Source organism: Protomyctophum parallelum, assembly GCF_964188405.1.
Source record: "Protomyctophum parallelum genome assembly, chromosome: 16".
NCBI lineage: Eukaryota > Metazoa > Chordata > Actinopteri > Myctophiformes > Myctophidae > Protomyctophum > Protomyctophum parallelum.
The window spans coordinates 36,980,977-37,053,065 of NC_139711.1; the positions used below are offsets into that span (position 1 = coordinate 36,980,977).

General features: G+C 41.7%; 3 protein-coding genes across 4 annotated transcripts in view; all 3 read right to left on the reverse strand.

The window, feature by feature from the left end:
* Window positions 1-18,044: 18,044 nt before the first annotated feature.
* rab28 (RAB28, member RAS oncogene family) lies at window positions 18,045-52,889 on the reverse strand. Of its 2 annotated transcripts, none has more exons than XM_083786143.1 (8): window positions 52,876-52,889; window positions 52,446-52,543; window positions 46,514-46,610; window positions 40,898-40,986; window positions 37,411-37,540; window positions 22,143-22,246; window positions 21,740-21,817; window positions 18,045-18,245 (listed from the first exon to the last, which is right to left on the reverse strand). In XM_083786143.1, exons 2-8 carry the CDS (start codon window positions 52,518-52,520, stop codon window positions 18,153-18,155), a joined length of 666 nt encoding a protein of 221 aa, XP_083642269.1. In that variant the 5' UTR covers window positions 52,521-52,543; window positions 52,876-52,889; the 3' UTR covers window positions 18,045-18,152. The 2 variants fall into 2 exon arrangements, with proteins under 2 accessions (XP_083642269.1, XP_083642270.1); XM_083786144.1 differs by lacking the exon at window positions 52,876-52,889 and adding an exon at window positions 19,457-19,558 and having other exon boundaries at window positions 18,134-18,245; window positions 52,446-52,852.
* A 6,459-nt stretch (window positions 52,890-59,348) lies between these two features.
* Window positions 59,349-61,373, reverse strand: nkx3-2 (NK3 homeobox 2). Its single transcript, XM_083786197.1, has 2 exons — window positions 60,750-61,373; window positions 59,349-60,277 (listed from the first exon to the last, which is right to left on the reverse strand). The coding sequence occupies exons 1-2, from the start codon at window positions 61,126-61,128 to the stop codon at window positions 59,841-59,843; spliced, it is 816 nt and encodes a 271-aa protein (XP_083642323.1). The 5' UTR covers window positions 61,129-61,373; the 3' UTR covers window positions 59,349-59,840.
* An 8,310-nt stretch (window positions 61,374-69,683) lies between these two features.
* The window catches only part of bod1l1 (biorientation of chromosomes in cell division 1-like 1), a 19,240-nt gene continuing 16,834 nt past the window's right edge, over window positions 69,684-72,089 (reverse strand). The window contains exon 28 of the mRNA XM_083786008.1: window positions 69,684-70,592. Coding sequence (XP_083642134.1) covers window positions 70,469-70,592 — 124 coding nt within the window. The 3' untranslated portion in view covers window positions 69,684-70,468. The remainder of the gene's footprint in view (window positions 70,593-72,089) is intronic.

Genomic DNA, 72,089 nt, shown 5'->3' on the forward strand with positions numbered 1-72,089 from the left:
TGACATGCCCAGAATAGGTAAACTATAGGGTTGAAGTGGTTAATTCCACAACACTACTTTTCACATTTGTAAAGCTTTGCAATTTGCTACAGACAAAAGCACAATATGAACACCAAATTTAGATGAGCATTCTCCTTGTCCTTCACACTAGCAATCGTGTTATAGTGGGGATCTCAGGTGGTGGGGATGAGAAGGGCACAGCCATCTTTTGTTATTCTGACTTCATTGTGTTTGTCTCTTCAGCGAAACTCTCAGAGAGGGGAGCGCAGAACCCTATCCTTCAGTCTATGAATAGCAACGGGCCTGACAGGAGCGGGATAACAATACCACAAGACCTGGGTGTTCCCTGCATCAGACTCTGTGAAGAGACCAACCTTTGGATCATCCGAAGTCTCCCTCATCAAATATTAAGCTGGCTGTCGCTCATGAGCACCGATACAGCCACGTTTGGAAGGGCCAACCCTTTTTCACAGCTGGCGGGTTGCAGCCATTGGATAGGCATGCACTTCTATCCAAGCTGTCAGAGGATCTGCAGTGCTGTCTCATGTCAGGAGATGCTGCTACAACAGTGAGCTCTGCATGTGAGCGGTTGTTATGTGCATAATGCAATACATACATCATGCTACGGCATGAGTAGCAGGCACAGAATGTGCCCTTCTATATATACCATAATTATTGTGCAGATTTGATTAAATTTTTGTGTATTTTGTCTCATGCCCAAGAAATTGTGTAACAAGTCAGTTGAGACAAGCAGTCCTGTGTCAGTAAGTATACGTGAATAATATGTTAGTCCTGTATAATGCTCATGAAAATCCAGAATAGATTAATAAAGGACTCCTACAATGATTACCCCTGTACAGGTTGAGGTGTAAAGGAATGTTACCAGGAAACAAAATCCAGTAGTGTTAACTGGTGACACTGATCATGTAGGAGTTAACACGATCTATCAGAATAGGTTAGTGGACCATCAAGGTGGAAGTCGATAGGTTAGATTCTTTCCCACTGACACATTTTTGACCAAGTTCTAGAGTGACTGTAAACCATTGCCTGGCTGCCAAAAGGTAAACAAAAGTTCTGAAAGAGCCATTTTGTTGCCCTTTGTACCTATAATGAAAACTGCCGAGGACCACAGCAGAACTGTTGCACTGGCCGTTGGGGATTGACCCCTTTCATAGAGCTCCGTTGTGAATTTGTTCTGAAGAGAGGAAGGCGGAAGACAAATGAGGAAATGGAGAACGAAGGCCCGCCAGGCAATACCCACACCTTCATCTCAACCTCATTGTGCCAGTTTTGGGATTAGTCACCAGATACGGCAGATTTTTAACAAGTCCTTGTTAAAATGAATATTATGTGTCATCAAATCCCCTGTCACATGATTTAATTTCCACAAGGCGAGAACATAATGGTGAGAAAAATAATTCCAGGACCTGTCAAAAAGGCTGTAAGTGGTGTTAAGTCCTGTCAAATGAACAAAGGGTGAAGAAAACATTTTTTGGAGCGTCTATCTTGGTGATAGTGTTTCAGCTGACATTCTCCCTCAACACACCTGAGACAGGTGACTTTTGCGTTGGGAGGATTAGCTGTTATTGAGTATGGAGAGGTTTCTATTGTCCCAGGCCAGGAATATGAATACCCAAAGAGCTATCTACACTAACGAAGTGACGACGTCGGCACTGGACTGATGCAAGGACATTAGCTCATCATACTACATGAATTAATAAAGTAGTAGGTATACACCTAGGGGGTGTACCCTTCAACTTTTGCTCAATAAATCACCTTTGATGATGAAACCTTACCAGTGACCCATTTATGAATAAGTGATTGGGTTTCCAAATTTGACTCAATAATTGAGAAGATAATTGGCCCAGCTTAATTGGTGGTGGAGCATGAAAAATTCAGGGTGCCTCTTAAGTGCGGCACATCAGACCCCACTTATAATGATGACAGATGGCCGATTGTTGGCTTAGGTGTCAGATGGGAAGGCTTTGTCATATTCACACTTCTCCCTTGTTAGGAGATGGATCGGGTTCTTTCCTCCCCGAGCGCCACAGTTTCTCTTCTTCATGGCCCAACTGTGACTGCGTGGTGAATTATTAAGATAGTGTGCGTGGTTCAGAAGTACCAGCCATAGGTTCTCCGACACTGCGAATCAAACGTTTTGTATTGTGTTTCCATCAGCTTTAGCGAAGTACTTGACCGAAAATATCTCATGTTACCGGCAGAATTAGTGTCATTTTTAACATTCATTCCCAGATTTCAGGTCTTCCATGTTTATTTCAATGAGCAATTGTGATTTAAAAAAGGAGGTAAACCCCAACTACACTAGTCTAGAGACGAAAGGTATGAAAACATATATTTTTTTAACACTGAACAGTACGTACAGTAGTCTGATGAATTATAATAAAAGATTTGGCAGTAAACAGGTGATTGTACAGTTATACTTAAAATGTGTTTCCAAAATGTGTTAAAACATTGCAACGAAGCCACTGTTAAAGTGTAATAAATCCGAAAAGTTGATTTTAGTGAGTGTAACCGGATTGAGGCTCACTCCCAGTTTCTCCATTTGGCCTTCTAATATAGTACTCTCACATTCAACATTGCTCCCAGAGAAACCCCAGTTAATGGGCTTCCTCTTGCAAGGATAAGGTCACTTTACATTGGACACACAAGCAGTCCTTTTTTTCCATATTTTAGCTTGTGCAACAATAATTCTCCTCAACCTCTTGAGAAAGATAAAAAAAAACATTTTACCCAAAGGCAAACATAAAATTAAGCATGGCACAGATGTATTTATCCCCCACCCCCTAACTTCTGCCCTGCAAATTACCAAAACCTCTCACAAGGAACATCTAGAGGCCTATTTATATTCATTAGCACTACATTAATAAAGAGGTTAATTACCTGAATGGGGTCCAAACCCATTTAAGTAGAAAAAACATCATTATTTCCAACTTTGCCAGGTCTCAAAAGTGCTTAATCTCTAATGATATGATTAGTTTTCAAAAATCACAAAACATCTGGGAGCTTGTTGACTTTCTTAAGAATTGTGAAAACTCGGCATTGTGCAAGTTAGCAGGGCATGTACACTCACGTAATTTCTTTGTGTGTTCAGCGTTTTGTACATTTCCCGTCCCTAATGGCCTAATAATTTAAACACACTTAAGTTGGCTCATTAGCCATGTATGAAGAGTTAAGAGGGGGAAACACCTGTTCATTTACTTAATGAACTCTAAAAGCACCTCACTGCGTTCATGGGCAGAAAAATAAACGGACACAGCCATGACAACATAGTGGTCTCAAGACATACAAACTTTTAATAGCACTCCGATACTGAAATGTAAATATCAGCATTTATGTTTTTGTTAATGAACCTATGGAGACAGGTTAGCTAGCTTTAGGGGGTTGTAAATCAAGCATGTTCCCCTCCATGGCCTTCCACTGGAAAAATAATGAAAAGACTGAAAATGCGGAGTTGAACTTTGGAATTAGGAAAAATGTAAACGTCTCAGGGCATCACTGCAGAGTGTATTATGTCGATTATCATGAGGTACACTACATAGGCCTACAATGCACTACATAGTTTTAGAGCAAGAATGAGCAGAAACAGGGTAGATAGGAAATTAAAAACATATTAATGTCTGAATATGCAACTTTGTACATGTACACTGTAACAGTACAACATACATACTGTACGTTTTTCACTCAGGACACACGGCTGGTGCCCTGTCACTTGTGTGTGATTGATTGGGTGACCTAGGGATGGACTTGGCCCGTGCAGTCTAACCCCATGCCATCATCACCGCAACCCCTTCCTTTCGCGCCTCCCTCTCCGCACTGGAAACCCAAGACTGCAGGCCACAAAGGGCTGTGTAAGGCATCTTGCCCTCCCCTCTCAGTGCAGTAATTAACCTGCCTCTCACCTCCCTGTCCAGCAGCATCCCCAGAACAGCTCTGGCAATCACCAGACACTTCACACACAACAGCCTGCACATGGGAACCTGACTCTGATGCCTCCCTTTCTTCTATTGTGGTGCGGTTTCTCTACGGCACTTCTCTTTCCATATTAAGCTGGTGGTGGAGGGGCAACACAGACACACAATGTCATCATCATCCCATGGATCACCCCGGTGTCCTGATTAAAATTGCTTAACGACGTTCTATTAGTTCTCAACGTGTCATGATGCGACAATGAGCTTGTAGATTTCACTTGTATATTTTCATTATTTAAGTATAAAATAGGGTCTTTAATAGATCACTGTGAATTAGTAGAAGGCTTTAAGTGATTTCACATGTTTCATAAGGTAAAATATTATTGATGTACAACTCAAGGTGCTACAGTCGATAAATCACGGATCACACTCTCTCTAGACGCAGGCTGTGTTCAAAGTAAGAAAACATTAAAGACTTATTAACGTTTATTGGACTTTCAGCGTGGGTCAAGAAATGGAACTAAACAGCCAATAAAAGCATGAGTCCGCCGTTGGCCCATGTCACGACAAAAGCAGCCCTTAAATCAGATGTGGACAGCACTGCCTTGTTCATAACGCAGCTCCGTCTAGAAGCTGCAGAGTCTGTATGAGTGAACTGTTAGACCTGGTCCAGCAACCTTTTTTTTCCATCAATAGTTTCCTCTCCTCTGCTGATGACCTCAGAACCCGAGGCAAGGCCGGTTTTGATTAGAAAGGCTGTGTACGTTAAGTGAGACCTGCAGGGTTTGTGAAGCTGTGGATACTCTTAAGAAGAAAAAATCTTCAAGATCCAGGTTTCCACACTACCCACATTGTGTTAGACAGAGAAAGAAATTCTAACGTCACCTCACATTATGTCAACGCTTTCATACATCTCAATATGAGGCAGTTACATTTTCCAATGGGCAATTTTTGTCTGGACAATTTTTGTTTCTTTCAATCTACACTTTAGGGCACAACGAAAGCACATTGTCTGTGACTAAACTAACTATGCAATGCTATTGACCATAACCACATGGCGGACATTTTGCTTTTATGTCATACTCAGGGGTTTGGAAACCCAACCCCGTCAGGGTGGGTCCTTAACTGCGACAACACGGCTTGCATAAACCTAGTCTCGTGTAGCCAGATGATCAGAGATATCTGCTACCTAATATGTTTGGCAACCTCTGAATTCAATGAATGGGCTAAGGGCCCATCTCTGAAAAAACACGCACTGCCTATAAGTGCCCGTACCTACACATGCCCCCTGCCCAATAACAAGGACTTATGGCAGTCTTTCTTATTGGCATGGTGATGATATTGGTTTTTAATGCAGTGGGCGTAGGTTTATCAGCTGTTTAGTCCCCACTCATACAGTACTGTATCAGTACTGTATCAGTATAATATAATAATTCATAATAATATATAATTCAGTCGGTCAATCTGTCAAAGATTTCCAAGATCAATTGAGTGTTGGTTCCTAGCTTATAACAAATTAGGTGCTTGTTCAGCAACACAAAAACTGTAATAACGGTTTGCAAATAGTACAGTGGTACGATTATACAACTGGTGCTAAAAGGATAACAAAAAGCCCGAAGGGGTTTACATTGTGGTCCTGTGTATTCAAGGTATTATTAGAAATCCCAACTGAAAGACACAAGGCTCTGTATACACAGGCCCACCGTCTGAAACATCATCAATTACACCGATGGAGGGTCTGAATCATACGTCAGCATGTACTGTATGGGCTTCAGCAAACTTCTGTTTTCTGCATCTTCCTCACTCACTCCACTGACTCCTGCCACCTGCATTTCACCGCATACATAAACCTTCTCTTTGGCTGCCTTCTTCTCCCCTTGCCTGGCAGCTCCATCTTCAGCATCCTTCTCCCAATGTACCCGTCATGCCTCCTCTACACTCCACTAAAACTTTATTTCCCCCCACAAAACCAACGTTTGTTAGGAAACCCAAATCCTTATTGAAAGACAAATTAAAGACTCCACCCAAATGAAATAAAAAATAACTGAACCGTTTCCTGGTGAGGTGGTTAGAGACGGGGAGTGGGTTCATTGTACTCAAAATTATATAGGTTTATACATATTTAGACATGGGATTCAGCTGTTGGCTTCCGTCCCTGTAAGCCTAGGCGCAGGTGTTGTCTTGAAGCATTGCTTTCAAGAATTGAAAATGATCTAATGATAGAATAAATCCAGCAGTGTCTTTGATGAGGCATGTAGCATATCGTTCGGAAAGTGGTTACCGTACTGAGTGACATGTACTGTAACCATAATGGAGAAATAACAAACAGAAACAGCAAACAGAAACAGAGACACACTGACAAAATAAGGAGAAACATATAGTAGTGCTCGGTCACGATCTTAAAATTATACAATAATAAAGATGGGGGACAACAAGGCTACTGTAGTTCAGGAAGAAGTAACTCATAACAACATAACCGTTCATGTTGTTGTCTTTACCAAGTTTCATTTTGAATTAAAATCACTGCAGGAAATTGTTTACTGAACCCACTGCACCAGGGCCTATATTCTACGGTTGAAAAAGATGTGTCCTCTGTATAGTATGTGGTTAAGTACAGCGGTCCCACAAACACCCAACAAAAAATATATATATCCCTGTTCCCTTGTAGGGAACGAGATGGGATAAGCAGACCACACATTTGCAACACATTTCTTTGGTATAAGGGCCTTCCCCGGAGGAAGAAAGTGGAACACCTGAAACTGTCACTCACTCACGTCAATAGTAGAAGCTTGTCTAGCATGACATCCTCATAAGCCTTTGTTTCTCCTGTGAGACCACTGATGTCTGAGTGAGAGACTGTTTCTTAGGCTCCACCGTGCCGGATGAATTTTCCAGGCAAATGTGGAGTGAATAGTTCCACTATGTCACAAATTAAATGAGACATAATTTGAGGTTCCAGTGAGCATGGGATTAGCATAGCTCTGCTCAAACGCCAAAGGGATAGACCCACTGTAGGAACCAATTCATTTTGGCTTGGATAACTTTACTTTTTTCATTTTTCTTTCCACAGAAGCCTGAATTTTAATCCCAGATATTTTCCACATCTTGAACGTAACTGCTATAAAACACATTTGTGTATATTCATACTTACGGGTGTCTAAAAACACTCTAGTATCTATTAAGTACCCTTTTGAAAAGCCACAAAGTGTCTTCTTTGGATAAATGCTTATTTTCAGTGGGTTGAAATGAATAGCACTTAAAAAAAAGAATGGCTCTCGTATCAGGTTTTGGATCCAAAGTATTTGGGGGAACAATGGGAGAAGAATCACAAAAGCAAAAGAGACATAGAGAGGCAGATTTGAGTAATGACCTTGTAATCTGCCTTACTCCTGACATCTTATACCCGCACAGATTAACTCCTTTCCGAGTAGTTTCTAAAAAATGAAAACTGGGAAAGAGTGACACCCAATTCTAGTCACCCAGCAACCGCCTCTTTGTAAAGATATGCCACAGGTTGGGCTCAGGAGCTGAGAAGTGGATAAGTGCCCAGGTGTTGTATAATTGCTGTCATTTTTAAGGGATGATATCACTGTGGTTTGCATCTGAGTCAGGAGATCTTTATCGAGCACACGATCCACACAGTGCCTCTGGGTATCTCAATTATAGAGCATAATATAGGGCATAGAAAAGACTGTGTTCATTAATCACGAACTTGCAAGAGGGTAAGTGTACGCAAAGGTATACATACTGTATATGTATGTGCATGCATGCCATGCACACACACACAAACACGACGCATGCACACACACACACACACACACACACACACACACACACACAAAATCTCCCTATCTTTTTCTGTTTCCGTCCTAGACACGCACATTAATCCCCCCGCGATTAGCTTAGAGCAAATCTGTAATTGCTAACCAGTAACCTCAACTGCACAGTGTCATTGAGACATTAGAGAGACCGAGTGCATCACATCACAGGCCATGAGGTGCACTGGTTTTTGGCCTTTCATCTATTGTTGTTGTGCCTCTAAATATTTTGAAGCCATGATCTGGTACAGTACAAGTACAATTCATTATTCAGTGAAAACAGCACGATCCTTGGGCTGTTTAAAAAGAGGGAGACTTTTCAGCTTTCTGTCCCCACGTGTCTATTTGGAACCAGTGCTTTTACTGGCAGGTCTTCTCACCAGACCAACTATAAATATGGCCCTTCTGATTGCCCACATCCTTGCCCCTAAAATAAATCACCAAGCTTTTCAGCTGGAGCAGAAACCCGGCACCTCTGAGGAGGACAGTCAAGTCTAGCTAAACAACCCAAATATCCACGGTCTGCAAATGAGACCAGCAGAGTTCTCAGCACACAACCCCCACAGTCTCCCCCACACAACAACCGCCCCCACCAGCATCAGAAGCAACGGCAATAATAAACACAACAGAGAATGCAAATAGAGAGAGACACACGCATACAAGTACGTAAGAGCACAGATAAACTCACACATACAACAGGTTGAAGGAATTCCCCGATACTGGCTTGAGAACTCTGCCTCACTACTGGCTCAATTCACTCCTTCTGGATAATTGGATGCCAGGTCTCAGTGTGGGCCTAACCCCTGTCCTGCCAGGCTTGTCACTGACTCCACTTCCTTCCCATGGACCAAGCGTGCTATTAGAATAGGAGCCTGTGTAGGGACCTACCATACCGGTAGGTCCCTCATCAGCGAGGGGGTGGTTGACTCAGTCTTCCCTATACTCTTTGCTGTGGCTCTGGCACACTGCACAGGTGGAAAACGGAAGAGGGTGAGTGGGCAATCAGTGGGGTGTTGGCCCCGCTATGCCCACCGAAAAAGAAAATTGGCCACAACCGAAGGCCTCTTACTAACTTGTCGTATGTGGTTTTTGGACTGTCATCGCACACAAGAGTTTCACAGATGAGAAACACAGACAAGGAGAGAATAATGAGAGGAAAGGCAAAAAGATTATCTCTAATTTTTAGGCGAGTGATTCAGTGTCTGTGTCTTGTTATCATGTGTTATCCTTGGCCTTATGCTATCCTAACAAACTACATTTTATAGAAGCAAGAGTAAAGACCCCACTGCATGCTGCTGCTGCAATGGCCACAGAGCCAAACAAAAGTACATTTTACTTGAGTACATTATGTAAACAAGACTTAACAAAATACCTTGAACATTATTATCATGACTGCAGCTTGCCTGCATGTATAACACAAGTTTCCCTCTTGATTCCCCTCCATGTGAATAATAACCAGTCTGATCCCCACTTTTAGCAGAGAACTACTAAAAACTGTGGGTTTAATGTACTCTCCTGTTAGTATCTCCAATTGGTTTGCCCCAAACTCCGGACTGAGACAGAATTCCTCGTCAAAGCAAAACATCAAAAACTGATACCAACCAAACTTTTTTTGTATTCATAGGGGAGGATAATCTAACATAAAATTATTAGCATCCTTTAGTGACAATTGGTCAAAGGTTGGTTGGAAAAAGTATTTTGAGGCAAAATGCTCCCACAACACTTTATCCCCCAATCTGTCAAGGCCTCATCCTTCCCAAGCATTATCCCAGTAATAATATTCTTTCCTTGCGTCGTCTTTTGGGGAATTTTGGTGTTGTTGGGAGTTTAAGCTGGAAACGGGGAAGCGGTTGTTTTCCTTACGAAAACACCTGTCTAAACATCAGCAAAGCCAGAGGCAAGCCTCACCTGTCAGGGTTGGTGACAGCTCCTGACAAAAATCCACCAGAGACCATTCTAAAGACACCCACTCAAGTGAGACAAAGGCACGTGTTGCAGGAATGACTCCAGCTGTGTTGCTTGTAGCTTCAGCCCAGTCAAAAGAATGGAACTGCACTTAACAAGATGAATGCATACTACAGGACGAGAAACATTTAATCTGAAATAAATAGTGTAACGCCTGCTAGTCAGATCAGAAGACCATATTGGTTAGTATTTTTATTATACTTATGATGCGTTAACCTCAGTATCATGGTTGGGCGGATTATGAGACAATGGGCCCCTGGAAAAGGGCCAGCAGCAGCTATAATTACCGTAATTAAGATGTACATTCACCTACATCCCGATTCCCAACAGGGTTTAGAACACAGTAACCCTCAAAGCAAACAGCACAATAACTATAACACTCAGCTGCATGTATGTCAACAGAACACCACCTTTTTGTATTTGGTTAGGCTTCCCAAATACAAAAATGGTAAACAGGGTCCAGAAAGATGCTAAGGGGCCCACTGACTGAGCTCTTGGGTCCCTGCAGCTGGGTAGGTCTGTTCGGTAATCCACCTGTGCGTGGTAAGATTTATATATATATATATATATATATATATATATTGTATTTTACTTGTATATGGTATTTGTACAAAAATATGAACTATTAATCATTCAATCAGCTACAGCTCCAAAACCAATTAAGCACAAGCTTTCAAAAACATGTAGGCCAGATCATTTTTACATATCCGAAATGGAACCAGTCCTCTATTGCACTCTGCAACCCACATAAATAATGTAATACAATGATATGTCATCATTTAGAATAAATAACTCACTTACCAGCAGAGCTGATACAGTCGACAATCTCCTCTGGACCTCTGCTTGATGCTGGCACGGCAGTTGTTGTTGTTGTTTTTGTTTTATTTCTGTTTCTTCGGATGATGCTCCAATTTCCAAACCTTATGCATTCAAAGCAAAATGCTGCACCCCTCGTCCCGACGTCCCCTCCACCTCAACACGGCTCACGGCTGTAGGTGAGTCAGTGTGGTTACCAAAGGCAGAGCCCCGGCCTTATTGTTTGTTGAACTGGCGAGTTGCATCGTGCAAACTTCGTCTGATGCGGTTACTTTGTTGTGCTACTTTGATTTTGGTGTGGCAGCACTGGCAGGTATTTTTTTGTCACGCTTGAAACAATTATTCCCAATGTCAATTTTAATCACCACCATAGCCTAGTTCCACCATTGTCACCTAAACGAAACTCACCCGATTTAATTGAACTTTGAATACGCAAACAGCTACTGCTCTCAGCGCAAGAAAGACAGACGGGTATCTGAATTCTGAAGGGAAGCGCGCGCACCACCGCCAGTGCGAAAATTGTATGGAAGCAAACAGGTGTGCACTGTGCACATTGTGTCCAGCAGAGGGTGCAGAAAACACCAAAACAAATTCACTGCGCAGACCTTCATTCTGACACCCACCCCAAAGGACCCCCCAGTATGATATCTACAAATAGACCCCCATTTTATGGTTTTATCTCTGGATCTGGAGCCCCAATATGTAAAATCTGACTAAGAGTGTGCCGTAGCCTGCAAATGGAACGAAATGGATACACAGGCCCAGGGTCAATTTGGTTCCATGTGTCTCGGAATTTGATTGATTGATTAGTTTATTAACAATTAAGATAGGATAACCCAAACCGGCTTATTAACATTGAGGTCCTGTAGTGTGTATTCAATTCATCAAGACATTTAAAGACAAACAATAATATACAATAAAGAGCTAATTTAACCCGTTGTTTGAGCCGAATCTGGGCTGAATGAGATTGGTGGAGCTCCCTCTGCATGGTTTGTACATGTAGTGTCTCTGTGATACTGCATTTGAGCAGCAAGCCTTACCCTGAGCCATTCCACCCTAGCATTATGAGTTATAGATGTGTGAGGCCAGACCAGTTTGTTTTGGGACGGCCTGAAGCCTTGTTTTTAAAGCCTTTGTGGTGCTATGCGGTGCGTACGTGGCTTAAAGCCCTAACCACACAAGAGGGTCGCCATGCAACTCCTTGCAACATGCAACTAGCCAACTACTTGCAACCCTTATTTGGTTTGTTTTCTTGCAAGGAGTTGCGAGTAGTTGCAACTTGCAAGGAGTTGCAGCTGGTGTGGTTTGGGCCATAGTCAAAGAGACATTGGATTAGTGCTCCAGTCACTGTCACCCTCACAGGGGGGCCACAAGTTTTTATCGGCAATGCATGTCAGGAGCCACGGGTGAGTCTTAACCAGCCACGCATGTGTCGGACTCACGCATGTGTCAGACTGTTGCACATCAGACCAACGTCTGCGCCCCAAGTTTGAATACCACTGCCTAATGAACCCCGGGAGCCAGGTCTGCAAACTAGTCCAAGGTCAGTGACCTACCTGTCCTACAGTAAGCTTGTTTAATCTCACACACAACACACATCAAACAGCACCTTATTGTGTAATATTCATTGTCTTGTAAAGATAGCGTATATTGTTGTTTTCTTTGTGGCATAAACCATTCTTAATCCCTCTAAATCCAGGGGTTGGTTTCGGTGACGCTGACCCAGCAAAAAAGGTCAAACTTGAGACTAAGACCCTCTTACAGTTATGTGGAAACGACAAAAGGTGGAACTATTTAGTGATTAATTAATACAGCTTACAACCATTTATAAAGGCGTTTACTTTGTATCGTCTGTCCGGAGTGGATTTAGTAGCCTTTTTCAATGAAGATTTACTGAACAAAAGCCAGGTGGCTCATTAGCTTTTAGACTTAAGTTAGGCTGTATAGAGGGGATCTTTGGTGTGGTCATGTTTCAGTTCTGACGCTTAGATTTCAACACATGGATCCTTCAGCTGCAGTCTCCTCATACTGTAGTCGGCAGGCCCGGTTCCATCTTCCTCCATTCTCCTGAGGCCCAGAGGGCCTGTTCTTTTGGTTTGTGTTATCAGCCTGAGGTGAAAAATGGCCTTGAAACCTAGGCTCACGCACAGTTGCTTTTAACTTTGGACAACACTAGGACGAACAATGGCTGAGTTATGAGCATGTCCGACTCCACACGCATTCGTATTTTGATAAAACAATACTCCTCAAACTAAATTTATTATATGATGATGCAATCCTAATGCAACAGCTAATTTATAGTCCACAGCAACACACAATATTCACTCCACATTTCAATGACAGATTTGGAAACCCGATTCCTTAAATAACAGCACAACAGTCTTTTTGATTTCTCAAGTCACATTTTTTATTTACAAACGGATCTGTGTTGATCAAAAATATCTACCAAACCAAAAAAAATTATCGTACGTTCTTACATTCTCTTAATTACCCATGTTTCACAAGTTGTACTCAGTAGTACAACAGTATTCTGTTCCAAGTGAAAAAATCTTCTGTCAATTAATTCTCCAACATGGTGTACCTCATAATCATTGGTGACCCCAAACATGTTATGGCAGAACCCTTAATATCTTCCATGAAACAATTTACTGTACAAATACATTTACACATAAGGCGGACAGCAAGTCATTTTCAACTATCACGCTCACACCTTATTTTACAATGACCTTAATCCACTGTATTAACTGGAAAGAAAAGTGTTTTTAAAGCGCAATACAAGCACAGTCAATGTAGAACCAAAGATTGTATCAGTGCTTTATTGCTGTACCTTTATTTACACTTATCTAATATTCAGATAAATACACTGGAATAAGGCCATTATAAAAAGGTACCAGTATTGACATCCTCTGTACTAGCCTAGGCCTCGCAGTGGCCAGATGCGAATCTGCCGGTGGCAAAAAAGAAAATGCCTCCAGTGTGATACGAGTCTGGCCAAAAAGCCATGCTACCTCTGTACACCATTGGTCCAAAGACAATCTACAATTACATATATTAAAAATATAATTGTGTATTTCCCCATATATCTAGGCAATTAAGCTTGCTTTGTAGAAGTGGACATCCTATGACACACTTTTTGTATACCATACGTGTTCTTGATTGCAAACGTCTCCGTTCTCTAATGGACAGCTGAATAAGGCTGTATGAAGGACCACTACTTGGCTTGCAGTATCATGCCTTGGCATCTTTTTTCAGCCGCTCAAGTTCACATTCAAGTGTCTCATTTGGTGACATACATACATATGTTTTTCCCCCTCTCACCATAAGGACGTCACACACACATAACATGGAAAATACACATAAAACATACATAATATGTATTAAATTCAGATATGAGGAATGTTTTCACTTGTCAATAATAATTGTAGGACAATGAGACACACCATTATAATGATATGATAATGATATAATTAATTTACTGCAGATTTTGGACAAGCGGAAGAAAGAAAGCATCCAGAGAAAGCATAAAGTTAAAGATGTCTTCCTCCTTCGGTTCAAAAACAATTGTCAAATCATTTAATACAATGGGAAATCAAAACATTTCTATGAAACATAACACTATCCAGTTTACATACAATACAGCACTACTAAAGCAAGCCGCACATTGGCAAATAAAAATCAGATATCCATTTCTGGCAGCTAAAACGTGTAGTATTTCCCTTATATAAAACTGGGGATCACAATAATACTTTAATGTCACCATTTGACATGCAGCACATATCAATACAGGCTGACCAAGGGATGTTTGGTGAATGGTTTTCAGTGGTTACAAAGCACATGCCATCATACAGGCAGCGTGAGACAAAGGAAGAGATCGACATGTCTTTCTCTAGAAGAAAATGGTAGACAATGGGGTCACCAAAATCAGTATGCAATGAGCCCATTTTATGAGATATTGTCCTTGACCTTTTGGCCTGACGGTGGGGCTAGGGGAAAGGTCATTTGGTGGTCACGCAAATCAGTCTTAAACAGCCACATAGGTCGGACTAACGGGAGGTCGGACTTATGAGCAGTCCCTCAAATGGGTAGGGTTCATCCTCCAGAAAGCATTAATGTGCTATTCGGAAATGAAAGGGTGGCGCTAGAGGCAGTTGTTGCTGTGTACTGATCTTGCCATTGTTAGAGCCTCTTTCATAGCAGGGCTAAAAATCTCTGGGAAATCATATTAAGATTGCAAACTTTATTTGGATTTTCACTCCTCAGAATTGGTGGCATGTCTTCTGTATCCACTGGTAACCACTTTATAAACATTCCATGTCAGGGACCTAGAGTACATGGAGATTATATGACAGAGCTCTCACCAACATATGAGAGATCACCCTGCTCCCACTTCTCCACATTTCATGTTTTCCATGCGCGTGAATTCCGTTTGTGTCCGAGCATAGACATGGTAACGCCCCGCCTGCCTGTGATTGGCCTACCGACACTGCCGGTCTTGACTGTCCTCCGAGGTGGATATGCTGGATGCGTGTGTAAACTTGAAACATCATTGTACTATAAAAAGGTCTATTTTCCCTTCATCTTTATCCTTTTTAGTGTAATAGCCATGCCTATGCTCGGACACAAACGGAATTCACGTGTTCCATGCTAGACAATAATCCGCCATTACCAACCCTACCACAAACCGCGCACGGAAGCCAACGGTTAGTCTTAACCTGCCACGTATGTCGGACTAACGGGAGAGATTCATCCTCCAATTAAAGGAACAGTGAGAGGCTGGATTTTGGTAGGCATGGACATCTGTGTCACTTTATACTGTAGTACATCCAAACATTGTAGACACTAGACAGTACAACAGTAAACAGTAGATACACCAACAAACGATGGCAAAAGAAATAACATGTAAAAGCATTTATCTGACTGCTGTGACACATGTCTCCCACCTTAGGGTAAAACCAGCATTGACGTGTTGTACAATCAAATGGTCTTTCACAAGAATATATTACCACAGTCAACAGACGTAGATAGATAACTACATGGTGAAAGTGGTGTGTAAATTGGAAAAGGCTTAGGCCTCTTTTAGACGGGGACCATCTCCATATAACACGTCAAAGTCCCGTTGCGTTCTCATTTTTTCTTACCCTTTACACGAGAACGCACAAGTTATGATATAATGTGCTATTATGCTATACTGTCGCTAGGTGGCGATAACGGGCTGCCAAATAGACAGGTCACCCACGTACAAGAAGAAGACGCAAGCGGCGCAACACTGCTCTGGGCGCGCCACGGGATGATATATATTTATTAAATAAACGTTGCTGCCGCGGCTGCCGTCTATCACAACTTCACAAGGCTTTTTATTTACATCATGGTTTTACATTCAACATCGCTGATGAGCAGCACTTTGTAGGCGAGGAGGGAGGCTTGTTCAGGAACTCCATTATATCATAATGATATTGCTCTGCATCAATGTAATAAACATAGGCTATGCGCTGCCGCTGTGAGCCAATTAACGTGAGCCATGATGTCATAAGTTTTGCGGATTCACCGTTTTGCCTGTTTATATGGAGACCATAGGAAACGGTGTTCTCAAAGATTTGCACTCTGGGAGGCGTTTTCACTTCGATGCGTTTTCACCTCCTGAGAACACCGTTCTCGTCTAAATGACAGCGCTAAACGGTACTTTATTTTGCCGTTTTTTATGAACACCATCCTCGTGTAAATAGCACCTTAGTTTCAGTACACCATCCCTGCTAAATATCCTAGCCATCAGTCTGCCAATCTGATCAACAGCTGGTCCTACAAACAAATACACAGAACATAGCAGGAGATCATTCTGCAGTATTTGTTTTAGTGATGCACCGAATATTCGTCCACAGAAAATATGTGGCAGAAAATGGCTAAAAATGCATTTTCGGCCTATTCGGTTTCGGCCCAAATAGGCAGAAAATATATCACCGAATAGTGTATGCAATTAATGCATTCAAAAGAGCTAAATAAATGTTTTATGGACCTATAATAGTGATTATTTTTTAAGTTAGGTTTTGCCTATATATTCGGTATTCGGTTTCGGGCCAAGAATTTCCCTTTCGGTGCATCCCTAATTTGTTTCATTGAGCCAAGACACCCCCCCCCCCCCCCCCAAAAAAAAATACTGAGTTTAGTTTCAACATATTGAATGACAACTGTGTGTGTGTGTGTGTGTGTGTGTGTGTGTGTGTGTGTGTGTGTGTGTGTGTGTGTGTGTGTGTGTGTGTGTGTGTGTGTGTGTGTGTGTGTGTGTGTGTGTGTGTGTGTGTGTACGCACGCTTGCATTACTATACTTGTGAAGGCCAAATGTCCCCACAATAATTGAGAAATCAAATAGATATTGTGAGGACCATTTTCCTGGTATGCCAGTTTATTGTATTTTTTATGGTTAGGCTTAGTATTAGAGTTAGGCTTACAATTAGGAAAAGATTAAAGTTGGAGTTAGAATTAGGCATTTAGAGGTTAGGTTTAGGAGTTAAGAGTTTTAGGGGGTGTTATATACTTGACCACCAATGTTATGTCGAGTGATTTATAGTTTGTAAGAAGTAATGCTTTTGGTAATCTAAATTGTATGTATGGGTGAGTATGGGTGCCTGGTTTTTGTAACCCGCTATGATTAGGTTATGTTAGAGTAGTTAGTTTATCATAGCACCAATTCTGTGTATTTTCTGTGTTTGTTAGGTTAGGTAGTGAATTAAGTTATGTTGAGCTCGTTTTGATTGTTTCTCTGATTTGCCAAATTGCCCCATATATCCTTTAAAACACACTGTAACAGTTCATGGTTAGAGAAGAGTGCTCACTAGTTATATCTCTTTGGTTGGAAACCCGTTAAATTACCACTGTAGTATGTCATGGACATGGTTTCTTAAAGAGTACTGGCATTTACCTGTAAACTGCATTGTGAACTCTAAAAAGAACCTTATCAAAGGTCACTAATAAAACGACAATTCACTTTCCAACTTTATGTCACAATTCTTCATTCCCTTTTTTCTTCAGGCATAGTAGGTCTCCCGACCTACTATGCCTGATTTATACATAGTTGTGCATCAGTGACGTGCACCAAAAGCTTGCAGGGCAACTGTGACGGGGTGCATACGTTGGTTAGACATACCAACAGTCCTACAGTCAAGAGTCAGTCTGAAGTGAGTGGTACAGTACTGTACTGTACTGTACTGTACTGTACTGTACTGTACAAGCCCTCCTCCCTGGCCTCTGTGTGTGTGTGTGTGTGTGTGTGTGTGTGTGTGTGTGTGTCGCTGCTCAAAAGTGCTATCCAGTGGTATTAGCGAGGTGTTTCAGCTTTTCGTGTGCTGCAGGTTAAAAATCACCCGCGGCTTCCTGTGAGGTTCGGGTTAGGTTAGGGTTGACGTTGATAAAATCACTGTCCTAAAATGTTGATGTCCTCACAAGTATATTAATCCAAAAGTGTGTATGTGTGTGTGTGTATGTGTGTGTGTGTGTGTGTGTGTGTGTGTGTGTATGTGTGTGTATATGTGTGTGTGTATATGTGTGTGTGTGTGTGTGTGTGTGTGTTTGTAGGGAACCAGAAGTGAGGGGATGTGAGCGAGTGAAGGAGCGCGGGGGGAGCGATAAAGTGTCACTGCACCGCACACATGGAACTGCGCGGGGGGTTGACTGTCCTGGCCACAGTCTCTTGGCTGTAGTTCACAATGTCTGCCTTCACCACACGCTGGAAAACACACACAGAGATCACACAGACAGAATTAATACGAATCCATTATGATCAGAAGAAGAACAGCTCAGTCCAAATGGGGATCCAGAAATGTTATCAAGCGCACGAGTGCCTTAAAGTAATTTCACTCAAAGCGGACTGTGTTGTTTAATGGTGCATTTTTAATGGTGCATTTATATAGCGCCTTTATCCAAGGCGCTTTACATAGATTGTGCATTACATTCACCCATTCACACACACATTCATACACCGATGGCAGCGGAAACCATGCAAGGCACCAACTAGCACATCGGGAGCAATTAGGGGTTCAGTGTCTTGCTCAAGGACACTTCGACAGTAACTCTGGGGGAGCCCGGGTTCTAACTGGCAACCTTACGGTTACCATCCAGGCACTCTACCCCTGAGCCACCACCGCCGCGCCGTTGTTGTCTTTACGCTCTCTAAGCCAAGGTTATTTGGCCCTCCTTGGGTCCCCATGAGCCTCGATATGGCAAACTACTATCCAGATGTTATATTTTCGGGATAAATCACAGTGCTGCAATTTTTCTCAGTAGCATTCTAATGCTTATTTCATGCTCCATAATATAAAGAATTTACAATCTACCTTCAAGCACACAACACATCGCATGCACTGAGCGTTGTGAGCTTGTAGATCAGCCATTTTGGACGAATGGTATTCGTACAAAGGGCTTAAAACAGGTTTGTTTCGTCCTGAATCTTTGGTCTGAACTAGGCTTTACACAACCGCTGTCACTGTCTGCCCATCACTCACATAACGGGTCCACCAATGGCCCTCAAAGACTAAATGATAGGGCACTGCTGGTCTGAGGTAATCAAGAGCTAGATAGAGGTGAAAGAGAGGGCACTGCGCTAAGCTCAGAGAGGTCCAACACTCACTTAGTGGGTCACACTTAATTCAACCACTGAAATACATTTTACTTCGACAAGAGGTAGGTTGGTATATAAAGGGTTTGACTCATGTTGCTGCTATTTCTAGTCTATTTACTACAACTACTTTCAAAATACATTTCAAGTTATGTTCAATATCGTAACTCTTCTATTAAATGGCTCTGGTTGGTATATAAAGGGTTTGGCTCATGTTGCTTGAACTACTTTCAAGAATGAAACTAGTGTTTATTTATCACTAACAGACTAACACATATATCGGAATATATCTGTGCAACTATGTTCTACACAGAGTGACATACTTTTCAAAACTATTGCACAGAGCATATTTTGCTTCTCTGAGTGTTATCTGGTCTAATGTCTTCATCCTGTGGGTAGTTCACCAGCTCTGCCTTCACAATCCTCTGAGTGCAAAAAAGGAAAGATGGTGGGAAAAGAGATGAAAACAGTGATATAAAACCAAAACAGACACAAAGGTAGACAATAACAGAACAAGCAAGAGTGTTAATGAACTAAGAGTTAAAATGGACCCGTACGGGTGAAGAGACCATATAAAAGTTGATGGAAGGGACTGGGAGACAAAAGGATCATTGAGCGAAAAGAAAAATACATGTAATGGAGGAAATTGATGGAATGGCATAAAAGTTGATGGAATGGCATAAAACAAATCAAATATAGATAATCACTTAAGATATCCATGCAATAGATATATTTGCTGTATATAAGTGTAAGATGTTTTTCATTCGACAACAATACAAGAAACATTTGGGACAAATGTCAGGTCATCTGACAGACAGACTCTGACTGTAATAGCTAACAGCAACTCTCCATTTCAAAGACTAGCAAACCAGTGGCGAACAGACCACAGGGCAGAAAGCCAGGCCCTGGTTGGCTGCCTGATTAACGAGCTGCCGAAGCCTGGTGTGGAGGCCACTGAGTGATCCGCCGCCCCGCTATCTGATCCAACAGACAGAGGACCATGATGGAGAGGGCTCCTAGGCAGATATGATCTCGTCGGGGGTCAAGACCCTCATGTTCAGCTCTCTGAACCTGACAACTGATAATCAGGCTTCGCTTCCCCTCCACACACAAACACACACACACCCTTCTCCAACCAGAGCTGTGACCATCTCGGATCGCCATCTCCATGAAACTGTCAGTATGTCATTGCTGCACACCAACAGTGACAGAGCCAAAGAATGTTGACTCTTGACTGGACAATCTCTTATGTTAATCCGGCCTCTTAATGCCAATTCAAAGTGTGACACACACCCTCCTATTGGACTAAATGGGAGGTCCCGCTGTCCATGATATGTGCAACGTTTCAGTCAACACTCCCGTCATAATGTACCAAAATGTTCTTGCATCAATGTCGTCCAGGAAGATTACAGTTTGTATGTTGCACTTAGCGGACAAAGTGATTTGACTGGTCAACCCAAACACTCATCCGGTTTGATTAGCACGGATTAAAGCACTTGGCTTTATGAAGGCAGCCATCAACGACAAGAGGCAAGGAGGACAAGGAGACGAACCTCTTCATTGGTCAATGGTCATTCCCTGTCAAATGCAGCAAGGAGTTGGGTGATGGGAGAGGGGTGGGGGAGGCTTGAGAATGTGTCCAGTCTCTCCCTATGGTCCTCTCCCTTCTCTGGGGGGTCCTGACCTCTCCCTAGCTCCCTGGGCTCAACAGGCGGTGCCCAGCCAGCATGGCTCCAACTGGTCATATCAGAGCCAGGATTAATGTTTCTGGGGGAAGTGACCCTATAAATCCCATTGCTGCCACCACGGGGCAGCTTGGCCTGGGTGGCAAGCGGAGACCCCCTTCGCCGGGGCGCACATCAGTGGGGAGATAAACGTAATAAATCAGACGGCGAAATCCTGACCTTCTCACCTACGGATGGTCTACCCCTGACCCCTGGCTTCACGCACTAACATGGTCAATGTGGGTCTATTTACAGATGGGCACCGTCAGTGGCAGGTAAGCCGTCACAGGAGTCAGACATAACATGCCATGTTTACATAACAGAAGGTCCTTTACAGTGTGTGGTGACCTCCACTGACCCGGCTGGCACACTCCCTCTGACCCCCCCCTTACGTTTAAACCTTCATGTATCATGTTAGAGGCTCAGTAGGAAGCAAACGTTCGCATGCACAGGTCAAAGTGGCAGATGAATTCCAAAACGTGCCAGCCATTGTCACCATAGAGTCCTGTTATGGATTGGATCAGATCTGCCACATAAGGTGTCAACAAAAGAACAATATTCATGTTAGTATTTCTTGATGCATGATATTTGTCCGCCAGTTATATATTGTAGTATAACTCATGCCTCAAATAAATCAGGCATTTTCTTTTGATTCTTTGGATTACCATGGAAGAAGTGATCGTAACAGAACAGCAGTTTTCCCTTTCAGTTAGGAGGGGACTTCATCCAACATGTAGCTCATTAACTTTCTAAACCTTCATCATAAAATTTGAAATGGACTTGAAATAAATAAAACTAATTTACGTCAAGGTACAATTGGACAAACTGCTGCATATGGCTACTTCAAAAACTGGTGGGAGCGAGAAAACAATTTTGTCTCACCTGAGACTGTTCAATCTCTGCTTTGTTGAGCTTCACGCCCAAAATCTCAGCAGCCAATCGCTGGAAACAAAGAAACACCTGAGGCAAAAAAGAAGCAGAGTGGATTAATTGAATGTGGATGATCCCGAGTTACAGGATCATATTTCTATCATGGGCATTCTGCATGAAAACTACACTGTATCATTACACTTATCAATAATCAAACAATTCTACATTTTGTGTCACTGTGGGGACTTGGAAGGACAGAAACAGAACCTGAGCTGCGCTTATGCTGCACAAAAATAGATAACAAAATGAACCACACAATTACCGACCAAATGCAAATCAACTCAAGAGAATGCAAAATGATAATGGGGAACATGTTTTGTTCTCTTTTTGCTGAAACACTTCAGCCAATACTCACCGAATCCCCAGTCTTTGCGGAGACAAACTGACTGATGAGGCCATTCTCTTGACAGAAGCGCTGGTGTTTGTCAGACTTCACCGTTCTCATATGTTCCAGGTCGACTGTGGATAAAACACAGCACGTCAGGGAACGACACACAGGATTCATTTCTGTTTAAAGAGCATTATAGACGGAGCCTACTGCCACCTATGGAGGTCGAAAACACAAAAGATAACAGATGATGTCCCCCTCCGGGGGATTGAAGAGATGATCAATTCATTGCCTCCATTCCCACCTCTACGGCAGTGTTAAAGCTTAATGTGACACATTCCACAGCGTAAGCCTCAGACTCGTACAGTTCTACCCCGGAGCCATTTAGCCCTTACCTCTACCTGACCTGAAACAAACAAACCGCCCAGCTGCGGAGAGGTAGTTAAAACACAATGCATAGATGACCAAAGACTTCAGGCCAACCTCAAGTGTCACAGTGCTAGGTGGAGAAAAGCAACCTGACTATTAGTGTCATATTGGCATATTGGAGCAGGCCTGCGAGGGGAACACATGGGCCAAATGAACCGGGTCTGTCACGGCGGCTGTGATTTACTGCCGCACGCCACAATGACTGCCTTCCTTTCTAGCCATTGTGGACAACGTCGCGTTCGATGATACCAGGGCGCTTTGCGTCTCTCCTGCCTTCGAAACAGGGTCATGCAGGGGTCGCTGGGGAAGGTCACCTGGGGGTCTTGCCGCTGAAAGCAATAGCCTCACTCTTTATTTTCGGGCTTTGTGCAACACAGCGGCCACGCCCGGTATCTGGTGCATACCGGCGTCTATGGGAGGAGGTGGTTGCTACTGTATGGTGTTGCCTTTCTCTCACTCCCCCCCCCCAGTTTTACTCTTTGTGTGAGGTTTCATTCAAGCTGTCAGTGTTTTACCCCGTTCTCATGCCCCTCGGTGTGTGTGCCTGTGTGTTTATGTGTCTATGACTACGTGTACGTTTGAGTAAAGGAGAGAGAGGAATAGAGAGAAGCACAGAGAAAGATACAGCACTAGGGAAAAATGTAAACAGTGCACAGCTCTGGTATTATTAATAACTCTATAAGTCATATGACCCAGAAATGTGAAAGGCTAATCCGCTGAGAGCAGGGGGGGGAAAAAGAAAAAAATATGTTTGGAAAGACTCATTTTTAGCCTAAAAAGAATATTACCGTCATCGTAAGTGACTTATAAACACAAACCTTTCTGGTCAAGGGCAGACACTTTTACATGTACTCAATGTCCACAGCAGACTGTCACGTCTCTGGCCGTACATAAACATGGCTGTCTAGGAGGCGTCAGCAGGTTATTAATTCCAGTCATTAAGAGCGGAGGTACCCAGCATGCTACTAGAAGTAAACAGTGCTAATCCTTTGGATCCTGCACACTTGGGAGGGGCTATCAATCATATGTCACAGTCAGATTAGCCAACATTAACACGCAGGTCCGGGAGCAGACGAAGAATGGTGGGTTTACCATCAAGGCTGGGTAGTAACCAAATACATGAACTTGGATTACAGCGACTATGAACTGGCATCGCCATCTATAAGAAATATTTTATAATTTAATCTTTAATTAACCGGGCAAGACAAAAATAAGAACAGATTCTTATTTACAATTGTGCCCCAGCAAAAGGTAAGACCTGAAGAGGGTGAGGGGGGGATGGGCTAAAAGAGATTGATTGACAGACAGACAGAAACTGTATTTGATAATTGTTTTATGCTGCTGAAATTGAATAATCTAATGGTTTGATTTACAACTATGTAGGTAAGAAATAAACTGTAACAGATTATATTTGATAACAAATATTATGACTTAATTACTGAAGCACAAATCTAAGTTGCATTAGGACTTTGGAGCATTCAAACTACAAGAGGTTGCAATGTGGAAAACCACTAAATGCATAAAATGTCATTTTAATATTCAAAATAAATTGCAAATTCGTATCATACATGAGAAGGAGAAATGGCACTTTCCAAGTTTTAATGCCTATACTGTAGGAAACAGAGAAACATACCCCAGGAGTTACTTGAAATAATGAACAGTTACAGCATGTACCAAAAAACGGTACATTTCTTGTGACAATTCTAGTGTTTCCTACAGGCATTAAAACATGAGCATATATTATCCCTCATAATAGCGTTGAGCAACATGTGGCATCTGTCTGGGTAAACCCAATATAAGGCCTAATCCCACAGTTTTAGAGGTTTGCTCCATTTCTCTCCCTAATGTACCCATTTTTACTTATCAGCTCCAAACCATCTTCGTCCAGCGATCTGGTTTCCCTCCATTTCTGTCAAAACTGTACATCAGCTTAACTACCCCTAGGAAGTAACTGCAAACACAAAATAAACTGTTTGGGCCTCTGAGCACATAGAGATAGCGGAAAGGATCATCACTCGTCAAGAACGATAGCCCTCCCTCTCCGGTCACCGCGGGTGTTTATTTAAAAGGTCTGCCTGTCACTGTGGTGGATTTCAAGAAAACAGTCAAGAGATTAATATCTGTGGGATACATCAGAGTTTCACTGTAAATAGTTGGTACATTTTGCTATAGCCTTGGCCTTTTAGATAATTGACAACAGACCAAAACAGGGAGAAAACGGATGCATATGAATTATAGTTGGTCTTCTTCGCAACTTAAGTGTCTGTGGGGATGTCAACTTAGCACTTCAGTGGACAGAAACCTCTCAGTGGTACATGTAGATCTGATTACTTTGGCCCCTGCCAGGCACTTTCCTGAAAAAAAGAGGAAAGACTGTGGGAGGCTATTTTGATGTAACGGACAAGTTTAGAGTCAGCAGTAAGTAGTAAGGTAGACTTGGGCAAAGTATCAATAATATATCAATATTGTGATATGAGACACAGGTCTCAGGTGTGGCCTTTTCCTGGTTTAATCACATAAGCCCTTTTAATAGCAAACATAGACTATTTCTTTATGTTTGAAAATGTTATATTATTGCCACAATATGATATTATCGTCACAATATTGTACCCATTTTATCCAAGATTTTGTCAATATTGCACAGCCCTAAGGTTATCTGGTGATCTTCATATATACTTCATGTCTGATGTGCACCTTGGATACTTATTTATGAAGTATAAAAGCTTTGAGCATGATAAATCTCTGGCTCGACAAGTGATCCAACTAATCTCAAGTGCCCCAGGAGGAGACGTGATGGCTCTGGAAACGACAGGCTAGATTCTTGACTGCCGCTAAGCAGGGACAGTGATCCTCAATACTATGGCTTTATAACAACACACTGTGATAACATAGGCACCTAGTTACTGTTCCACGGGGTCCAGTCCACAGCCTGGGACCAGTGGAGCACTTTATCGAGCTTGACGTAGCACAGCTAATTGCCGCCAGCCTCATTTAAACTAAACAGCAGTTGGTACATTGGGGATCATGTGCGATGAGGGTGGAATGTCTGGTCTGTGTGTGTGTGTGTGTGTGCATGTGGGTGGTGTTGGTGTTAGTGGGGCGGGGTCTGAGGGGTCATACCCCACTAAAGTTACAGAGTTTAGCCTAATCAAGCCCAGGGGAGCACCTATCACTTCCAACATGACCTCATGTCTTCCAGACCCTAGAAGTGAGGCTCCCTCCCTTTCACCTCCGTGTCAACCAAACGCCAATTCCAGCCCCAAGAACAATTTCACTGCGGTAGAGAATTATCATCCCACTATTTCCCATGATCATAGGAAATTGGCATGTCAGCAATGTGGAAACTTTTCATTGCATTTAAAATGCCCGCTGTGACTGAAAATGACCAACCTATTGATATAACATGCAAAAAGTGGAAGCCGAAAGTAATTCCAGATTTGCCCTTCTCAGACATGCTGGTATAAGCAGTGAGCACCACCCTGTTTACACACACAATGCATTTCCTACCAAAGAAGCATCGCATCAGATCACCAACAGATAGTATATTTTGACAGAAAAAAGATTCCCACAAAGCAGGGGCATTTCAGTTAGTTAATTAAACATCTGGGCATGTTGAACTTAGCAGAAATCAGGTGCACACACACACACACACACACACACACACACACACACACACACACACACACACAGTGATGTTTAAATAATTTAGACATTGACTGCAGTTTTTAAAACATAAAGTGGCCAGTAAAAAGGTAACAACTTTTTTTTATATGAATAATGTGACACATTTAAACTATTAGGCTCCAACTGGTTTACTTGACATGGAAAGGGCTCATAAAAAGTTGAGGGTTATGAAATAAGAAGCATTTGCTGCCTTTGGCCTTGCGTTAAATGAATCATATAGCTCTCTGTACAAATCTTACAAAGGACAGTAACACTTCATAAAACCTAAACTATTGTAGTAGAGTAGACAATATGCAACAAAACTAAAATAGCAGAAAATAGCAGATCTATTTCTACGGAAATAGCAGATCTACAAGCTCACAACGCTTTCCAAAAGATCTACTATTTTTGGCAAAGAGATATTGTGTAGAGGGGAAAAAAGAGCAGACCAAAGTACAGAGCAGACCCGCATAGTCAACTAAGAATTATTTTTTTAAGTATAAAGGATTTAGTTACTCACATATATGATCGTATAATGTAGTTGCATGGTGCAGTAGTCGCATTGCATTTAAAAATATCTGTACCATTTCCAAAAATGTTAACAATGCAATTTTCCATTGGTATAATGCACAGGTTACTGAGGAGTATAGCATGTGCAAAATAGAGTCAATGTAATTTCATCTTTGGTCTAGAATTAAGTAAAATATGAAAGAATAAGCCATCTGTGCTGGACTCATAAGACACTGTGTAGTCATTCAGCAGTCATGAAGTGGCCAGGGAATGGAAACGTTACTCCAGTACATTTTTATTAGACCTTAACAGTGTAGCTATTATTGACAGTGAGCTATGTTTATTTTCTTAGAACCGGAACATCTAAATTTGATGCAATAAAAACTAACCTGACATTGAAAAATATGTCATTATTAGCACTGGCTTCAACAGCAACCATAATAAGGATAAATATGTGGCTAATTAATTTAGTCACATACTACTGAAACAGTCACAAATCCTAAAGGTAATCCTAAAGGTAATCCTAAAAGGTAATTGATTGTGAGCCTATTGGAGTTATCAGAAATGCCAGTGATAGTGGAAGCTGATACTGTGCATCACACACAGCTCAACTGTGAGGAAATACTATACAAATATTGTTTCAAGTATGAAACGAAACAGAGAGTGTGCGTACACAGTAAAACCCTCGGTGTGGTAACACACTTTGGTTACGTGCGTGCACACTGCACACCCTCAAGAGTGTCAAGAGACACTCAGGATTTCACAGTGCAGCGGACCCAGATGAAGCTCTGGTGTTGTCAGGGTGAGTGAGGCCTGTGCAGGCGTCGTCCTCGAGAGGATCCTGACAGAGACAGAGAGCCCTTTGTGCTCCGTCGCCCCTCTGCCCCGGTGGCCTAAAACGGACCGGGACCGTCAGGGGACCAAGCTTTCCACTCGGTCAGAAGTGTTCTGTCGACAGCTCATTGATCATAGCTCATCTTGTCACCTGACCGGTCTTTGCAAAAACACACGTGTAGAGACACACGGATGTGTGTGTGTGTGTGTGTGTGTGTGTGTGTGTGTGTGTGTATATACTGTATGCGCACACACACACCTCACACATGTTCCCAAGCAGACAGACACACACACACACACACACACACACACACACACACACACACACTTTAAAACATAATCAGATACTCTACAGTGGCACGTAAAACAACATTGAGCAGGGTCTTCCTCCCCTGTGAGGGGTTGTAAACCAGAGAAGAGTTCAGCAGTAGCTGTGCCGGTAGGAGGAGATTCGGAGCGGTCCCTGCCCCAGTTAAAACACACGGGGGCCACGGGCTGGGCCTCGCCGGCTGGGTTAACGGGCTCCCAGGGCCCATGAAACTGAACAAAAGACCCAGTTCTGAGCCGACCGCACAAGTCGCTGCCCGGGGGTTTCACAGGCCGTGTCCTCGGAGCTCGCCTGTCGCTGTTAAACTAAGTGGACTTTTATGGGCGAGCAGTAATGTGCGTCGCAACGAGCCAGTAGTGTAACTATGAGGCATAATAATCATAGGCGAGCATTGGGGGAGCCTCGGTAATTATACCCATCGCATCTCCATGAGCCCATTCATAATTACGCCGTCTCCACATGAGAGACAATACACTCGACCGGTTGTAAAGTCATGTCAAAGCCACAGAAGTTTACTGTGCAACATGTCACAGCTTAATTTAATGAATATAATGTAATTTTAACCAATATAGTATGTTAATATAACTAGCACTTCTGCAGTGGTTGGAGCAGAGGCGGTCTCCCTACTCTTCCTCAGAGTAACTGATTGATAAGTAGCACTGCCTGAAGTTGCTCAGGAGTGCAATATCTCCTGAGCAGTAGAAATGTGGTCTCTCGTGCAAGAGGTCCGGGTTAAAAAAAATCCCAGGTATGATGACATAATTTAAGTTACAGATTTCATCTGTTTTCAACATGTTCTGTTGAAATCAACAACATAAAAAGAGTAATGTGATATTTCACATACAAAAAAATAAAGAAAATCGTATCCCCTCCTCAAAAGAAAACTAAATGTAATGTTTCATACGCAATTCCAAAAAGACAAGTGTGGATCATTTATTCAGCAATGTGTGGGTGAATTCCTCCATATCAATGTAGTGTAGAGCAGCGAGGGGGAAGAAAGCAGAGCCCTGAGCATGATGGCGTTCCAGGCTGCAGGCAGGGTCAGGTGGCTCAGCTGTGCTGTGCAGCTCAAATGGCCCGTGACTTACCACACAAGAAGCCATCCCCAAGACTGATCATCTACTGCATGTGCAACAATATTTGCTTTATGGATGGCTAAAATGAATGAGGACTTTCCATGTTTCTGCAGGGCGCGGGAGTCAAGAGAGAGGAGTACGAAAGCGCCAGACCCCGGGGTCAAAATGGTAGTCGCAAATAATTCTTAGAATTTGTTTTAGCCCCCGGAGTACGAGATGGGTGGGGTTTTTATGCAATGAGGATACTTCACATGAGTCACAAAAGTTGCACTAAACAAACTGATATGCTGTGTGTAATGTGTATATAACCATTCATGGTATTGAAACTATTGATTTGTGGCAAATGTATGGCATCAAATAAGCTAAAAACAAACAATTTAGAGCTGAAATCCAAAACTCTCATGCTCTATATACCCAGAAGTCAAACCCTGGCATCAGGCATGATAGAACGCATTTCCACCACTCTGCCAAGAAGGCGTTGCTGCTTGGTCAGGCGAGATATTGCGCTGATCTTCAGGCAGTATGTCGGCAGTTGTCAAACAGTAGGGGCCCTATATTTCAATGAGCAGCTCTAGACCACTGTTTCCCAAACATCTGTGGATCACCGATGCATTGTTATGTGTCCCCTTAGTATTTTGTCCCCATTTGTGTTTTAATTATTATTTCAAAACATTTTCAAAAAACATTACCAAAAAAGGATGAATTAAAAACAAAATCCAAAGATTGTTTCAGTGATGTCTTGAAGAAATGAAAGAAAAATCTAAGAAATTCAATTTATTTTTTGACAAATAGTGAAAATAGCCGTTCTACAAGCTCACGTGGTGCAAAGCTAGTTTGCACCACATTTCTGTTTTGGGTCACAGGCTGAAAGGTTAGGGAACCACTGCTTTAGACCATGCTTTAAAATGCATAGTGCATGATTTAAAATGTAACTGGTGGTATTCTGCGTTCGCTCCTCACACCATTCAGTTTCATTGATACACTTATACTGCAACACTTATACTGCAGCCAATTCTCACCCAATTTCTATAATTCAAAGTTGTTCATACAGTGCATCAATTCATATTTAATTACCACTCAATCAATCATGCTATGGCTATGCTATAGCTGGAATTTCAAGCAATCATTAATCCTGGAAAAAGGTTACAGCTGTTATGTCTGTTAGACGAGCGGTTAGTTGCATGCGCACTGTGCACTGAAAATATATGAGCTCCAAGCTGACAAAGCATTGCAGACTAGTGCGATACGTTAATGTCTCAACTCCCGTTTGGAGAGCTCTGTCGGGCTGTCGATGTGAGGAAAGAGAAGGGGGGAGTTACGCAACACATTGGGATGCTTTACTAATAGCCAACTTTTAGACAAAAATTTGTTGACATGTCAAGATATCACAGATGTCTGTGGGACATGCGACATGATTTAGGCAAAGACAACAGTGATTGACAGCCATGCACTGCGTTTGGACATCTCTCCTTTCAACGTGACGTTTCGGTGAGCAGAGAGCTTTCGTTTCACCCGTGTCTCCTGTCCTGACATCATTATATCACATTATTAATGCTGGCTGGTCCCAGTGCTCCTGCTCTCTGCTTTCACTTCAGACACAACAAGGAAAGCATCCTGTGTTCTTTTGATCTTAAGCGCACGAAAGATAGCACTGCACAGTGCACACCACAACGTTGTTCTTAAAAGGCAATGGCCAAAACCGATTGGTTTGATTACTGTAACGCCCAAACCACACCTCTGAATATCCAGGGCAGTATAGCGGCTAGTTTCGGTGTTGCGCTTGGCCGCAGATAGCAAAATAGCACTGGGTCACACCCCCACGGCCCAAATTAAGACGCGGTAGGCGTTAATGTGACGTTGAAATAGGGCCCTATAGGTACCCTCCTACATAACAGCAGCGTCTACATTTCTCAATTAAAAAGTAGGGAGACCACCTCCAAGTTAACACTGTAGATGAGCTTGTTATATTGTACAGTATACACTACCATACAGAATGACATTCAAATGACAATCACATTTAAGAAGTTATGCTAATAACATATGGCCCATGAGCACGTTTGAGATGGCAGCCATATTGTACTCTTGCTATATCATTTTCTTTAGCTTATCAGCCATAATGTAACACAGTAACACAATTATATATACTTTTGTGTCAATTAAATGCTTGATAAATTAAATATACAAACATAAAAAACGCTCTTCTCAATTATTCGATTAACTGAAAATATAATTGAAAGAATAATCACTAAGAAGATATTCGACAGTTGCAGTCGTGCAGCTGTAGTCATTCCTGTGTGCGCTCAACCCCAATCTCTACTTGGTGTCTCTCCCAGCTCTACAGAAAAGACAGCCCACTTCAGTCAATGCGGTTGCTCGACAAATTTGATACACACGTCCATTCTGCCCCCGACCTCCATCCCCGTTTCCACCCTTAAATAAAATGTGTAAAGAGACAGGAAACACTGGATTCGCTGTATACTGTAAACATTCCATGTCTTTAACCAACCATACACCGTGCCTTACTAGGGTCTATATACTGTATGTATAATGTTTTTACGGTGTCGAACCTGTGGTCGCCTTCCCCACAGTGCAACACAGACACTGCTGACGTGTGCATCCTCTATATCTGGGCGGGATGGGGGGGTACAGGGGTATGAGTACTGGGCTTTTGTCCCACCACATGTCTATTGTGGCTCAACCTTTCCCTCGGGGGCAATTAGGACCTTTTAGTTTGTTGTAAGAGGACCTAAGTACGAGCGGGCTGAGCCAGGAAAAACATTTTTTGAGCTAAACCAAAAACAGAAGCGCATTGAGCTCCTCCGCACTCTCCGGACTTCTGAGCATCTCTCTATTAAGGACTGTGGTGCAGCCCTACACTGAACAGACAGGAACTGTGGCAGCTTTACAGGGGGGGACGTGGGGGGGTTGCAGGGGGAAGGGAGGTGAGGCTCCAACCCCACCCTGGGCCTTGCCAAGAGGGCAAACAACTCAAGATCGACAATGTTGGTGGCAAAAGGGGGCACACTTTGAGAGAAGGGTTTTGGAAAGACAAACTTTTTTTTTCCACTTTCTCACGGCTGGATGGAAGACAGGAGAGAGGGAAGAGGTGTGACGGGGCAACGGTATGCGGCCGGGATCTGCCGTGGCGTGCTGAAGGCAAACACGCACATGTTGTTTGACACAACAGGGACACAGGGCCAATGAAAAGACATTACTGTAGAAGTAAAGGCGGCTACAGCGAAAAGTGTCGGTTCCCCACTTGTGAGAGATAAGCGTATGTGTGTTAGTCAAAGAGAGGGCTGTTTGCACAGGGATGAAATTGAAAGCGTCAGTGTGTAGGAGAGATGAAGCGAGATAGAGACCTACACTGTGTTAATCTAACTATGAGGGTGTACAAATTTAACCAAATGGACCTGTGTAAAAGTCACTTTAATTACATTTGTAGTTGTATACAGTACACTCTCTTGAGTTATAGAACATTTTACCGTGCAGAAGATACAAAAGACAAAATAAGACTGTAGGCATGAAAAGTGAGAGGAAGATTGGACAGAAAGAAAGAAGAGTGCAGGAACTCCTGGTGGATACGGGGGAGTGGGGGGGGGGCGCTTGTCTTGCTGCAGAGAGTGAACGTTTCCCCATAGCGAGCAGGAGCGGATCAGCAGAGGCGAAAAAGCATAGAACCTCGCAGTGCAAAAAATGCCATGAGTGATGAGGAGGGGTTAAGAGAACTGAACCCATTTAAGTCTCCCAAATAAGGGCTGTGGGAGCCCGTGATGGATGCTCCACGGCTCCCAAGAGTAGACGAAGGTAGAGAGAGGGAAGAGGGAGATGGGTGGGGGGGGAGTGACTATGATCCCCCCCCTTTGAATAAAAACAAATCACTTTGATGAACAGCAGAATTAAGAAAGGCTACACAGGTCTGATGTCTACAAAATATATTATTTTCATGTGTACAAAATGTAAAATAACAAATAACAGATGATAATTGGAATAATAAATTGTGCCATGCCATTTTCTTTGCTCCACAATGCAAACACTAATTCCCATTTGGAAGGCATATAGAACAGAACTACTGGCATCAGTGATGTAAGTAGGTTTTCAATGTAATGAGTCCCGGGATGCAGGGATGGTCTTTTAGATGAGTCCCAGGGACATTTTATGAGTCCCACTTCAACGACGTTAGGAGTCATATTTTACAAATTGAAGCATATAACTCCCATTTAATTTTATATGGTTATAATGTGGTTATATGCATGTAGAAAACAGAAGAAGAAATTATTATTATAACTAACAAAATAAACTAGAATAAAAAAAACAGTACAGTAGTACAGTAGTGCATTCCGTGGATGCAGAGGTCGTTGTTTTATTGCGTCTATAAACTGCGTTTTGGGATGCAAAATGCACCCTATTTTAATCTCTGGGCATACAATGGCTGAAAACAAACAAACAAGAAATACAGTCAAAACGATGCCAGAAGCACTTGCTGTTGATAAGTACAAGACAAACAGGATTTACCCTGTAAGGCCTGTTGAAAGCACACAGCACTTGTATGGCCCTACTAAAAAGTGAAAAACTGGAGTGGTGTGCGAGACGGCATGCACATCAACTTAGGGTTTCTCCTGAGAGCATCCTGTGTGCCGTACGGTGTTACCCAGCACTGCGCTGTAATAAACAGTTATAGTATGTTTAGACAGACCAAGAGCTTAGCATTCTTCCATTACCAGCGTGTTCCCAGAAGAACCCACCCTCTGCGAGTGTTTCTCTCTTCCAAAGTGCGTGTGTGCATGTGTGTGCACGCCTGTGAGAATGTTTAAGCATGTGCATGCGTGCATCTGTCCAAACCACGCTTGGATGTGCACACAAGTAATTGTGTACACACATGTGTGCCCGTAATAAAATATTTCATTGGCTTCCTCTCCGAATTGTTACAAGTGGTGCCATTATTTAAGACAGGGCTCGGGGGCAGAGTACGGAGAGCAAGGGTGGTGGTGGTGGGGGGGGTGTTGCAGTGCACCAGTGCTTAACAAGCACACTTAACCCCAGCTGGCCATGCTTGGGTGAAGAAAGGAGAGGTTGTTCCCTACCAGTGACATGGCACAGGAGGGCAGACAGGCCAGGCTAAGGAGAGGACAGGGCAGCATCGTTAATGAAACCGGCTCAATTACACTAAACACCACACAATGAAACCGGAGTGAATGAATTGTTTTACAATTTCACATTTATATCTTGAGAATTTAGCTCTTTAACCACTTAAACCCTATATACTTTGTCGACCAGGGGTACCCCAGGGGGCTATACTTGGTACCCTCCTTTTTTCCCTATACACCAAATCAAATGTCTTTGATAAAGGGATTTTGGCTATGTTTACCAAAGGTTCGCAGTTGAACAGTAACACTGGGTTCTCAAGTGGTTATTTTATACTTTGTAGTACTGTGTGACATGTAAAAAACATAGCATATCTATGAGCTCAGAATAGCGACGCAGTGTGAACTTGTAGAACTGCTATCGTTGTGAAGATTGTCACCTATAATTACATTCCCAAAATAGAGACACTATTGCTATTTTTGAAAAATCGTTAAAATGTGTCGCAAATCATTGAATATATATTTCAGAGCGAACATTTTTAACTAAAATATTTGCTTCTAGGGGGTGGTCCCTGGAACTACATATTTTCAGATGGGGGTCCGTGGCCCAATAGAGATAATTCTGGGGGTCATTGACATGAAAAAGGTTGAGCACCACTGACATAGAAACATAGTTGAAAAAAGGATTTAGAAGCCTTTTTTTATCGACCGCAGTCCAAAATGGGTTAAGAAATGAAATAATAGTTTCTTTCTAAACCAACCTTCGCCAGTATCTGTGGAGAGCACTGCTCTATAACGGTGGTCTAATACAATCAGCATACCCAGATAAGGTGTGTAAACCAAACGACCAGAACTGGAAACACTAAAATTTACGAGTGGTCAAGACCGAGAATCTCCCCAAAGACAAGCCATCACACGGACATAAATCAGCGTGGAGGATATTGTGTTTTTATAAGTTCCTGAGTAATAGCTCTTGTTATATTTGAGGCTGTCACAAACATGGTCAAAAAGCGGTTAAATGAGAAGGCTGCCTCAAGTCGGTCCAACTTCATGGGAACTGTTGAAAAGAAATCTCAACGCTGTCCTCCGCAAATAAAACGTGCATTTGTCATGTTGCCGTCATCGGTGCTTGGTACGAGCACATAAATAATAATAATAAGCTCTGTGGTACATAAAAGTGTTAGAGGCTCCTTGGCAAAAGGTTGACAGAGAAAGCAGAGGAGAGGCTAAGAATGAGAGAACAAAAAACAGAAATGTCTGTGTGGCCAATTCCCACTAGAAAGCTAGACTAACTCTCTCTTCATGCCCACTGGAAAAAAAGGAGTCTGTGAGAGGGTCCGGGGGATCCATAAAGTCTGGCTAGGTAATTGATTGCTCCTGGTAGGGCAATCTGTGTGGGATCCCTGTTTTTCTTTTTTTTTCAGCCTGTAGGAGCAGAGAAAACACTCACACGCGGGTGATTCTCAGCGATAGAGCCATTAGAAGGAGACTGACTGGGCGAGGGGTGGGGGGGGGGGTCCCCCAGCAGCAGGGATGTCTACGCCTGAACCACTTAGATATTACAGTACACACACGCGCAAGTGCGCACGCGCACTCATCCACAGTCCCAAAAAAAACCCTAGCCTAAATACGCCGGCGCCCAGTGTTAAAGCCCTGGGAATTAGGAGATGCGACGGATACAAGTACGAGAGATGGGAATCCGCCCTCCTAGACGAAGGCGAATTAAGCCGTGACCTATGGTCCCCCCGTCGAGTAACATTTAGAGAGAGCTTCCTGTACGCAGGCACCACTCTGCGGGCCGTTCATCACCGACGCGAGGGTGGGCGGTCACCATTCCGCACACACGAGATGGACAGACGCGCGCACACACACACACACACACACACACACACACACTTTACAATAACACGTCAGCAGTCACAACTCCACATCTGTCACTGAGGGACGTGTTTAGAAAAGAGTCATCGTTATTAGTCTTTTATTTGCTGGAGATGGGCGGATGACTGGGTGGGGGTGGTGGGGGGTGGTGGGTTAGAGGAAGCCTGTCTGGTTATCATCCAGTTCTTCTTCTTCTTGTCCTCAGTCGGTGACTCCACGCCGGGGCAAAGGCTCGGACTGACCGGAGGAGGGTTTGGGGGGGCGTGGCGCGACGGGGCTCAAGGAGCACAGATTAGCGGTGCCCAGAGTCAGACGGCCCCCGAGGGGTCTTAAATCACAGTCAGTCACTCCCCCCACTGGGCTTGCAAACATCACCGTTCCCATCGACATCCCCATTACACACGCATACCGTATATACACACACACACACACACACTCCCAGAAATCCCACTGTATGTCTTATCAATTATCTTACCGGTATCTCACTTATCGTATCTCGTATCTCAACACAATCTACATCTTACATAGGGGTATTTGGGCCACGCAAGAAAAAAAGCAAGTAAAAGCAAAATGTCTCAATGTAGATCCTGCTATTTAAGCCCTATTATACTTTATTTTATAACGGTATCACAAGGAAAAAATGGGCAGTCTACCAGTTCACAGAACAATCATACGCATTGTGAACTTGTAGATCTGGTATTTTTCTTCGCTATTTTTGAAAGGGCTTGCCTTTTGAAAAGGTTTGCCTGTAATGACATACGGTAGCCATCTAAATTACGGACGCCTGGCTGTAAGTGGTCCCAAGCTGATACATCACATATATTCACTCAAAACAAAATGACAAAAAACACAAATTAAAACGTGTGTGTGTGTGTGTGTGTGTGTGTGTGTGTGTGTGTGTGTGTGTGTGTGTGTGTGTGTGTGTGTGTGTGTGTGTGCGTGCGTGCGTGTGCGTGCGTGCGTGTCTATTTCTGTTTGTGTGGCTGTGTGCACATTTCTGTATAATTCTTAAAATGTCTAGACATATAGGTTGTAAAGTCACTGCTGTATGAATCAGTGTCCTTGTTTGTTTGTTTGTATGTATGCATGCGTGCGTGAGTGTGCGTGCCTGTGTATGTATACGCATGTCGTGTATTTTTGTTTAATTCTTCAGTTGAAATTCAAACGACAATAGAGACAGACACAAGCACAAGGCAGAGACATTTGGATTTTAAAGCATGAATGACCATTGATAGTGATCAGTAGGAGGAGCAGACATAACGAGACATCTTTCCCTGCCTGGCTCCCAATCTTTCTATCTAGCAGACCTTTTATATTCCTACGTCGAGGCCTTTTCCACAAATACACACGTCGACATGTGACACCTTCAACTGAAAGCTCCCAACAGACCAGACATGTAGGTCTACTTAGTTTCTTTCTACACTGTCTCCCTGGCTAGCAGAATATGTTTTGCTTTGGGTTTTTTGCGTGCTTGCGTCTGAATTCATGCTCACCTTTGTTCCCAACCAGCGCTACGACAGGCTGAATGTCGGACTCCTCGTTGGCTTTCTTAACCATGTTGAACCAGTCCTCCAGATTCTCAAAGCTCTGGTAGTTGGTGATGTCATACACCAGAAGAACACCCTGTGATTTGGGAGAGACACACAGGGACCCCCAGTCAGAGACCCCCACTCACCTGGCTCATATTGATTGATTGAATGCTTTATTAGTCCGAAATGTAAACAGCACGAGCTGCAGTCAAACTTTTGTGCTACTTGTCCCCACTGTGGTACTATGTATTCATTCGATTCATCAACATGGCATAAAGATTACACCAAAATACACATCATCAACAAATATAAAACACTCATGTACAAAGTAGAAAAGGGGTGTCAGCAGTGAATGCCATCTCCTTTCTATGGGCCTGTTTTGAAAGAAGCTAGTGATAAGGCATGGTGTCGGGGCATTCCACATTTTGCTCCTGATGAATGGAGCGTTAGTATGGGAATTGGGATTGAATTGTTCTTTGCAAATGGGACTTCATATTGTGTGTGGGTGAGCTAGCAGCAGGTGGCAGTGCTTCTCTTCTAAGGACAGTCTGATGAGGAGGACACACACATTTGCTCACGTAAAAACACACACACTTGCTATACGACTCTTTTTGTAAATTGACACATGTTCACATGCAAATAGTGGTCAAGTCCAGTCCATATGGAAAAAGTTCCTAGCTGTGTCTTGTGACAAGACAAAGAGGTAACATCTAATAAGAATCCATAAAAGACTGCAAAGATTTCAACCTCTGTACTCGACTACCATTTTATATTCCATGCACTCATACATCTAGGTATGAAAGAGCGGAGATATTATCTGTGCATTGGTTTTTTTTCTTTTTACATTGACAATGTATTCAATGTTTGCGCTTGCTCGGAGTCGTACTGAATAAGCGCAGGAGTTAAACGCTAAATATTTCCAATGTAAATGCTGGACCATCATTCCACTCACAGACGAAGAAGCAAATCAGATACAAACCATTCTGCAGTGTTAAACAACAGAGCCCCCAAAAACGGCATGACAACATGACAATCAGTTAGAATTAGTTCAGGTTTTGTCAGTTCAAAAAGGACTGAATATGAACGTCGTGGGCCAAGTTAAATGTGTCTATTTTGATTGCAGGGTGAAGGGATGGATGTTCTTTTCTGTTCCACGGACACGCAATGTCACAACACGCAGGGTCTGCGACGACAGCTCACACTCTGACAATTGTACGACGCCGCTACGGATGGCTATGATTGATTACAGGCTGCGCTGCCTCCGACAATAGTTGTGAAAGTTTAACAAATCACCATGTGAGAAACTCCCTAAGCAAAGTGTCGTAATGTGGCACTGATGTACGACACCTCACTGTTGTTGTGAGAGAGGCAGGTCCCTCCCTGGAGGACATGCACGTGCGCGCGCACACACACACACACACACACACACACACACACACACACACACACACACACACACACACACACACACACACACACACACACACACACACACACACACACACACACACACACACACACACACACACACACACACACACACACACACACACACACACACACACACACACACACACACACACACACACACACAGTTTTCAAGCAGGTGGTTTTATAGCTTCCTCTTCAAACAAGTACAATTGTAAAAGAGTACAAAGAGTGCGTCTGGAGGTGACAAATAGATGCAGTCTATAGCAACAATGCTACCTGCGGAGGTTGCCTGGCTATTACACAAACAAATACAACTCTGACACGGAAATTGCAGTGTTTGCAAAGGGTTGCTCACCGTTAATGTAATTACATTGATAATTAAACTTTTCCACATATTGAAAAAAACTAATGAGAGCGGAGTTCAAACACATCTCAAAATGAGACCGATAGCCCACATCTACTATTGGTGAATTGGTGAAAAGCAAAAAGGAAGTGATAAAACAAAACAAAAACAATATTATTCATCCATGTTGTGTGTGTGTGGAGTGGACTTGTGATATGCATGCATTGTATGCACTGTACTATATTATATATCAATATCTGTATGCCCAAATGGGTTAATTTTGTATGTGCTTCTCTGTGAACCCAAGTGAGCTATAATTTATTAGAGTTGCTGAGGCATTATAAAGGCAAACATAACCATATACCCTTAGTTACTGGCTTCTATTGGATGTCACATCACATATCCTTGCCGAGGGCATCAACAGATACATGAAGCCTTTCAAAACAGAGCAGTACACTGCAATTAAGTTGTCCTTCCGACTGTGCTCGACTCACCAGAATAATTTCCACAGGATAGAGACACCTAGCTTCCACTGAGCATGGCGAGACTAGATTCTGAAATGCTTATTGTCTGTTTGTTGGACAAAAGAAAGCTGAGAGTACAGACTTTACAGGAAGATGTGCAATGTGCTTTGGTTTGAATAAAGACGTTGGAGTAGACTAGAGGATGGTGCTAGTCTGCATTTGTGTGTGTGTGTGTGTGTGTGTGTGTGTGTGTGTGTGTGTGTGTGTGTGTGTGTGTGTGCGCGCGTGCAGGGTTCGATTCCCTTAACCACTTAGGCCCTTCACATTTCTTCTATATAACAAATAGCAAAAATAGCAAATCTATATCCACAAAACAAGGATGCCAGGGATATCAACATATCCCTGACATCCCCGTTTTGGGCAAATTTGTCAGTTTTTTTGTTATTTCATTTTTTTAAATGTATTGTTAAATTGATCAAATTAACTGATTTCCCTGTGTTAAAATAACCTTTAAATGGCTCTATACTGTATTCTGATAGCAATCATTGCTATGGAGTGTCAATAACAGGGGTTGCCCAGCTCTCCCCATCTATCCAATCAGGAGAGAGGATACAGGATAAACAAGTGAAGCTGATGAATGGATATCTCCCCTGATTGGATGTAATTGGCTAACCACCTGAGAATGCACTTGATTGACTTTCTGTTTAGGGTCGATCATAAAAACGCCTTCTAAAACCTAACCTGAGGGTTTCTGAAAACCTTCAAATTCTTATTCAAAAATGTAAAAATAATAATTATGTATAGAAACTACTAATGGGACACAGAGGTAGCCCCCGGATTCAAAGGTATAACAAGGAATAAATGGGTAAAAGAGACGGAGAGACTAGGAGACCCCCGTTACTGAACAACAAACAGTCTAGAGCAGTGATTACTATCAGAATATAGAGCAATTATAAAGCCTTAAAAGGTTTTTTTTAATGACTTGCATTATCGTTAAATTTGCATGTTATATTAAACATAATGCAAATTGCAAATGTCAAACATATCAGATATATCTATATTTCCCAAGTCTGACCGGAACCAGGGATAAACCTTTCATCACCACATGGGTGGATATCAAAAGCAGAGGCATGGACTTTCACCTCTCCGTCCCCCCAACAAATCGAACCCTGCATTCGCAGGTGTATTTGGGCACATGTGGGTGTCACCGTACATGAGCTCCGTAGACGTATTTATCCAGCATTTTCCCTCCTAGCGTTTGACCTCCGATGTCCCACACCTGCAGAGTCACGTTCAAATTACCTGAAGAGAAAGAACAAATGTCCCACATATGAAATCGTTTGAACGCAACCCACTAACAAGTACAAATGTTTTAACATGTCTTTGTTGAGGGTATGTGATGTACGTTGGTCAAGGAACCGTCACCAGTTTGTGATGGGTTTTCCATTTCGGATGTTTTTTCGTCTCTCTCTTTTAAAACATGTAGTCGTTTGTTTTAACAAAGCTCATAATCGGCAGAAAAATGGCGAGTCAGCCGTAACTGGAGCCCCGCGTTTTGGGTGAGGGATTTCTATAATAAAAGTCGTCGTTGTTCATATACTACATATTGGAAACAATAAATCAGAGAATAATCTTTCATGCTAAACCGCTCACGCCTGGCAGGTCACCCACACCTCGCATCCAAGAATATCCAGGTCCACAGATTGAGAGCGTGGGGGGGATAGGTATGCTTACACTCTAATTTAAACATTCTCAATGGCCTGACAGGGGGAAAAAACGAGCACTTATTAGCCTGGGAAGAGCTGTTTGCATTGTGACTTTTTCTGCCAAGTCGAGGAAAGTGAGGAGAATTATGTGTTGCAACAATTTAAACAGACAAATACAATGAAAAGAAGATTTGCTGTGATTTCTGTGGATGAAGCAAAAGAAGACTGAGCAGTGATCAGTTTAGCCTAAGTTATGCTTAGACTTACAATGGTGCCACTCTCAGAAGATAACGCAAAATTAAAATCTGTTATTATCGGAAAGCAACACCATCGCATGACGAAGCAGGAATTAGGCTTCAATGTTGCTGTAATGAGACTAGCTCTGTACCGGGTGGGAGAAGCAATGAAGGAGTGTGCGGACACGGCTCGACGAATCAACCCCTTCATGAGTCCCCCTTTTTTGACCCAGAGGAAGGAAACGGCATGTTCCCTGTGACTACATCTAGACTATACAGCATCAACATGAAGCTACATTTGAAGAAGGCAATGAATAACGGACCCTCCGTGTTACTGCGAGCGATCGGCGCCCTCATCCGCCACGCTCACACATGAACTTTATTTATGTTTCGGGAGATTCACGCTGACTCGACACAACCCCCGTCCCACTCCCCCACCCCTCAGACATTACTCCTTTGCTCATGTGGTAGATTCACTGAAATAGCACACATGCGCCTTGATAGAGGAGCCTTCCAAGACATTTCTTTTTAAAAGCCAACAGTAATAAAAATTACACATTGATAAGAAAATATCTCTCACAGGGCATGCGGTAATTGCAGAACATCCCTGGTTTAAGTCCAGCTGAATACCTGTGTTGCATGTCCTAACCCCTCTCTCTCTCCGTCTTCAGTGTCTTGTCTCTTTACTGTCTAAAAAGACAATTTAAGAAAAACACTGTCCCACATTTATCCTTTATAAACAATGATGGAGATGGAACTAGTCCTGACACAGTGGCATCCAACACAATTAGGTTGTCAAAGTATATATCAACAGATGGCTCCGGGTGGCGCAGGGCTAAAGTTCCTGCCCACCACCGTGGAGACTGGAGACTGGGGTTCAATTTCTCCATGGTGCATCCGGCTTGGCCCGGGCACTCCAGCAAACACAGGTGGCCGTATTCACGAGCGGAGAGCTGGCAGAGGAGGGCAATCTCTGTCGCTGCACTTGGGACTACTACGGGTTAGCCGGGATACCTTTTCAGCAGGGAGCAAAACTGGGACGGATAGTGTGTTCATCCACGCATGTTATATATACCCTCCTACTGAAAGTTCTCTCTGTAAGGTGAAAAGAAGCGACTGGTGAGTGGTGACGCCATGTGTATTGGAGGAAACACGTGATTGTCTAACTCTACACCCTAGCCAAGACCAATCTTGGTTTGCAGTGACAGGGACTATATACATGGGGTGAATTAGCAATTAACAAATTGGGGAGAAAACAGGGAAGAAGAAAAAGTATTTATCAAGGGCATTTCCAGCTCTGATCAACCCTCCTGTCCCCACCCCCACTGCCCTTGCTGGCGGACACATCTGGAAGAGGTATTGTTATAAAAAAGTGCACACACAGAGGAGGCTGTTGTGTGCCAATCGGCCTCGCCTCACCTCTCCCAGCATTGGAAAATCTACATTAAGTTTGACAAGCTGGACCTTCATGTGTAAGAGAGGGGCCAGCACTGGCTGTATAGGCTACTCTCGCCCCCGTTGCAAGGAGAGCCTTATAGCCCCATTGAGCCCCAAAGACCCACACAACCTCTCTCAATATAAAGGGCAGGGGTGGGGGGGGGGGTTGGTCCTAACGAAGCTCCAGACCACCCAGCTCGCAAAGCCACCCTCCTCTTCATCAGCTCATCAACACCCAATTCCTCCAGAAAATGGGCCATTTAACAGCTCTGGTGTTGAACCAGTGTTATAGCTGCAGCAAAGATACAGATGTCAGCCATCATAAAACAAAAGGTCATTGCTTGATATGCAAAGGATCAGCGCTTTCGGCAGAATAAAAAAAGAAAAGAACTGTACTGGAATGAAACATTCTACAATTAACAGCATTGTACACGGTCTTATTTTAAAACGTGAGCCTTGCAGCATGTGCCTTTTCATTTTTGATTTAACCACAACATTTTTGCGGGTTTAGTTCTCTTAAGTCCCAGAAGCTGAGACTGAAACAAAACCAAAATTGTATATTTCAGCCAACACACAAGATACAAATCAGCATAACTTTTACTTTTAGCACTTAATTTGCCCTGGCTTAATGGTATTTTATTAGTAATGATAGAATGGAGCCACTTTGCAGACTTGTGGAGCTTAAGGCTGTGGCCATTTAAAAATGTTGAAAATCCCCATTTCATAGAGTAGGAAGTCAAAACGAGTACCTTCGTCTAAATATAGCATTAGTCAATAAACATTTATTTTACAGATCTAAGCGGGGACATAGAGCATGGCTTTATTTCCGCAGGTTAAACATAAACAAATAGGAACATGAATGTTTTATGTGGTGCAGGACAAAGATCAGTTGAACTTGGGTTCTACTGTATGAATATAAAATGCTAAATGTATTTACTCTGCACTGTACCCACAGAATTATGAGCGAGGCTTTGGCCGTTTGGGCATAAGTTGTCCATTGGCCTTGTGGAGGAAGAAAAAAAAAACGCTTGGTGTTTGCTCTGGAGAGGAGAGCTTTCACAGTGAATAACGCTGAGAAGTGGCAGACTCTCCACAATGTGGAGCTACTAGAAAAGACACATTCAAACAGTCCTGAGTTAACCTGCGGATCTAGCCTCTAATCGCTCTACCTGGAAATGCTGGTTTGGGGAAATAAAACAAATAGCAGTACCAGAAACCGTTAAACATGAAATTATCATAGAATATTATCGCAATGTGGTGCATCTAATCATTTGAGGTGAAAACTAACAGGCCACTTGATTAGACCTTAAAACCCCACAGATATCAATATAAAGTACTAGGGATGTCCCGATCAAGTTATTTTTTTTGCCTTTAATCCTGAAATCATTTCATATTGAGTATGTACCAAGACAGAGTCCTCATCCGATATTTACATTTTTGAAAAAGTTAAAGTTAGTAAAACGCATCCAATTTAGGTAAGATATGCTTAACGCTTCTTGAAACACTTGCATTTCAGACGTTACACGTGGCTGTTGGACTGCTTTCATTTTCCACTTTAAAATATCTTCTTGCTATACAGTCACATTTTAGCCCCTGCTAAACAGTTTCTGCCTCGCTGTGGCAAGTTGAGAGTAATCCCCTTTTACGACACCTATACTGTATGACAGCTACTGTATTATTATATTAAAAATATATTTAAATTGTATTATAAATATTGTATTATTTTATTTATGTATTATTACTATTATTATTACCATTATAATTATTATAATTATTATTATTATATAAATGACACAATTTGTTCATATCATGTTCATTCTGGCCTATTAGAACCTCTATATAGACATTACTTGGCATCAAGCTTCAAAATGTAAGTGGTTAGTTATGTGACAATATATCTTTGCTCTTAGGTAAATCTGAAGTGTTTTATTTGGATCAAGGTTTAAATTTAGAGACTTGCCTGGTTTTTCTGTGGAGTGCCATGTGATACAGAAAAACATTCTGTTACTTATCTTGGATGTGAGCTGAACCTATGTATGACAGGTGAATCTATGGCCCTTACTGTTATTGGGGAGGTTCATTCACAAGCCATGTTTAGCAAGAATACCAAAGTTCCTTGATGAAGAGACCATAAGGACACACATCGTTAGTTCAATGATACATTGATTACACTCCAACTGCCTGGTACAATTGTATAACAAAAATAACTAAACATACACTAGCCACTAGCGTCATAAACCGCAGAACAACTAATGAGGGTAGTCCTTAGACCCCAAGAGAACAAATGAGTGCAAAGTATGTTAAATAGTTGAACTGGCTTACTGTTGATTTTAGGATTTTGAAGTTAAAGAATGTATCATGGTTTATAAGGTTCGACATGGTATTCTTTGCTAATTTATTTTTATAAGACATTACCATAACATGAATACGAGGACTGCTGTGTACAACCTGAAACTGCCTAATTTAGGAAGCAGGTTAGAAGTAGGCTACATTTCTATACTCAGGTGCAGGGGAAGAGTGGAATAAACTCCCAAATAAAAATTAAATCAGAATACGTAAGTATTAAAAATTTGTAAAATGGCAGCGAATGCAAATACATTTTTATGATGTGTAATCTGTGGAATATGTGTGTTCATATGTGTTGTTTATAATGTGTTACGAGTAGCTTACATACTAGAACACTATTCCTGCCAATACAGGATCGCAATGGAAATAAGTGCCATATCCTGACAGAATAGGTATATGCATGTGTATTTTATATGTATCAAATACAATTACGTAGACAGAGTGCAATGGGCTTAACCCATTCTGACCTGAGATCAGATTCATACGAGGTTTCCGCCGGACACACACTGGTCTGATGAACCCATTCTGACCTGAGATCAGATTCTAAAAATGTCAGTCACTCTTCGATTTTTCAAAAATAGCAGACCTACAAGCTCATATCGCGCCACTCGGTGGCGCGATATGAGCTTGTAGATCTGCTATTTTTAAATAGCTAAAGCATAACATGATGCTGACACCAAAATGGGTGCCCGGTCAGAATGGGCTTAATCACACTGATATACCAATCAATAAAATAATATCTCTTGATTAGGTTGCTATAATGATGTTTTGGCACAGATTGGGATGTCCCTAATATAAAAAGGCAAACAAATCAAAAAGATGATTTTTAAGCTGTTACATTTGTAATGACCAATGGGGGATTCAAATAGATAATTATGCCACCTAAACCCCATGAATATCACGTATTTAAAAAGGTTTATAAAAGAGCATCTACGGTTACAAATAGTCGTATGTTTCCCCCATAACCTTGCAGGACAAAATATTCCATTGTATTAGCACGTCTAAAAAGCCTCCTGCCCCCTGTGTGCTTATAGAGCACACGTGTCCATGCTGGGGGTGTACAACAAACTACAGCATTCCCAAAGGATTGTGAAGGTGTCTCACCTGGAAGAGTTATTCTCTTCAGAAAGAAATCCAGGCCCATGGTTTGTTTGTACTGTTTCCCAAAGGCTTCCTGTGCAAACCTGGTGGCGAGTGACGTCTGAAATAGAGAGACAAAGGGAAAGTCAGTGAATGAGTGCCGAGTGCTTTGGCTAGCGAGATCATTCAAAATCTGTAGCACGAGGCCCAACCAAATGAATCTATAAATAGTCTGATCAAATTAAATAAACATACTCACAGCTGCACAGTCAGTACTACATACTGTACTAGTGTGTGTGTGTGTGTGTGTGTGTGTGTGTGTGTGTGTGTGTGTGTGTGTGTGTGTGTGTGTGTGTGTGTGTGTGTGTGTGTGTTTTAATATCTACTGTAGTGTATATACGTACATGCATACTGACTGTGCATAGGCTTAAGTCAAAATCATGGCATAAGCCAATGTAGTGCAAGAAGCTAGCAAAACTTTTTCCAAGAAAAATATATTAGTGTGCTTCCTAAGTTCCTGAGAAGGGTACTTAGGTGCTGAATAGAATTCACAGCCAACTAATTGCATTCCACATCAGAGAAAACATTTTGTTTCATTCAAATTGACCAAATTCCAAGAAAGGCTTTTCCAGTTATTTTTCCAGACCAGTTATTATAGCCTACATCTAGAAGGGCAAATAACCTAACCAGACAAAAAGGCTAATGTATCCAATATCCTAACAGAACACCTGATTTAGTAGTGCATCCTCTAACAGCAATGTAATGTAATAATTACAAATTCACATTACACACACACATTTGTATTATGATACATATTCTCATTAGTAGCATTATTATTATTATTATATTATGATTGTTTTAGTTTATTGCACATTATACATTTTGTAAAAGTAATGGGAATGGCTGGAGATTGCACACAAGTCATTGACACTGCAGGAGTCTCACAACTTTGTCACGGGTGTGACGGTGAAAAATCTATGCGAATTACAAAAACAGGTGTCGGGGAATGTGTCTTGTCAAACTGCAGACCCAATAATTGCCACGAATTACAACAACACTCCATCACTCCTTGTCACTGTTGTGTCCCGAGACGACGGGAGAAAAATGGCATGTTAGGGGCCCGCCTGAAATCCATGGGAATTCAGTGCAGAGTCTTGACATGCCAAGTTTAATTCATTTTGATGGATGAGGATGAAAAAAGTGCTGCATGTCTATTAGCTATCTTTAGAGCAGTGAGCTTACATAAACATAGCAGAGAGCCGTAACAGTGGGACTTCCTTGGTCTTCATGTGGCAGTGAATGCATTTAATGTGCTACTTGACAGTCATTCAGGATTTGAGGATTTGCGCTACATTCAGTGGCACTTTACTTTACAATGACCTCATTCCAGTGTATTAACTTGTGTATTAACCTATGGGAAAGTATTGTAAATACGCTGTGTAAGTACTAAGTACTTGTTGAAATGTGATAAAATAGTATGATACAAATTTTGAGAAAACTGGCTTTTGCTAACACAGTTGCTAAAACAGATGGACAAGCTGCAAAGATGAAGACACTGGAATTTTTTGCTAAAATGTTATTCTTACTCAATCTACAAAGCATTCACTCAGCCCTACAAAGCAGTCTACCTTCATTCATCCTGAGAAGTGCGTCGGCTTCAGCCAAAACATGTTTGAAATAAAGGATAGGATTTTAAGGCACAATGGAATACAATTAAGCTCACTTTTGGCTTGAATTGAATCTTCAATTAAGGCAAGAGACCGATTTGGTTTCCTCAGTACTGTCACCTTTGAAAACTTAAAGTTTATCTGAGCATGGATCTGCTAAAGTAATCTTGGAATTCCATTCCCAACACACTGAATGTTTAAGGCTAACCTTTAGGGTCAATGGCTTTCCAGATGAACCTGTCTTTAGAGCTGTACATTGGATGAGTTAGCCATCTAATTATTTTTTAAATTCACCAGCCCATGGGCTCTTGTCCCGGCATACAGTGTGTCACTGGCTCTAGAGTGATTGAAGAATTATAAGAGGTGACTGATGCAACAAGGAGAAAATCGGCCATTTAAGTAGCCCAAACAATCAGCGACAACAGAGGAATAACTCGCTCGGACAGCAAAAATGTATTCCACATGCTCACGTTGGCCTAGCTGGCCATTTGTCTTGGCATTCCAGTAGCTTGGCTCCCCTCCCGCTTCGTAGTCCTTCTTTTCCACCACACAATTGGGACTAACCCGCGAATGTAAAAGTTGGCGTAATCCTGACACTCCAATAGAGAACGGCACAGGGTTACCAATGATACCGGTGCCGGGAAATGAGGGAAGTTCCAGTGAAAAGAAATTCAACAGTGGTGGGAGAGAGAAAGAAAGGAAAACCGACAAGCAGTCCATGTCGATGTGACGCAACCCAAATATGTTTCAAATGATGCAAGATGGAGCTCATTCTTTGCAGGATGAATGCCATATATAAAAAAATATGCATTCTTATGATTTTATTTCTGGTGACAGCCTTAAAAGATCACCATTCTGGTAGTGTTGAACTAAAGAACTAAACATGAAAAAATATATATTTGGAAAATGGTTGCATAAAAGAATCATAAAAAAGAAAAAACTAAGAAACGACTTAAAACCTGGTTGAAATATGGGGCAATGGTGGAGACTAGGCTAAGCCTTGCAAACCGAAGCGCTAACATATGAGCCTCCATATTTAAAAAAAAAAACACCTCACTCAGGTGGACAAGCCTTCACAGATCTCCTCACATTTCTGAATGGACAACCAACCACAGGCACAAACACCACCAAAAAATGGTCCAAGAAAAACCGATCCGATTGCAATTTGCCCAGTAAATTGACATTAATAAGGGGGGGAAATTGCATTCAAGATGTTTGTCAGTGGTGCCTAGTCAAAACGGGTGGGTGTGGGTAAGGGGGCCCTCCTGTTTTCTGCCCAAAACAGACAAGCAGGTAAGTCATTCGGACAGTGATGAACTGACACCTGGCAGCAGTGAGACGGGGGGGGGGGGGTTATTAATGTAGCGTATCTACTGGGAACTGAGTTGTGTGTGTTCTCTGCCCCTTCCCCACACCACCACCACCACCCACCCGGCCGCCTCCCCCCAAAAAAACTTCAACCTTCCAGAATAAGAACATTATTTTTTCTTTTTTTTTTACCTCTCATTGGGTGTCTCCATTACTGCTACATTAATTTTCTCGCTCCCACAGGAAGGAGGACAGATTACCTTCGAAAAGTTGAAAGCGTCTCAGAAAACGCCTCAACATCCACACACTCAATCATTTGAGGATTCAAAGATATATAGCTGTATTGTCATGACACCCTCATCATTGCCTTATTGCAAAACAAGCAATGTTGTGTGCTGTTCCTTATGAAAAAGGTCCACCATTATGGGGTGTAGGTGAAGCCTACAATTAAGTTAATAATCCCTAACCAGGAATAATAATAAACTAATAGTGCCTATAAAAGCCTAATAAAGCCTAATGTATACTTACAGTAACTAGTGCTGCACGATTCTTGCTCAAATGTGAATCTCGATTTCCCTTCACAAGGATTGAGATCACGATTCTCAAGTGATCCTAATTTTTTCCATGAAAATATTTGTTGTCTTTAGTCTGTAGTTGCTGAACATTACTAGATTCAAAATGTGGCACCTGGAACCAACTACTGTGGCTTTGATATAACATCAAAGTGCTTGACTTAAACCTTTCTTAAAGTCTCTCTCTAAACATAGAGAGAGTAACTAAAATTAATTGGACAGCCAACTAGTCTTGATGTCGATCTTTTTTCGATTAATTGTGCCGTAAACTATGTTGAACGGTCGTTTCACATGATGGAAATAACTGAATGACTCACCGGAAATCAGTGGATAAGGATATTAGGCTTTAGGATATTAGGTCGTGTTCCAAACTTCCAACTTATTCAAATCATTGTAAATGACATAAGCTAAATTCTGAAGCTGAGCTAGCCCTCTAATACAGATTTGAATATGCATACCTGTAACAACATCGCCTACATTTCTAGAAATAAACCTAGTTTCTATGAATGGAGAACGATGGCAAACTGCTTAAAATACTTAACAGCAGGTATTTCTCCTAATTGCTGTACATTGCATAAAACTATGTTGAATGGAAACAATTATGGTCGATAAAACAGAGAATCGTGCAGGACATACTACAGGTCTCTTGGCTAGCGAGAAGATTTACTTAATCTGGCAGTAGGCTAACTCACTTTCCCTTTTAATGTGCTCAATCAAATAACATAATTTTTTCTCCAGATGGGTTGTCCAGACATTATTTCCCCAATGGGGCTAGGGTCTCAGGTCCCGAGTCGTGACCTGTGAGCTGTGACCCTCACTGACAAAGTAGAAGTGTGTAACAGCAACAAAAAACAGGATGATCAAGCTGTAGTCATCCTCTTTTAAATTAATCTATAAACCCTAATTGGTGCGTAATGTTTCCCTTACATTTATTTACAAGCAGCCTTTAGCAACTAGCAAGACACTGATAATTATGTAGACAGTTTGTTTGTTTTTATTGATCTCTTCCGCCTTGCCCCCCCCCCCCTTCTTCTTCTTCCCCCCTTTCTATAATGGAAATGACAAAAACGATGGAGCTTGCACCGAACATTTCCTTCACTGTTTTACCTGTAAACATGTGATATGACAGTTGATTCTGATTCTGATCAGTTGTTCTGGATAAGAGCATCAGATAGCCTATGTCTAAAATGTTACATTTCAATTCTTAACTTTATAAATATTCCAATTTTGGGTGTACTCATAACTCACCAAGAATGATTGAAAGATAAGACTATCTGTATAAAAAAAATCAGCATTATGTCGATAAACTCAGCTACGCAAGGTAGACACAGTACTACACTGACACACACATACCACCAGCACCACCCTTGCACGCACTGCAGGTGACCCTCTCAACAGCACATGGATTAAGGACGGTCCATGTAGATTTAATAGGTTTAGAAGACAGGATTTGTGTAAGATTTAAATCTATGGCTATCACTCTGAGACAGAAGCAAAATCATATCCAGTAACTCTCAAATTGGCTACCTGGGGCTTAGGTTACACTATACTATAGTAGTAGCCTTGGAGACCACAGGCGTTTTGTACACTTAGTAGTGGCAAAACTACAATTACTAACTACCTGCGAGGTACATATGAATCTACTCTTCATGAAGTTAATAAATATCGTGTGGTCATTCACATTCTAGATGCTATATCTACTTCTGTCTTGTCTAATGTCGACAAACTGCAGTCCTGACATTTCAGTTAACAACTCTGATGTAAACAAAGAAAGATTAGTGGCTGTTTTAGCAGAACCGACAGAACACAACGATACTAAACGACGACGTCACTGTTATGTGGAGAAAACACTCGTATTAAACGGGTTAGTTAGCATTCGGGAGCCAAAGCCACTGACACACAAGTTAGCACCTGCAGTACTGTTGTCTGTGCCTGTGGAGCGTTTCTAGCACCACTGGGGATAACGGTTCACGGTCACTCTATGATGCCAGCTACTACAGCTAGCTTAATAGCTTTAGGCATAACAGCTAACATTAGCGTCGGTCTCCATGGTGACTAGAAAAACAGGTTGCAGGCTTTTAATTATTGAGCTTAGTCCAGTTACCCTGGGTAAACAATAAACATAGTACCTTTCCTTTCCTTTTTCGCTCTCAAATAATGCCTTTTTTTTCTCCTTTTCTTTTTTCGACCGACGAGATTTCTTCTTTTGAAAATGTATACATAATATTTGTTGAGTGAGCACGCAGACGTCACGCCACTGAAAATATAAATCTCACTTTGATATGCGACATTTATTTGGGGTCGAGCGACACTAAAAGTATAATAACGCCTCTACCGCGCCGAGCTTAATAAAAGGCTCTTTTCTGTGGTGGATGTGTTCCACTGTTGTGTTGTGAACGATGCCCTTACCTTCCCAGACGCACCGTCTCCGATCACAGCTATTTTCAGTTGTCGGTCGTGGCTGTCCTCTTCAGAGTCCGACATGACGTTAAACTAGTATAGTGCCACTATTCTGCGCGCACACGCACAAAAAACCCACATAAAGAAGTCACAAGTTGTTGAATGTAGTTAGTTACTCTGGTGGATTAAATGAACACACACCAGCGCCATTTTGACTCTGCACTGCAGCATGATCCATTCACTTCACACACACACACACGTACGGTGAAAGAAATATATTATTATGAACACGTCTACCCCAGAGCACGACAGAGACCACGGCATGACATTTTAGCGTCCACTGAATGTTTATATTTTAATTAATTCCGATTTAAAAGATAGAGAACATTAGCAATTATAAATCATGTGCCGCTAGCTAACTGCTATGGACCCGTCCTACCATGACGCGTTGTCGTTGCTATAGCAACAAAGGTCAAAGTTTGAGCCTATGGTTTGAGCATTAAAAAAACTTGGAAAAGGCTTATAATTATAGCCATGCCTGCTTTGTACCAATGAATATTATGGTAATACATATAATTATTCTTAAAATTACGTTTAAAAATAATAATATATATATATATATATATATATATATATATATATATATATATATATATATATATATATATATATATAAAGCCAGCAAGGTGCCCCACTCTCACATACACACACACACACACACACACACACACACACACACACACACACACACACACACACACACAGCCTATTGGTACGGGTGATCTGGTGTTCTTTTTCATCTTGGCCTACATTGCATATTAATAATAATAATAATAATGGATTTTATTCATAATGCACTTTACATTCCACATAATCTCAAAGTTCTACAGTAGACAAATGCATAAAAAGAAGAAACATCACCATTCTACCTAGGACAGATTAGGAGAGGACCACAATGGAAACAAGCCCTCATGGCTTGTCCTTTCAGCATCATTGTATAATCGTACCGCTGTAGGCTACTTTTTGCAAACTGATAATAAAGTATTGAATCAATCAATCAAACCTGTGCCTCATCATCTGAAAAGCTATGGCTATTATCATACTGCTTCCAAACCTGTATTCCACCCCACATAAACCTGATATATTATATAGTCAATAGTCATAACTATCTATAGTATCTAATCTATGCATAAACCCCAGCCTGTGTTACTGGATCTTGGACTTCCTGTTGAGTCAGCGATGTGAAGATGGCCTCCAAGTAACATCTCTACCTCACACATGAGGACAGGACCCCCCCAGGTCTGTGTGTGAGGCCCCTATCCTATAACTAACTGCACTGTGTGGCCACGCACAGCACCACCTTGGTTTGGAAAGTAGACTATACTATGACAACAGCCAACAGTGGCAGCCTATAGAGATACATCACTATACTGACCTCACTAACAACAACAAGGTGGCCTGACACAGTGGTGCCCGGAGAACAAAATCTCCCAAAGAGCTAATCGTGGACCAGAGGAAAAAAGGACAGATGCTGGCTGCTGACATCACTATCGCCCCCACCGCCACCACCACCTCAGCTGGACCCCACGGCTATAAGGACCTCACCTGGGAGAGAACGAACACAGGCTATAGTGATTGTGTACACAGCCACACCCCTTGCACCTCTGGTGGCTGATGTAAGTAGGGGGCAGCTGGGGCACCATGAGAGCATCTTAAGTGTATTAACGGGAAGCATCACTGCCTGGCACGACTCGAGAACTGCAGTGCATACTGCAAAGCGATGCAGATGGCTGTTAGTGTATAATATTGTATATAGTGTGTACACAGTGGGCCTATAAATATATACACACATAGTAGATGAGGACCCATGTGCACAGCACCTGAACAAAACCCTTCTTTATGCAATTGTTATACTTTTTTTTGTAGCCTATACAGTTATTATTGCTCTTTCCTGAGATTATTTTTTGGGCTATTTTGTTGTAGCTGAAACCCAGACATTTTTATGTATAGAAGGATGAACAGAAATTGGTACAACTCTGTCCATGGATCAGGGTATCATAACAGCCTCTCCAAATAGCTCTGTGAGGGAAGAAACCCGTCAAGTATACCAATAAGCATGCAGCACTTTTATGCCCTATATGTAAATGATTCCCTTCCGATATAAAGTACATCATATTAAAAAAATAAATATTTGCTTCTGCAACTCAAATAACTCAAAATATAATGGACTTGGACAATGGCAAATCGACTTATCTGCAACTCAATACTACATCTTCTACAAAAAGAAAGAAAAACACACATTTTAATTATAGTAAAGGAACAGAACAGAAACAGATCAAAAGAGTTTATTTTCCAGAAATGTTCTTCAGATGCACAATTTTTTTCTAAATAGATAATTTCCAACAATCCTGTCATTCTAAACAACTTCATAACTTATTCAAATTTAAGAGAGAAATGAATGAAATGTAGAACCCTGAGTGTGTGTGTGTGTGTGTGTGTGTGTGTGTGTGTGTGTGTGTGTGTGTGTGTGTGTGTATGTGTATGTGTGTGTGTGTGTGTGTGTGTGTGTGTGTGTGTGTGTGTGTGTGTGTGTGTGTGTGTGTGTGTGTGTGTGTGTGTGTGTGTGTGTGTGTGTGTGTGTGTGTGTGTGTGTGTGTGTGTGTGTGTGTGTCGCGCGTGCGTGCGTGCGTTTAATGCTTGCAATGAAAAAATATTTGAGCTTGACTGTTTAAAAAAGTTCCATGCCTTCATCTTTCACACTCCTTTTATTGCGAATGAAAGAGCACGTTGCTGCACTATACATATCATGTATGGGGGATGAAGAAGAATTTGCACCTGGAGCACACTCATGGGGGTGCGTATGACTGACAACTTCCCAGGGAGTTTACTCCAAACGAATTTAAAGGCTTTACGGTAATTCTTCTTACAAGCTTATACAAGATCACACAATCAATCCCTTCTTGTTCGAAATATTTAGATAATTTTAGACCTGATGGCTATAATGGCTTATGTTAAACGGTTTCTTAAAGGTTAGAATGAAGCACAATAATAACGGATTAATTAATAATCACACAAATCATATAGCCATTATTTTTTTCTTTTTACTATTGCATATAAGTAAAATGACTTGACCCTGCTTTGAGCCGGATTTGTAGTATATTCATCATGAATATCTGTCATTCATTGAACAGATCGCTGATCATATATTTGCAATATTAAATCATATACCATTTTGATAGCCTTGATTATCCGACTCTGAAGCTGCAGTCCACTCAGAGAGTGGGCAGGGTCTATGGGCTGGACCTGCAGGCTACAATTTTGATTGATTTCACAATCAATTGACGTTACAATCATGGGCTCATATAATGTGTATAGGCACCTAATTGTTATTGAAATACCCATAGCCAGCCAATTATCATTATTGTTGTTTATGTTATTATTTTATTTAACCGGTACAAACCAATTTCTATTTATGTGATAAGAGCCGATATTGTTTTCGTTTAGCATTTGTATGTCAGACCATGTGTTCTAAATTGTCAATTGTCCAAACATTAAAAACAGAACGACAGTTAAGACCACAATGCGTGCACGTTTTACAGAATAGGCCAATATGGAGGAGGGTATTTGTGTTGTGTTATGTGTGTATGCATGGTAAATGCAGTTATTGTATATTGTGTATGTATTGTATTATACTCTCTGGCCTGGGCTGTGGTGCGTGTATTTGTGGTGGAAAATAACTTAACATAACTTAACTATAGGCTATATTTGAGATACTTTAAACATGTGGACACAGTTAAAATTGTCACCGAAAGCCGACCACAACATCTCTGATGCGTTCCATGCCTCTCTCAGATTGCTATCCAATTTCCAAATCCTATACACACCTCGAAAAACGTATAGCGCTATCCATTCCCCAACAAAATAGGCCCATCGTATAGCCCGTTTTGTTTATAACACTTGTTGTTTTGTCGCATACAATAAAAGTATTCTATATCTGACCACGACCGGCAGCAATCATCCATATAGGCCCTATACTTTTCATAGCCAACATATAAAACGATGTATAGCCTATGGCTACCGCTGGAGTGCAAAACAGAAATAAAGAAAAAACTAAAAGCGCGCGGATAGCATCACCCAAAATAACAATTCACATTTTCTTGCCAAGATTTCTTGTGGTGTGAAACTGAATGAGTAATACTGAGTAATACTTTGATACATTTCCAATTACATTCAATTTTGCAGGTGCACCTATCTGAATATATAGCCAATGTAACCTCTTTGTTTTACACATGTTGGGTACACATAATTTATAGGCTGATAATTAAATAATTACATGGGTTACATTCAGTTAGCCTATACCTGCAAGTCATACGGCCTTTATGTAGAGTCCAAAATGTATATTCAATTTCAATTTTGCTATATATACTTTGAGAATAGGCTAATGTCCATGATTATGGCTCATTACAAGTGTCAATTGTCCTTGACTCGCCAGATCATAAAAACCATGCACTGTTTGTAGGGGGGGAAATAATTTAGAACGTGAAATATGGGGCTCGTTCGCTCAAATGACTGCGGGAATAAATGTCTGTTAAATGGTGATAATGTAAAATATTACAACTTATACAACTTAATTTTAGATGTTCTTTTAAACTTAATATCAGAAATAAATGTAATGAAACTGCGGTTATAAGGCATATAGCGTCAATGGAAACGACCGGACCATCTGAATATTCTGAATCTGATGTAAGTTCTACTCTGATTAACATCTTGAAATAAGCTGCTAAAATGCTAAATTACGACATTTTCAGGAAGCTTCCACTCTTCGTTTCACGTCAGGCCTAGCAGGCCTACACTCAACAGATCTATGCCATATTTCCCACAAAATCCACGCAAGCGAACAAAAAATAATGGACAATGGAATGGGACTAATGCACACCCATGGGGGTGTTTGCATTTCAGCGATATAAAATAAAAACAGCCTGTATATTTATATCAGATGTCTCCGTACATGCAGGCATGGAGAGGAGGGACCGTGATGCGTGCACCGTGCACGTGGTATACTGGGACCGTCGTCTTCAATATCCATCTGCGAAGCAGCGCATAAAGAGCATCATTGTCGCTGGAGGTGACCTTTGGGGAGGGATGGGGGATTACGCATCTGGCAAGACACATTTGAGGTATATAGGCACTAGGCCCATGGAGTCTCCGTTCAACGGGAATGGTATAGGCCAGTGTTTCCATCGTGTTAAACGTATATGCATGCATGGCACGCGGGCAGCGATCAGAGTGGCCAACTGGCCACGTAGGCTGTTTCTTCTGCAGAGTGCGGCGCAAAGTTGAACACCAAGTTGGGCGTTAAAGTTGCGCACTGCAGCGCACAGTTAAAACTTGGGCGTTGAACGAATGGACAATCAAACTTATACTGAAACTGGCATATACGTTCGATGCCCTGCATGTGTTGACTGAGGACACAGTTTGCAGCAAACACATTTCTCGTGGATGCTCAAAGCCGTCAGCAAACTGTTTGCTGACGGCTTTGAGCATCCACGAGAAATTGTCAAACAATGCAGGGAATTCGGGTCATATTCCTCGCAGATCGCAACTGCAGGGTCGGGGCCTGTTTGCAACTTTTCAGTTATCCTATAAGGTTTTCATTTCCAATGCCATGTCAATTCCACTTGTATAGGCCTATAATAGGGGACTTTACCTTTACACGTTTTTCTGTTGCGAAAATAAGGTGAGTTGGCTCTAATCAGCCTATATAGGCGCATCACTGCAGGTGCAGGCTATAGTGTGTCTGCAAACAATCGCAATGTGAACTTGTTTCTCCATTAGGCCAGTAAAATGTAGCCTCGGTGACACAAGGCCTTCTTAACCCTCGGATACTCCTGTCCTTGTGTTGACACACTCCGCTAAGGTCCCTGTCAGTTCACCCTGCCCGGGAAATACAGTCATTAATCATTGTTTGACAGGCCCGTTTGGGAAGGAAGCCTTAGCTACAAGACAGCTTCACTGTAAAGCACTGATTTGGACTGGCATAGTGGCAACTTTGTGGTAAAGATATATTGTATTATATTCATTTTGAGAGAGAAACATGAAACAGAACAGTTTGCTATAGTGGTGCATGCCCTAGCAGATTATTTTTGCTGCAGGTGGCGAAAAGGCCAGGGTATCCTTTTTTCCTTTCTTTTTGAGGGGCGCTCCTATAAGGTTTAATGTTTGTCTTTAGTTCAAAGTTTGTTTAGTAAACGCATTGACAATGATGAATATTTACGTCATAATGTGTCGTTTACGTCATATTGTCTCTTTATTGTTAATGGCGTTTAATGTGCTGGCACCGTTTGTTTTACATCAGCATTACATCACCTAATCAACCTAAGATAGACTTTAATATATTAGCGCCCCTCACTTCACACGGGTGTGATTTATTTTTAAATTTACAGAGCTGATGTAAATAATCCAAATTTGGGGGCATATAGTCTTCTATGGAAATTTCGGAATAATTTTCGTTAACCCTATAGGAGATCAATGCCGATCAGATGCCGCTTTTTCAGATGTTATTGGATGGCAAGAATTGTTGAAATGCAGTCTGTAAATTTGAGTTAGCCATATCATGTAAACTGACAAACCCGCGTCTTTCAACATCATTCAGTGTCCAACCAAAGTGATAAACAATACATTTTTGTTGATGATATTGTTATAATCTGACTGACACTGTGTGTGTGTGTGTGTGTGTGTGTGTGTGTGTGTGTGTGTGTGTGTGTGTGTGTCGTGTGTGAGTGTGTGTGCGCGCGTGCGTGTGTGCATTTATGCATGTATAAATATGTATAGCCTATATGTATATTAAAACTCGTAATAAAATGTCAAAACAAGAATGGCATCAAGTTATATAGCAATGCCTGATATGTTTTAATATTTGGTTTCGATCTAAACAAACAATTTACACAATAGAAAATAGGTACATTTCAATATGAATTCGCTGCATGGTCAGTCCGTTCCTGCCATTGTTTTCAGGTTGAGATAGGCCTACTACAACAATACTGTACACAAGCCCACACTATGTGCTCAAAAGTGCTGAAAAACTCACCGTTACAAAGACAGCGAGAGGGGGGAAACGGTAACAGAGTAATTTGAAAAGTCAATGAAAATGCTTATTTCCAAATCATTGCAGAGGTAGGAAGACGCATATAATAGAAGGCCTGAACATTCTGCAAACAATGTTCTGGTGATGTCAGCACTATTATACCAGCAAAAAGTCATATTTTCACTCTAGAAAACACAAGGCAGTTCATTTCGGTGACATTGGTTGAGCTGATGTGCAGTTTATATACTCAGCCACTCCCTTCCCTTCATATTAGTCATTATCGCGTTGATTTCCAGAGGAATTAAAAAATAAATAGTTTCTCACTGATTCCCGGCACAAGCGGAGAGTGTCCACGCGGGTAAGCAGTACGCGTAGGGATAGTAGTAGGACGGCTGCAGGGAGAGCAGCGGGGGGCGCAGCAGCTCTCCGGGGCTGTACTGTCTCTGGTCGTCCCGGACCAAAACCTTCACCGCCACTTTCTTTGCCGCCGGGGCGGACGCCATCAAATCGGCGGCCATCTGGCGCCGTTTCGTCTTGTACCGGCGGTTCTGAAACCATATCTTGACCTGGGTCTCCGTGAGCTTCAGCGAGGCGGCGAGGTCCGCTCTCTCGGGGCCGGAGAGGTACCGCTGGTGGTTGAACCGCCGCTCGAGCTCGAACACTTGCGCGTGGGAGAAGGCGGCTCGCGAGCGCTTTTTCCTCTGTTTGGGCTGATCGGAACTTTTATCGCAACTGCCCTCGTCGAGGTTGTTGGGATCTGAAAGCAGTGGGGAAATGATACGAGGTGTTCAGACTCAGAGGGTGTTTCCTGTGGCAGATTATATACACTGAACAACAGCGGCATGCTATATGCAAATTATTACTCGAATTCAATGAGAAATAGGGCCAATGCAAGATAAAGCCCCATATGCCTATACAATTAGTTATATGGCTACAATCAGTGAAAACAACCACGACATGCTCCCGATTTGATTAAATAAAACGTGAAAGAACTGTGGTTGTCGTTCAACAGGCTGTCTGGCGATGTCGATGAGCCATACTTTCGTGCGTAAAAATCCACAGTAAAATGCAATATGATGTCGAATCTCGAATAGCCAACCAGAATGTATCGTTCCAATAGCTAGCCTACATAAAGTAAACAGGCCTACACCAAAACATAATAAACAACTTACTGACATTTACACCAATAAAGGCTATTAGCGTATATGATCATTGTGTATTTCACTTACCCGAAACACTGGGCTCACAGTCACTGAGACCCTTTGGGTTGTCGACTGCCGTGGATTCGTGGTCCGTCTCTTCCAGAACGTCCGAGGCCGGGTCTACGTCTTTCTCTGATTTACAGACGGCAGTCGTCTTGCTGTCATTGTCGTCGCTCAGACCCGAGTCCGAGTCGTAACTTTTCTGGTCGCTGGGCTCGCAAGCCCCTTCATCGCTCCTACACGCAGCGGCAAAGTCCTCCGGCGCATTGTTCATTTCCCCAAATATTTTCCAACACGCGCTCTTGGAGAAGCACATATCCAAATCTGGCAAGTGTCGACTGTCTTCTTTTTTGTTCAAAATGGCTTGGATGGAAAAAGGCATCAATGAGTTACTACGAACGGCCATTTTCAAAAACAAAAAAGCTGTCCGTATATTAATAAGTGTCAGCCGGAGCGATGTCAATTCATCCACATTTTATTCCTCGCGCAGCGCTGCTTTTCTTCATCCACAGTTGGTCTCCTCATTGCACACTCGCAGGAGAAGCGTTTGAAAGTTTTTTGCATATCCCAAAGTCCGATGCTCGTTCTCCGCAGCGCGCTAGTCTGCCGTCAGCCTCGGATCACTCCCGTTTCCTTTCCTTTTCACCCAGTTCTACCATCCAGCCTCACCTGGGACTGACAGGGACTCCTCTCTCATTCCCATTGGATAAGAGCAGGGGGAAGCCGCGTGGCGATTGGTCACTATAAACGACGTCCCACTGTGGCATGTCAGAACAATAAATAAGTCTTCTTTTAAAGTTTAACCCTTCATCGTCCAAACAATTCGGCGAAGTATCTAATGCGTATAATACTGTGATGAATTTTCGTTGCTGACATTTTGGGCACCATTCAGTGGCTCACAACAAAATCAGCCTCACCTATAGGCCCAAACCACTATTGGGCTTCAATGTATTAATCAATTGGCATGTTTGAGAGCAAATCCAGATTAAAAGGTAAGGCTTTGTGATGTGATTTATTTATTTGGCATGCATGTTGTTGATGTGCATAAAATATTGGACACATGGAAAATACAAAACATGTCAGACGTCAGCTGCAATATCTTATAGTGCTGTCTCTTTCAATGTTTCAGAGGGCATGCACATGCCTTAATTGGGTTCCGATACAGCTCGTAACCTTTCAACGGATTTATCACCATCTCTCTTGCATCTTTGCTGCTACACTAAAATAATCAAACCTGCATGCTTTAATCACACATCCACACTCATCAACTGCTCGAAGTTTGAAGAAGCACAACTTTAATCGACGTGCAGAACTGCAGGTCAACCGTCAAGTGCACGTAGGCTACGGTATTTGTTTAAGCAATATTTGCTGTGAATGCATGCATGCATGACGTTACGTTATGAAGACAACTATAAAATTGAAAAGCTGCGCTGCACATATCAAAGTATTTGTCTTTACAGTTAAAATGTTATGCCACAACTAACTCTACCAACTACGCAATAACTTGAATACGCATGGATTCACTTTTTTCACGTTACTTATAGGCTATAGCTGTTTATTATATACAAGATATGATTGCGACTATACAGCTAAAACAATTAAGCTATTGACTTGTGAAATTGATTTTAAACAATCACCTACGATACGCTTATTTTATGAAAATATCAGATGCATCGTGGTTATGATGATAATAATAATAGTAATAATAATAGCCTAATTATGGGCAAATATGCAAACCATTATAAATTATAATTTCAATAACATGTAAAATTTGACTTGGATGTGAGCATGACTGTATAATATTTAACATGATTACATGAGCTATCATACAAGTAATATCGAAGTATACAGCGATAAGGGATTTAAACAGGATAACCTGATGGCGTTGATCTCTGAAGTAGAATTTATTTTGTAGTTTAATTTTATATTATTAGTGAAATGGCGCAATACTGCCATAACATTAACCAGATTGTTTCCAGAGATTTGCCGAAATTAACTTCTGTATATAGGAAAAAAAACAGCTTTCTTTCTCCCATTTCCCGGGGGGTTAGCCTATATTTGTAAAAGTTGAATTTGCCTTTCTTTAAAATAAATGATGGCCAGCCAGGATTTAATCTGGGCCGGGCTGTTCGTGTCATTTCAGATCTGAAGAGAACATTAGCAGCACATTTATCCTGACATATAGCCTATACGGCATAGCACTTGAATTTCATTATGCCTGCATATTTAAGATATTAAAAAGGTCTTAGAACTTGCAGATTGGCTGCTTTGAATATTTTTGAAAATGTTTGAAAAAACAAACAAAAAAGCATAAGGGCATATAGTCCTATATGTTTTCTTCAGCAACTTGTAACAAATAATGATGATCTTTAAAGGTATAGTTTAAGTTTATGCCAATGATGGAATACGTAACCTCTAAACAAACATCAGGCAAACTGTTGCATGCAAACATTATACCATCTAGTGGCCACTGGCCGCCGAACATAATAACCTCCAGCTTACGATTGATTTATTATTGACATTTAGCTGATCGAGCACAAATTGACAATTTGAATTTCCAGGTAATGTATCAATTTATTTCCAGTGCTCTAAAATAGAATAAAACGTATTGTGTTAATTCATATTAACATGGTCTTAGTTATTCCCCCCCCTTTCCCCCTCAAACCCTTTTCATTGCAAACATTCAGTTGTCGTATCACAACTCACAAGTAGGCCTATTTGTTAGCCAAAATAAAATAATAAAATAAAATGTTCAATATCCAAAAATTGCTAGGCCTATAGGTGACTTAATGTCCAGCACACATACAGTATTTGTGTGTAACACACACACACACGCACGCACGCACGCGCGCGCACACACACACACACACACACACACACACACACACACACACACACACACACACACACACACACACACACACACACACACACACACACACACACACACACACACACACACACACACACACACACACACACACACACACACACACACACACACACACACACACACACACACACACACACACACACAAACAGTACAGAAACAATACGATTCTGAAGCAAAATATAGGGCACTTGACCACAAGCTGTGATTCAAAAAGGGACACAACCAAAAAACACTGGCAACGTGTTTTCATTCGGACACTCTTCTGAAAGCATGTTTTACTTTTAGGCGTCTGTTATTGTTATAGAGCAAATATTCATCAACAGCATCATAAAAGTTACGAGCGCAACGAAAGGTCAGCGAAATATATAGGTTCTTGCAGCTTTAGGCCGCCGCCACCTGATCTCTCACCTGCATTTAGTGCATGTCACACGTGATATACATTTGTCATGGGAATTATTTCATTTGGAATATTTCACGGGGTCCGTGGATTATCAAATTAAAGGAAATTATACACATTTGATTTTCTCTCTCTTTGAGTCCGCAAAATTGTGAAACTTAATTTTTTAATTCGCTGCCTTAAAGGCATCTTAAAATATAGCTTATATTTCTCAGCATGGGGAAACCAACCTCAACTGACCTATATACTGTGTAGCTTAAAGGACGACTTCAACACTTTTCAACCTATCTTCATATTTGTCCTCACCTCACTATAATGTTCATGATAAAATACCAAAAAAACTTTTTAGCAGATCTACAAGCTCATAGCGCGCCAGCTTGTAGGTCATTCTGTGTCTCATGAGGGCCGTGGGCAGTTCAGAAACCTATCTTCCAGCTATAGTGATATAATCGATGGGGAATTCCAAGATAAGAAACAGCAGGCTTTTTATTCTTGAAAAGTTGCAATGCGATAATGGAAGCCACAGTTCTCATAAACTCTAAACATTAAAGAAATGGGGAAAGAAAAACCTGCATATGATGTATGACGTCACATTGTCACTGGAAGATCTGAACTGCCCACATCATGAGACACGTGACATGGAGACGTGCTATTTTACCATGAACAAGAGGACCAATTATATGAAGATAGGTTGAAAAGTGGTGAAGCGGTCCTTTAGGCACGGACAGAACATATAAGGTAATGATAACTATTACAATGAAATAAAATGTGAAACATATTTCAGAAATGTATATATAGGCTCTAAACCTGATTGTTCCTATTAAAGTAAACCCTATAGTCTATATCTGTCATTGATAAATCAAAGTCAAGGCCTACATTAATTTCAGTTTAGTTCAAATTGTCATGATAATAGGCCTAAGTAATAAGTATAGGTTACTAAGTAAAATATCACTAGACCTATACGGTATTAATTACGCGACTGGTGGGAAGTTAGATGGAAAATCACATCATCATAAGTAAAATAGGGGAAGTTGTTACACGAGGGCGCCCCCTGCTGGTTAGGAAAGATGAATCACTGTCATAAAGTTGTTAGGGACATATACAGTATGTATGTACCCTACTATAGTAGGCCTATATACACAGTAGGTATAGGCTATATTCTATTCTATATCATGATATAGTAATAATTACTAGAGTGTTTGTTTGTTCAGTAACAGGGGTCTCGCTATATATCTCTCTCCAGCTCTTTAATAAACAGAATACATTTCAGACAGGGATGACAGTTTTATCCAATCAGGAGAAATAACTCATATAAAGGATCCAAACAAGTGTAACTTGGAAGTGTTAACACAAAGAGTGAGCAGATAAAATTGAAACAACCTAATACATTTGAATCTGATGAAATTGGCAACCTGCAGCTGAAAATGTATTTTCTGTTTATTAACAATCTGGGCAGATATTAGGGAGACCCTGAAAATCAGTTTTAGGGCCTATATAGCAATTATTCTTATCCTATCCTAATTATTATCAATTATCAGAATATAGTGCTTCAACTGTTTAATAACAAAAATCACACCAGTGTGAACTAAGTGGTGCAACTCCCCTCTTAGCCCTCTATTGGTTCTCTCTATCGTTCCAATTTCAGTTCCTATTGGTTCTCTGTATCGTTCCAAATTGTATCGTTCCGATTTCTTCTCTGTATCGTTCCAATTTCAGTTCCTATTGGTTCTAACACTATCTATCTGTTTCTGGCACAACAGCGCCACTTTGTCCCCTACTGGTACTCTAAACATAGTCACATAGTCCCATAGTGACAATGCTGTTCTTTGGAGTGGTTGCACCACTCAAAAACCTATTGTTTTAACCATTAAAAATATAACACCTTTGGTGTGTCAGATATAGGTCTATGTAATGCAAAGATGAAAATCTTCCATCACACACCATCACAAGAAAAAGGTTAACGCGGACAGTATTAGGCCTAGGCTACTCAGACGAAGCTCGAATAGGCATATGTGCCCTCATCCATTCCAATTTCCCAAATTATAATATAATATATATTTAATCTTGTGTGTTAAGCAGAAATCGTGCTTGATGCGGTAACGGTACCATGGTAACATCTCTGTTTCCCCTCCTGATCAGGGTGTGTTTATGACAGGTCTTGAACCTTTGCGTGCTGGTATGAGGAAGGAGGCTCACTTGCACGCCATTCTCCCCCTCTCTTACACGAGACTCGCTGCCAAATTGTGTTCAGATGGAGCAATACACGAGAGGGCACTACTGCCAAGAGTCATTTGAAATAAATGCTCCCAAAACGTCCTCTGCATTTCTCGCCACATATCTACTCCACTGTGATAGCAGCCTTAATCAACCTCAGCATTGAAAAGTGCAGTGGGATAGGGGGGGTATCCTGCCAGCTTTAAGTATGCTTTTAGTCGCCTAAGTAACGATTGAACCGTCCGAATCTTTTTCCCCCTTTCCCAAAGAAAAATTACCCTTGCATGCGATGGACCACTAAATGGAAGCACCCTTGGGACAACACACTTAATACTTGTAAATGGAGCCAAGAGACAAGGGGCTCTCCCGGTCGCTGCAAGGAGGGCCCTCCTGCCTCCTCTTCTTGGAAGCTCATACTGGCAACATTTCTGGCTCCACAGAAGCAGAACCACAGAAGCACTTTAGCAGGGCAGCTAGTCCACTGTAGATAGTGTGTAGACAAGATAAATAGTTGATTTCTGGGACTGCTGTGTTGACAAATGAGCTTTCATCTGCCTTTGGCATGCACGCAATAGCCAATAAGTATAGCTCAAGCACATCTTAAAAGGCTTTTCTTATAGGCCTACTGAAGTGCGGTTGTCTGGCATTGCCGTTGACTGTCTCATGTTCTCTCGAGTCACGACTAAATAAATATGTCCTTCACTACAGACTATAGGCTGTATATCCTAGGCGGTAGCCTAGAAACAGAGTTAAATTAACAATTATTACACATATTGTGAAGTAATATAGCAAGTCAAAAGTCAACTTAATAGCCTAATAAGCACATTTCCAATGTCTTTAGTGTTGATGAACATGTGCAACTGTTGGAACACGATCCTGTGAAGTTCAATGTTCAGGGAAGGCCTAATGTGCATTTCAGAATCCTCATTAAACTATGCGAAGGCTCTAGGTCTATATAGGCTATCTGCTAAGATAGGAGCTAATTGGCCTAATTGAATGGACAGAGCTTGCAAGCTGAGCCTGTCAGCAAAAATCATATAGCTCTCAACACTCTGTGTTGGAAAAATGTATACCAGTATATGCTAGGCTACCTTCATGAAATGATTGTCAAAAACAAAGCTTAGGGATGCTCTAAAAAGAATCAATTACAAAAGCATGGGATATTCTAATTTCTAGGACTTGCATTTTTAATAATAAATAAATACATAAGATAAATAAAATGATTTAATATGAGTATAGCTGGCTGGCTTATAAGTAACCACTATAGTTTGACCTAAAAATGCTGGTCAGTGGATAAAAATGTAGCTTATTTTTCTCATGGAGCTCCCTGTCTGCACATTGGCGTGCATCCGCAGTCAGGAGGCTTCAATTCTTATATAGGCCTAGCCAAGGAATTATTGCAATACTCCAAAAAATATGGAGGGAAAAAAACGTAGGCTATAGCCACCACCACCCCCTCCCTATGCTGCCCGTCTCTATTTCTGTGACTCTCATATGAAACACTTCTGACGTTAAACACCTGTTAACTTTTATGTCTTATGAGAGGAGAGAGCGGCTGAATGGGCTGCCATTATATTCGCTGCCAGTCGCCTTGGCCAAATCCCCAGCAGAGGAAAGACCAAGACCGCTCCCAATACAGAGAGGCGAGCTGTTCAATTTACCCCCACCAGCACTGGGAGGACCTGGTCCTCCTCTATTCAGATCCAAATGGTCCTATTGTGTTTGACAGTTGTGTTAAAACCACCGCCGTTCGACAGCTTTCCAGCTACCCAATAGCCATACAGACAGACTTGCTTATAGGAGAGTGAGCAAGGACATGTGGAGATCTCTAGAATCGTGTTAAAACTCACCTCGAATGGTTTAGGTGGGATGCTGGTTGTGTTTCTGTCACAGCCTGAGTCTATAGGCATATTTTGGGTTACTGACCTGTCTGTCACCTGCTTTGGGTTCCTGCCAGCTGTCTAGTCAGTCTCAGGCTGAAACGTGTACGTCCTGGTTTTATGCAGTCTACAAAAAAAAGGAGAAAAAAAGCTACACTGACACTGCTATGATCAGTGATAACATGATCAGTTTACATGGAGTATTGGACTAACTAATAGTATATAGGCAAAGCTTCTGAACTCAATGTTGATAGTTGATTTGAAAGACTTTCAAGTCTTTAAAATCACTCATTACAGAAGCTTTCCTAAACAAATTGAAGGCAAATACATTGTTATAGTTAAAAACATATAAAGACCACAAACAAATACATTTTCCTGCAATGCAATGGAATCAATAATGAAAAAAAGCGTTGCTAATGTCGATTGATTGAAAAATTTGTATTCAGTTTGTAGTGTGTACATTTCAAACAAAAGTTGATCGATCACACCTTTAAATAATAGCCAGTTGGTACTTGTTAGGCTAATATTTTTTAGGGCTTGCTTAGGGCTGGATTCCATTGCCAAGAAATATGCTACCTGCACAATACAATTTAGAATTCTGCAGGAATGGACGGAAAACCTCATTATTATGAGCTCTCCAAAAAGAACTTCCAACTTTTCATTGCCTAAACGTTTCTCCCCGGTTTTGGATTCAGGAGCAATGATTTAAGTAGGCTACTCTTACGTGTTAACGATAGTGGAATATTTCATTTTTAGTTTGTCAGTTTTATCCTCCATTAGTCGAAAGGAATGTCCTCGCTTTTTTCTCCCTTGAAAGTGATTGGTTAATGTCTCCGCTATTTACACATACGGACAGCTCAGCGATCTAGAAATATGGGATAGCCTAATATGGGTATGAGATAACACTTAAGAGATACGCTTAATAAGGGTGAATGACAATCTGTATATTTAGTACCAGACTGCTATTCAACAGTATCAACATTCCCCCTAACTTTCAAGCTTGTAAAATAAAGTAAACATCATGGTTTTGGAAATAGTTTGGCAGATATGAATAGTGAGTCTACAACCTTAGGCCATATTAGACAGTAGTACAGTACTATTAGCATATATTTCTCACCAAATCAACTGCTTTAAGTAAATGCTTGAGAATTGTGTGTGAGGCTGTGAGCCCCATCATCTTCATCTATGAATCGATTCACTGCGATTAAAATAAAACAGTAGTAGCTACACGATCTAAGCCAACATTAAGAGAAGGATACTAAACTGAGGCCTATTGATCTGCAAGGCATTTATTTAGTTAAAAGACTCACAACATACAATACAAGCTCAGTGACCTTGTTACAAAAATAGAAATATGCATGGGCCATATGGACCACAGATATTAAGAAGCACAAAAATGTATGTATGGAAACAGGAAAATGGTTAAAACGTAATATACAGTACATTAAAACCAATGTCTATACTGGGTAGACATCACAGGCAGCCATTAGAAAACCCAATCCATCTCCAAAACAAAACCAATAACTAGACAAAATTATATTCTACACCAGCATGGTTTTCAAAAACGTTTTAACATTTTTAATGACTTCACATTTTTTCCTGTTAGTGTCCAGTACAATTCTAGCATTCAAAAATGAAGATAAGAAAACTAAAACTATAACCATGTTATTATGAGCAATGAAGTATAAAAGCCAAATACACAAAAAATATATAGTGGGGAGGAAAACACCTTCTTACATTCACAGAATGGATATTCATGTTCACAATGACAGCTTAATCCTTCACAGTGATTCTATGTACATGTGGGGCTGTAAAGCAGAGGTGCAAACTATAAAGTGATCACTGATCGCACTACAGATCAAAACAAATCAACTCAACAGCATTTCAATGTGCGACAGCTTGCCTGCCAAAAGGTGAAGCAGTCGACTCTGCAATTCATGTTTAACCCTCTCCTCACAAAATTCACCCCAACTACACATAAGGCCATGATTGGCCCTAAATGATGATGATAAGTGATGGAAGAAAGACGTCAGATCCAAACCATATGGCTGTAGTGCAGTAGAAGGTACGAGCATGGGATTCTTCCACAAATCCTTAAGATTAAGGATCTATAATGATTGGGTATAAGTATTATAATACTTCACAGAGCTGGTAGCCAGTGCTCCCTGTCAAACCGTACTTTATGTGGGTAACAACATAACACAAGGAGTTCTAACTGGACAGGAAGTAGCCATCATTTTGTTATCCTTCAACGTGAATTTGATACGAACAGCAGTGACAACACTATGCTGTGAGAGTGAAAAATATATATATATTTAAAGTAATTAGCGGCCATTTAGGGACAGGATTCTACTTGAAGTGATCAACGATTGGCTCTCTTGGCGGGGGGTTCATCTGACTTCGGTCCTCCTCGGGTGCGTACCGCAGGGGGACTGGGTTCTCGTTTACGACCTGCCTTCACTGCTGCTGTTTGGCCTCTTGCTCCACTGCGAAGGGAAAACAAGGAATAAGTCTTGGTGGTTCTGTATGTCCATTGTCCATACTTGATCTTTTTGAGCGGTGCCGCTCCAATGGCGTTTATCTATGTCTGTCTGACTGGGGTATGAACAGCTGCAATAACACAGGGTGACCTACCTTCAAGTGGCGCTGATGAACTTCACGGCCAAGCTACACCGGGCATGTGTGCGTTTGACGTAAGCGCACTGTGCGCACAAAGTATGCGTACGAAATGCCCCGGCTACACCAGATCTGTGGCGCGCGACAGATTTGTGCGGGAGGATATATAGATATGCGCGCATGGGTGCATACGCACGTAATCTTTTTTTAGAACCGATCCTATTTTTAGAGCACGCGTAGGATGGTATCCGTGCGTCTGGTGTAGCTGGTATCATTGACATATATTGATCCTATCAAAACGCACTGTACGCACGCAGTAAACACGCGCAGTAAACGCATACGCACGCGCGCAAAATTGCCTGGTGTAGCTTGGCCGTCACACTAGCTGCGTTTACATGAACACCTTTCTTCCAATCTGATTAAAATAAACCCGATGTAAACACCGATTGGTGTTTACATGTGCCCACTTTTAATCAGGTTAGCTGTGTGTATAATGAAATCAGACCCATCTGAACAGAGTGGTGATGTACTGTACTGGTTCTGTACTCTTACTGTACTGTATTGATACTGTACTTGTAATGTAGCCTACTACATTGTGCTGTACTGAAATGTACTCGTACTGTTCTTGTACTGTACTGATACTGTACTTGTACTATACTGTACTACATTGCACTGTACTGTAATGTACTAGCACTGTACTGTATTGTACTGTACTACATTGTACCGTACTGTACTCGTATTGTACTCGTACTACTGTACTCGTATTGTAGTGTACTACATTGTACTGTACTTGTATTGTACTGTAATACACTGTACTTTACTGTACTCATACTGTACCTGTATTGTACTCTTACTGTACTGTAGTGTACTACATTGTACTGTACTCATACTGTACATGTATTGTACTCGTACTGTACTACATTGTACTGTACTCTTACTACATTGTACTTTACTGTACTCTTACTACATTGTACTTTACTGTATTCTTACTGTACTACATTGTACTGTACTGTAATGTACTAGTACTGTACTAGCACTGTACTGTATTGTACTGTACTCTTACTGTACTGTAATGTAATAGTACTGTACTACATTGTACTGTACTGTACTCGTACTTTAGTGTACTACATTGTACTGTACTCATACTTTAGTGTACTACATTGTACTGTACTCGTACTGTACTGTACTGTACTGTACTGTACTGTACGAGTACACTCAACTAAAAAAACTCCCCATCATGCACCTGTGAACAGTGTGAAGCACTACTTTGTCACCTGTTGGTACCCTAAACGGACGGACAGACAGACAGACAGACAGACAGAGGGACACACATTGCCGTTCCTTGGAGTGGCTGCACCACTCAATAA

Coding starts and splice junctions, on each gene's coding strand:
- rab28 (XM_083786143.1), bottom strand. CDS start 52,520: ATGTCGGACTCTGAAGAGGACAGCCACGACCGACAACTGAAAATAGCT. Junction 21,818..22,142: donor CCGCAAAGACTGGGGATTCG/GTGAGTATTGGC, acceptor TTTTTGCCTCAG/GTGTTTCTTTGTTTCCAGCG. Junction 18,246..21,739: donor CAGAGATTGAACAGTCTCAG/GTGAGACAAAAT, acceptor TGTGTTTTCCAG/CGTGTGGTGAAGGCAGACAT.
- nkx3-2 (XM_083786197.1), bottom strand. CDS start 61,128: ATGGCCGTTCGTAGTAACTCATTGATGCCTTTTTCCATCCAAGCCATT. Junction 60,278..60,749: donor CTGTGAGCCCAGTGTTTCGG/GTAAGTGAAATA, acceptor CACTGCTTTCAG/ATCCCAACAACCTCGACGAG.